Source organism: Dipodomys merriami, unplaced genomic scaffold (genome assembly GCF_024711535.1).
Source record: "Dipodomys merriami isolate MVZ:Mamm:240054 unplaced genomic scaffold, mDipMer1.0.p SCAF_406, whole genome shotgun sequence".
Taxonomy (NCBI): domain Eukaryota; kingdom Metazoa; phylum Chordata; class Mammalia; order Rodentia; family Heteromyidae; genus Dipodomys; species Dipodomys merriami.
The window spans coordinates 505,780-577,868 of NW_027205671.1; the positions used below are offsets into that span (position 1 = coordinate 505,780).

Below are 72,089 nucleotides of genomic sequence, written 5' to 3' on the forward strand. Positions count from 1 at the left end.
CCCCACCAAAAACATACATGTGATATTGTCACAAATACACAATGCATATGAACCAGAAAAACAAACAGGAAAGCTTGACAGTGACAAATGATACACCAGAGCCCAGTGTCAGGTGTCACCATGAACCCTGGCCGTCTTGGTGGATGGTCAGAATAAAATAAAGTGCAGCAAAGCCACACCTGATCTCGGCTCAGGAAGGAGGCTCTGCAGAGCTGACAGATGAGCACCATTCTCCTGGAACACACCAGGAACTGTGGGCCCTCCTTGGCTGTGCAGGCCCAGACTAGGCATGGAGTTCATACCATGGGAGACACTGCCAGTGTGGAAACAAATTGACCATTGTTTTACATTCTTGCCTGTGCACAAGGAGGTCACACACGTATTGAACTTTGTGTTTTGTGTGATCAAAAATGCTGACAGAATGATCACCAGGCACAATGGCAGAGTGAGAGGACGTGTGTGTCCCTCTGCACCCCAGACAGCTCTCAATGTCCTCACACTCTGCCACAGGCTCCCAAGGAGCTGCAGGTACAGTGTGAACCACAGCACATGGTCAGTGTGTCATGATGTCTCCAAGGTGACCATTGTCACCAAACTCCTCCAGCACAGTCACCTCTGCTCTGGGAGCCCAATCTCTAGACTTCCCCCCAGAGCTGCTTTATAGCAGAGGACATGCAAATAGGACGTCCCTCTGCCCATGAAAACCAGCCCATCCCTGACCTGAGCTCTGTGAGCTGATTCCACCAGTGACTGAGCACAGACCAGCACCATGGAGCCGGGGCTGCGCTGGGTTCTCCTCGTTGCTCTGTTGAAAGGTGATTCATGGGGAGCAAGGGATGCTGAGTGTGCAAATGGACATGAATGGGAGGAACAGTGGATGTGTGTGACCATTACTGACCAGGATTCTCTGTGTTTGCAGGTGTGCAGTGTGAGGTGCAGCTGGGGGAGTCTGGGGGAGGCTTGGTGCAGCCTGGGGGGTCCCTGAGACTCTCCTGTGCAGCCTCCGGATTCGACTTCAGTGGTTACTGGATGAGCTGGCTCCGCCAGGCTCCAGGAAAGAGGCCTGAGTGGCTTGGAAATATTAATCCAAGTGGTAGTAGCACAAACTACCCAGACTCTGTGAAGGGCCGGTTCACCATCTCCAGAGACAACAGCAAGAGCACACTTTACCTGCAGATGAACAGCCTGAGAGTGGAGGACACGGCCGTCTATTACTGTGCTAGACACACAGTGCAGGAAATCCAGTGTGGGCCACACACAAACCTCCCTGCAGGGCACTCAGCACCAGCAGGGGGCGCTGGGCACAGCTTGGAGACGGGTCAGCTCAGGAGCAGCTGCACACAGAGCCCAGGGCTGCTCTCCTGCTGTCTGCCCTGCCTCTGTGTCCACAGTGTGACAGCATCTCTCCTGAGTTCATGACCCGCACTCCTCTGGGATGTCTCCAGTCCTTTGCTGTGACTTTAAGAATGAACAGAGTATCACGGTGAAAGCAAAAATGGCTCTGCAGTGGTGACCAGTATTTGATCCTGAAGAAACTCAGGGACCCTGGAGACCCCATGAGACTCAGGACAAAGAACCCAGGATTCACAGAGTTGGAATTTGTTCTGTGAACAAGAGGCACAGTTACTCATTCCTGTAATCCTAGAGACTTGGGAGGAGGAGAGAAAAATGATTTTGAGGACCTCATCTCTATCAATAAGCTGAGTGTGGCAGCTATTTCCTGTGATTCCAGCTACACAGAATTCAAGTGTGGAATCACTGTCTGGAGCCTGCCTCAGGCCAAACCACAGCACACTAACAGATAATTAATAAAATCAGAAAAGCTGCAGGAAGGGCTAACGTGGGAGTTGTGTGGCTAACAAAAGAGGCCCTGAGTCCAAAATAAGGGAGAGAGAGAGAAAGAGAGAGAGAGAGAGATGGAAACAGAGACAGCACAGCTCATTGACTCAGGAATATTAACAAGCCTCAAACACTGGCTTTCTCCCTCACCTGTAGCACTGGGCATGGGGCTTCAGATTCTTCCATTGATTTATTTTCTTCGTCTGTAATTCTCATATTCTCAGCCTCATTTTCTCTTTGTCCAACCACCAAATGTACTTGGGGACCCAAGTCATAAAACACAGGGTTCAGCCATACCACTGCCCATGGCACCCTGGGAAATGTTGGTGGACTCCTCAGTGTCCCCTGACCAGGGCCTCTTGCTGTCATCCATGGGGATGTGGAAGTGGACACGAGGGGTCTGGGTTGGACTGGACAGACAACAGGCCATGTGCATGTAGACTGACCTTGCTGGGCCCCATCTCTCCTGGGTTTCCTCCATCACGATGGCTCTGGAGTCCTGTGGATGTCCCGTCTGGGATGGAGGCCGGGTCCCTGTGGCTCCGTCATGAGCACTGTCACTGTGCACGCGCATCGTGGGCACGAGGGGCTGGGCCAGGTGATCTCACAGCAATCTGACTGAGCTCCCTGCATCCCGGACGCCACCACCTGCTCAAACAGGTCCTTGTTTATTTCTCCATTACATCCTGATCAGAGAAGAGAAAGCTTCACTTCCTGAACAAGAACCTGTGTGTGCACTCTACAGGCTTTAGGAAGAAGACTTCCGAGTTCTGAGGTTTTCTCTGGACAGTTTTTGTGGATAATGAGACAAATCATTCAACTCCATTACTCTGTCCATGTGGAAACTGTGGTGTCTTGGGTCCTCATTTGGATGTGAAAACTCATCAGGAGGAGCTGGTATCGCGTCGCACGGCACTAATCATTGTAAAAAGATGAAGAAAGGAAAGATTTCACCAAAACAAAATCATCAATACTTTAGAGCATGTGTCTTCTTAGACTATTAGTCATTTAACAATGTATAACTGTATTGAATAATAACCAGTACCTGTTAACGTATGTCCTTTATAATAATAACTAAAATAATTAATTAGTAAACAAATGCATTGGCCCTGCCTCTGCTCTTCCTGCCCCAGCTCTCCTCTGTGTCTGCCCTACTTCTGCTTATCCCCTGACAGTCTCCCAGGGACTTCTCCATGTCTGTGTCTGTAGTCATCCTTGACTGTCTGGATCAGATGTTCTGCTTTCCACTGTGAGGTTTACTTAAACATAGGGAGACTTCACTTCAACAGAGCACGGAGAATAACACATTGGGGAAACTGACTTTGCCATGATCTCCAAGATCAGATCTGAGGAAGGCTAGAGATGAAAAACACAAATCCACCGAAGCCTAATGGAAAATGCTGCCAACAAATCTCCCAGAAACATTGAGACATAATGAAACATATATACAGATATACAGAATTCAAGAATATTAGAAAACACATTTACTATCATATCACATGTAACCTATACATCAATGTATTACTAGATTTTAGGCAACTAGCAGCAGCTTAGGCTAGCTACCATCATCTACGTGAACATGCCAAGGTGTGTGATGCTATGATATTACAACTATGTCACTAAATAATAAGAATGTTTTATCTGCACCATAATCCTGTGGGACACCTTTTATATATCCTGATCATCACTGCCCAAACATTGTTGTGAGCTGACCTGCTCACAGCTACGTGTTCTGAACGGGAAGTTGGCAAGATGCAAGGCAAAGGCCATTCTGATGTTTCTCAGATAGAACTTAGGGACAGGGCAGTGGAGCATGGAGCACAGGACATCCTGGGGAGAACGTAGCAGAGGAAGGCTGAGATTAAAGTAAAGGTCCAAAAAGAGAAGAACAGATAAAGGAAATGGGAAAGCTGTGGACAATGGAATAGAACTAACCCACAGACTGGGAGAGAGACTGTCATTTCTGATAGCTGTAAAGAGAGTTAGATTAAAGGAAAGAAACCAACCATAGAAACACCAGTATCACATTATGTCTTATTTCCAATAACTAGTATATGTCTGAGACAAACAGAAACTATCAGAGAAGTTGATGTTAGGTGAAATGAACCCCAAGATAAGGATTCAAATGTTTTTTCTTTCTTTTGCTTGTTTCTAACATATTTATTAGATGATTTTCTGTTGCTTTGTATGTCCCTCCCCCACAGTATAACCCCTGCTTTCACTGTATTTGATGTTGGTATAATTTGTGGAAGGGAAGGAAAAAATCATTTAATTAGGGATCCAGGTGGACACATTGCAACAATGAGCTGTGCAAGAACAATGGCAGAGTGAGAGGACGTGTGTGTCCCTCTGCACCCCAGACAGCTCTCAATGTCCTCACACTCTGCCTCAGGCTCCCAAGGAGCTGCAGGTACAGTGTGACCCACAGCTCATGGTCAGTGCGTCATGATGTCTCCAAGGTGACCATTGTCACCAAACTCCTCCAGCACAGTCACCTCTGCTCTGGGAGCCCAATTTCTAGACTTCCCCCCAGAGCTGCTTTATAGCAGAGGACATGCAAATAGGACGTCCCTCTGCCCATGAAAACCAGCCCATCCCTGACCTGAGCTCTGTGAGCTGATTCCACCAGAGACTGAGCACAGACAAGCACCATGGAGCTGGGGCTGCGCTGGGTTCTCCTCGTTGCTCTGTTGAAAGGTGATTTATGGGGAACAAGCGAAACTGAGTGTGCAAATGCACATGAGTGGGAGGAACAGTGGATGTGTGTGACCATTGCTGACCAGGATTCTCTGTTTGCAGGTGTGCAGTGTGAGGTGCAGCTGGTGGAGTCTGGGGGAGGCTTGGTGCAGCCTGGGGGGGTCCCTGACACTCTCCTGTGCAGCCTCTGGATTCACCTTCAGTAGCTATGGCATGAGCTGGGTCCGCCAGGCTCCAGGGAAGGGGCTGGAGTGGCTCTCATACATCTATGATAGTAGTAGCACATACTACGCAGACTCTGTGAAGGGACGCTTCACCACCTCCAGAGACAACAGCAAGAGCACACTTTACCTGCAGATGAACAGCCTGAGAGTGGAGGACACGGCCGTCTATTACTGTGCTAGAGACACAGTGCAGGAAATCCAGTGTGGGCCAGACACAAACCTCCCTGCAGGGCGCTCAGCACCAGCAGGGGGCGCTGGGCACACACTAAGGTCATGCTCAGTCAGCACCAGCAGGGGGCGCTGGGCACACACTGAGGTCATGGCAGTCACAGGAGCAGCTGTGGAGCTCAGGCCCTGACTCCTCTGTGTGTCTGGCCTCTCCACAGGACACAGCGTCCCCCACAGAGCTGTCTAGGGTGTTAAGGGCTCCATACTGGGTGAGGACATTGCTCTCCAATTCCACTGGTTTCTCTCCATCTGCAGAGATCCTGAGCAGAGTCCATCTGGCCTTCCCCATGCTGTCCTTCGTCTTCCTAGAGGAAGAGCAGACACTCGCTGCTCACTTTTTTTTTTTTTTTTGGTAGGATCTTGGGCTGGAACTCTGGGCCTGGACGCTGTCCTTCAGCTCTTCAGCTCAAGGCAAGCACTCTACTGCTTAAGTCACATCACCACTTCTGGTTTTCTTGTGGTTTATTCTCCAATAAAGTCCCTGAGAGTTTCAGGGACTTTCTTGCCTGGGCTGGCTTTGAACCACCATCCTCAGATCTCAGCCTCCTGAGTACCTGGGTTTGCAGGCATTAGCAAGGGACACTGTGCTCATACTTACTTGTTTACACTCAGCCTCTGCTAGACCGTGGAAATACTTCCTGTGAGTCACAGACATCTTCCTGATGCCTGGAATGCCAAGGAGGCCTTTGTTTCCTTGGTGGCCATTCCTGGGTGTAGGACATCGTGATGCGGTCAGGATGTTGTGAGGATGCTGCATCTGAACTCAGAACACACCGTGTCTCCCCATCTCCGGCACTGAGATGTCCTGTCCCAGCAGCTGTAGGAGTCACAGCCTTGCCTGCCCAAGCCCACACGCGGTCTCTGTCCCCTGCCTGCACCATGTAGGTAGCAGGGCTATCATGACTGATGGAGCCCGGTCCCACAGCCCCAGGGAAGCTGCTGGGAAGGACAGGAGACATCTTCAACTACAGCTGTCTCTCAGGAGTTGAGTCACAGTGTCTGAGCACAAAGCCAAGAAACAGATGTCCATGAGCTGAGCACAGTGACCACCAGGACCCAGCCATGGATTACTGTGCAAGAGACACAGTGTGAGTCCTGACACAGACTGTCCACCAGACCCTGAGCCTGAGCTGCGGAGGTGCTCAGGGCCAGCAGCCCTGGATCTCACCCCAAAAGCTGGGTGGGAGCTGGGTGTCAGGTTCTGTGACACTCCCTCCTCCCATTCCCAGGGTCCCTCTCGACACCTCCCCAGCACACACAGTCCCTCAGGACATGCCTGCCTTCCTTTGTTTCCTCTTCCTCACGTGCTCACTGGGGCACTGTGGGAGGGAAGGACTTCCTCTGTGTGTGGATGAGATGGGATCAGCCATCAGCTTCCTGTGGAGCACTGCCACTTCCTGTGTCCTTCTTCCCTGATGCCCACACCTGTCTCAGGTGAGCGGCCTCCCTTCCTCTTCCCCTCAGCCCCCGTGCTGTCCACTCTGTGGACACTCCTGCTTCACAGCGCACGGCAGCTGCTGATGGTCATTTCCACTCTGTCCACACCCTCAGGATGGAGGGGGATGGAGGACCACCTGAGCTCTCAGTCCCCAGCAGGGGCAGAGCAAGGGCAGAGAGGAAAGCCCTCCCACCCAGGGGTTTCCAGGGGTCTAACGGAGGCCCAAGTGTCTCTCAGGGGGTGTTCCAACATGGTTGACAATGCAGACTCAGTTGCACTAAAAATCCCTCGAACAAGAGTATCCTCAGCTAGGGACTGAAATGTGTTTACCTACGAGACCAGTAAATGTACGTGAAACAAAGAGACAATGTGATGCCCCAAGACTCCAGGCTTAAATGAGGAAGTGAGCCGAGTGCAGCCGTCTCCTGTCATGGGGACCATCCACAGAGGCCGAGGAGCCTTCATCCCGCCCTCTGCAGCCACCACAGCTGCCTGGCTCAAGGCACTGCCGACCTCGGCCTCTCTTTACACTGGGAGGTGGGCTTCAAACTGTAGACCTTTTTCTTCTTGGTTCTGTTTCTCCGTGGTTTGAATGGTGCTGTTTACCCTTTCATGATTCCTGGGCTCTTTCTGTCTTCCTATCTTCTGAGCACCATCTGTCATTTGGGACCCTGAGCCTTCTCACTGATGCAGGGAATTAGAAGAATGGAGGATGGTGCTAACCTCCTAGTTTGCTGTTTGTGGTACACTGATTTGAACTCCATGCTTTGCACTTGCTAATCCAATGATCTGCTGCAGATTCACACCTGCAGCACTGTTCAACATTGTTTATTTTTGAGATAGTAAATTTTTTCTGCAGAGGCAGACATCTGGATGGTGATTCAGAAGAGAGTAGAAAGCAGGGCGGGTGCTTTCCATGAATCTCCTGGATTCTCCCCATGGAAGCTGAGCATTCTGTCTTAGGACAGTCTCACAGAACTGCTTTTAAATCCCAGGCTCATGCCTGTAATCCTAGCTACTCAGAAGGCTGAGATCTGAGGATGATGGTTCCAAACAGCCTGGGCAGAAAAGTCCTCAGGAAACTCTTATCTCCAATTACCCACTCAGAAATGGCATGGCACTGTCTCTCAAAGTGGTAGAGCATTAGCCTTGAGCAAATGAACTCACAGACAGTGCCCACATTGTGAGTTCAACCCCCACCAACAACAAAGACATAAAAGGAAAGAAATCAGTTTGATCAACATGTGTCCATCAGTGTCACCCATTTAAACTTTCTCCCCATTCCCGCACAATTATATTTCTTCCTAAAATTTGAACCTAAACATCCACTAAGATATATTTGTATACTTTTAAATTGACACAACACATTTAGGAGAGATATCTTAATAATTTGATATGCTAAAGTAATGTGTAATGATAAAATTCAGATAAATATCATAAGCTTCCCTTCAGTGTTAAATTAATGCAAGACAATTTAACAGTGACCAGTACAAGAAAAATGAAATTATACTCAGCAATGGCGCATGTTTGGTTTTCTTATGTGCACATTTACGCAGGCTTCTGTGCAAATAGCAATAGTCTGAGGTCAAGCAAAGCAGCCTCGCTTCATCAGAAGACCTCCTGGGAAGGGCTGCAGAGCTCTGGCTGAGGGCCAGTGGCTGAAGCCTCTCTGTGGGTGCAGCAGGGAATTCCTGTGTGCTATGCACCCGGTGTGGAGTGGCTGCCTTATCTAATGGACTGAGAGGCTTTCTTTCTGCAACCACGGCGTGGCTGTGGCACAGGCCTGTGGTTGGGTTTCTGTGATCTTCCCCTGCAGGACGCTCAGCTGGGATCAAGGTGCACATTCTTTGCCCTGGCAGGCCTGAGAGGCACAGTCTCCAGGACAGCAGCCCACCAGGCCTCCAGCCTTCTGCCTTCTGCCTGGCGTCCCATCACTCCCACTGTACATGATTCCTGTCAACAATTCGACCTTACTTCCCAAGCTTCTTGCAACATATGTAAACACGAGGTCTATGGCAATGTGAGCTGTACACCACCACATCTCTAGTGCTCCACAGAAGTCCTCTCTACAGGAAAATTCCTAGGCCTGAGGGACACAGATCAACACACTGGCTGGAATCCAGGCCTTGAGGTTAGCTTCTCACAGCAGATCTGTCTCCACCTCCAAGTCCCTGGGGTCACAGCGAGGTCTTCAGCCATGTGTCCCACGGCGGAGCTGCCAGTCCCTCTGTGAGCACACCTGATGTCACCTGCTGACAGCTCAGCTCTCTTCCCCAGCAGGAGAGCTGCACACAGGTCAGAGCTCAGTGCCACAGTTTCTCCACCCTGACTGATTCTCTGCCATGTCCTGGGTCCCCAGACACTCCCTGTCGCTTCTCCTTTCCTCTCTTCCTCAGAATCTGCTCAGCTTTGTGTCAGTGGATCCTTGTTCATGGACAAAAGTGTTGTTCACCTTCAGCTCACCATCTTGTCCAGCACTAGGAATCACTGAAACCAATGACTTGAAAGACAGAAGCAAGGAAACTGTCAAAGGGTTGATAAAACAATTTGAAGAAGACAAGGCATTTGTCCATAATTACCAAATACACATTTACCTATGAGCACATTGTTATGGATTGTGAATTGAGATTATTATTATTGACATTAACAACACAGAAGATATTGTTACAAATAAATGCACATAAACAGGATAAACAAACCAGAAAGCTAGACTATGACAACACCAGAGCGCACTGTCAAGCGTATGCCTAAATCCTGGCTATCTTGGTTTGTGGTCAGAATGAAGTAAAGTGTGGCAAAGCCACACCTGATCTCATCTCAGGAAGGAGGCTCTGTGAGCTCACAGATGAGCACCATTCTCCTGTAACACAGCAGGGAACTGTGGGCCCTCCTTGGCTGTGCAGGCCCAGACCAGGCATGGAGCTCATACCATGGAAGATGCTGCCAGCGTGGAAACGCATTCACCATTGTGTTACACTCTTGCGTGTGCACTAGGAGGTCACAGGCATGTTGCACTTTGTGTTTTGTGTGATCAGAAATGCTGACAGAACGATCACCAGGCACAATGGCAGAGTGAGAGGACATGTGTGTCCCTCTGCACCCCAGACAGCTCTCAATGTTCTCACACTCTGCCTCAGGCTCCCAAGGAGCTGCAGGTACAGTGTGAACCACAGCACGTGGGCAGTGCGTCATGATGTCTCCAAGGTGACCATTGTCACCAAACTCCTCCAGCACAGTCACCTCTGCTCTGGGAGACCAATCTCTAGACTTCCCCCCAGAGCTGGCTTTATAGCAGAGGACATGCAAATAGGATGTCCCTCTGCCCATGAAAACCAGCCCAGCCCTGACCTGAGCTCTGTGAGCTGATTCCACCAGTGACTGAGCACAGACCACCACCATGGAGCTGGGGCTGCGCTGGGTTCTCCTTGTTGCTCTGTTGAAAGGTGATTTATGGGGAGCAAGGGATACTGAGTGTGCAAATGACATGAATGGGAGGAACAGTGGATGTGTGTGACCATTGCTGACCAGGATTCTCTGTGTTTGCAGGTGTGCAGTGTGAGGTGCAGCTGGTGGAGTCTGGGGGAGGCTTGGTGCAGCCTGGGGGGTCCCTGAGACTCTCCTGTACAGCCTCCGGATTCTCCTTCAGTACTTACTTGATGAGCTGGATCAGCCAAGATCCGGGGAAGAGGGGCTGGAGTGGCTTGGAGAAATTAATACAGGTGGTGGTAGCACACGGTACGCAGACTCTGTGAAGGGCGGTTCACCCTCTGCAGAGACAACAGTCAAAGCACGCTGTACCTGCAAATGAGCAGCCTGAGAACCGAGGACACGGCCCTGTATCACTGTGCAGGGCTCAGTGAGAGGAGCCAGTGGGGCCCAGACACACAGTGCGGCGGCCTAGGCCAGCAGGCGCTGAGCCGCGTCAGCTGCAGGGGTGGCGAGGAGGTGGCCCTGGGGTCTGGCCGCACCCTCCCAGGGCTGCAGGACCCAGCTGGGGTCTCCCTGCGCTGCTGCACGGACACAGAGGCTGGCTCCTTCCATCTGAACGCCAGGCAGGGCCCGACAGAGCAGCGAGGCCCCGGCTCCGGCTCCGGCAGCGCTGGCTGCGCACAGGCCAGGGCGGGTCTGGAGCGCTCAGGGCTCCGGGTGCTGCTCTCCCGCAGGTCAGCACAGAGACTCCGGCTTCCTGCTGAGCACAGACTGGCCCGGCTGTGGGAGCGGCGACCGCGGACTCCGGAGCCCGCGCGGACAGGACCGGCCTCCGTCCTCCCGCCCAGGCCGCGCTCACAGACCCGGGTGGGCCCGGTGCGCGCGCAGCAGGGCCCGGCTGACGTCAGCACCCGCGCTCCCCTCCCTTCTCGAGTGCGCAGCCGCACTGGGCTGCGCGTGCGCCCTGGGCTCCCCTCGCTCTGGCGCGTCTTCCCGCGGTGCCCGTGGCTCGTCGTCTGGAGGCGGTGGCGGCCCCGGGCGGCGAGCACGGCCGGCGCGTCCTCCTGCTCGGTCACAGGACGCGGCCGTGCTCGGGGAGGACGGGAGGACGGCGGACGGGCGATGGCGGCGAGCGCGCTGTCCGTCCGTCCGTCCGTGCGGAGCCGCACCTCGGGTCGCGGGGTGTGGACAGTGGCCATCTGGGCGCCGCTCCGAACCACGCTCACCTGTGTCCTTGTGTCCTGCTCAGCTCAGCGGGACCGGTCTGCGCATGCTCTGTGGATGCAGAGGCGCTCAGCCCTGTCCACGTCAGCGTATGTATCTATACACCTTATTCACAAATGCATGTCCCTAGTGTGTGCGCACACGCGCGCACATATGTAGACATGCATTAATCTCATTGTGTATTCATAAACAATTGCATCTAGATAGAAACATGAACTCTGCATTCTAGGGGATCTAGATAATTCTAACTCAAACGACACATTTACCATGGAAGGATACCCATATATATATTCACAGTGTACACACACACATATATATTCACAGTGTACACACACACACATATATATTCACAGTGTACACACACACACACACACACACACACACTTCCATCACCGGCTGGAAGAGGCGGTCTCCATACCCCTCTGGGGTCCTTCACAGGTGAATTCATTCTCCCTCCTGACGGGCACTGGGCTGTACAGCAAAGACTCTACTCTGAGTGGAGGCTGTTGGCCTTGCTGCTGTGCCCAGCTCTCTTCAGACATTGGACGCCCCACTGGACAGGACACTCTCAGCCTTGCTCATGGGGCCCTGGACAGGGTGCTGACCCGTGTCCTGGACACAAGGTGATTTCCTCAATTGTTCTGTGGTGGAGTCTGGAACTGAACATGAGGCAGTCCTGCAATGGAGCCCCTACACAGGTGAGGCCCAGCCTCCTTCCCCAAGTGGAGCCCTCCATGAGCAGCCTGGACGGAGCCCCAACAAACACAGGACCAGGGACCCCCAATCCTAAATGGTACCCACAGGGTTTCTCAGAGAGTGGTCAGCTTAGTGAGCAGGTCAACCAGGAACAACAGGAACTCGAGCACCTGTGACCAACACTGACCATCTGTGAGCACTGCAGAGTTCTGTTTGTGAAAACAGGAATGAGATGTGGCCATATTGACAGCACAGGTTCCTGAGGGAGGCTGTGCAGACCTGAGTCCATCCACCATGGTTCCCCTGGGCTCCGAGTTCAGTGAGGTCACACACAGCCCCACACATCAGAGGGCCGCCTCCCTCCCCTTCTCTCTCACCCTGGGTCACTTCTTGAGCTAACAAGCACCTGCTTCATGAATATGCAAACAAGCAGCATCTGCGGTGGACAACATAGACAACTGCTTCCCAAAGCAGCCTGCCATCACCTCTCCTGTGACAACCAGAGCTCAGAGCCCAGGATGCACCTGAACTGGAGCTTCCTCTTCTTGGTGGCTGCAGCTACAGGTGAGCGCTGCCCAGGACCAGCCCCAAGGGTCCAGACCCTCATTAGAGAGTTCATACCTCCCTCTCCTCTGCAGGTGTCCACTCCCAGGTCCAGCTGGAGCAGCCTGGGGCTGAAGTGAGGAGACCTGGAGAGTCGGTCAGGCTGGCCTGCAGGGCCTCTGGATACACCTTCACTAGCTATTATATGCACTGGGTGAGGCAGAACGCAGGACAGGGGCTTGAGTGAATTGGAAGGATCGATCATAGATATGGTGAGACCAAATACACTCAGAAGTTCCAGGGCAAGGTCTCCCTGACTGCAGACACCTCCTCCAGCACAGCATCCCTGGAGCTGAGCAGGCTGACAGCGGAAGACTCGGCCATGTACCACTGTGCGAGGCACAGTGTGCACACCCACATCCTGATTGTGTCAGAAACCTGAGGCAAGGCAGCTGCCTCGGGCTGTAAGGAGAAGGCTGATTCCCTGAGCGCTGCTTAGAACACAGAGATGATTCTGAGCCAAGTGCTGCAGACCCAAGCCCATTCTGAGTGAGGGAAATGTTCCACCCATCCCATTCTCAGAAAACACAGACAGCAAGGGGTTCCCAGTGAATAAAGCCAGGCAAACACTATCAGCTAATAGTCATGTGAACACATTTTCCAGTCAACTGATCCCCTAGTATAGAGCATTTAGCATAAAAGGATGCTCTAATTTGTTACGGGTTTTTCTGCATCAAGATGATCATTTTTTTTGTTCTAGATATACACAAGCATACAAAGCTGTATAGACATGCACACATGTAGATATGTGTAGTATAAATGTATTCCACATATGTTTCATATGTGTGTATATGTTGCTCTAATGTGTACTCTATAACTTCACACATTTATATACATATACAAATCTAATTTGCTTTCATGTAGTTTCTGTCTATATGTACATGTTCATATGCAAATCTGCAATGTACAGTTACGTACACAAACACAGAGATTTATCGACCCTCTTATCACTGGAATATGAGGGGAGTTTTCATATTCCCTGCACTGTCCATCACCTGGGAAAACATCTAGAACCTGAAAGTCTGTTTCCTCTCATTTGGGTACTGTGAACCTAACTAGCCAGACAAGGGAGTACGGGCTCATCAAACCCTACTCTGCAGGGAATATTCACCTGGGACCTCTTCCCCTCCTCTTACATGTTCACTTCTCATGGGACGTCTTCTCATCCACTTAAACATTCACTTCACAATGGACCTCTTTTCTTCCCTTATACATTCACTTCACACAGGACCACTTTTCTCCCTTATACACTCACATAAAGAGAATAACCCCCATGCAAATATCAAACCAGAATAATTCACAAACCATATTTGATTAAATTCAGGTTCATCCTCATTGTAATATTTCTGCTTGTAGAGAACCTATTCTGCTACAATATGGAACATTGATCACACATTAAGTCTAAGTATAATTCTTGTGAAATACCCACAAAATAGGTGCCATTTTTATGTAGCACATTTTATTTAGCACCAGGTAGTGTCCATAACAAAATCCAGAGGCTAGATCAGAGAATTACACAGGTTCCTAGGCCTACCCATCCCCAGACTTCCCCAGAACCCAGAGGTGGGGTCATACATGGAGTAGAGTACATGGACCTACATGGATGTACCATGTCCTCCTACAGTCCCAGTGAACTTATCTGGGGTCATAACTGAATTGCAGTAAATGGAGTTACATGGGTGTACCAAGACCACACACAATCCTGTGACTTACCCAGATCATGAATGGACCAACAGCCATGCACCATCATCTCACAGTCCTGTCATGGTGCTGTGCTCTGCTACGTAAGGAAAATTGGTGAAAATGGTGGTCATGGAAACTAGCTGCACTTGAGAACCTCCATGATTTCCTGTCACGTGAACTCCCAAGTCTCCAAAGTGACTGGGTTGTGTGGGATCAGGTGGAATTCCTTCTTAGGAAAAATAAGAATGATGTCCAATGGTTAGAATGCCATCATTCTTAGAATGTATTCTGGTGAGCTTTGCATCCCCTGTGTCAGTTCTACACTGGACAAGTAGTGCAATTTCTGCTTGTATTAAATACACGTTTTCATATGCCTCGAGTCAAAGAAGCCTAACGTCTTCCTTCCATTTCCTAAAGATGAGAAATGATAAGAATTCAGAGTCATGAATTGAAGACAGCTCTCCAATACAAGGTAAGGGCCTCTCAACATGTGTGAGAGAACTGAGTTACATTTCCCAGAGGAGCAGCTCCAAATGGCCTGGCAGTGCCGGGCAGCCCATAGCAACTGCAGAGACCTGCAGAGAGGTTCCAAGTATTTGACTTCCCTCAGTGGTGAAGCAGAGAAGACCTTCAAGGGGAATGCCTTTCCTCTCCCTCCTGCCCAGCGAACCAAACAAACCTTGATCTGTGAAGTGACCCACCCAAGGGTGTAAACCACTATATTTCCTGAAAATAAAAGCCTTGGTCTAACTGAAGTCAAAGGATAAACGGTTTGTTCTATTTTATGTTACAAAAAAAGAACCATCTCCTGCATTGAAATAGTTTTCTTAAGAATGTATTTGGAAAGATGATGTCTTGAGGCTGGGGCATTGTGATCTAAGGAATGCCCCATGGGAGTCTTGTGGGTGGAACACTGTCCCAGCCCAGAATTGTGCCCTGTGTGCTTTGAGGAGACGCGGGTCCCAGCAGTCCTTGTGGAAGAGGGACTGGCTGTGCTGTCCTCTGACTCAAGGTCACACTGGCCTGTGACTGTGTTTTCCAACTCTAGGATAAACTTCCGTCTGCCACATGGAGCTCACAGTATTGTTACACGGGGCCGAGGACTTGTGGACAGACAAGCAGTGGTCAGGAGGTCACACGCTGGGTGCTCTGTGCCGGTGGATCTGCGCAGGTCCACGTGTGTGATTCGGAGGGATTGTGGCTGCAGGTGCCGACAGACGTGTTTCTCCTTGCCCATGTGTGCTGTCCAGGTGGGGTCAGAGTCAGGATCGGCCTGTGAACCCTTGAGGTCCCGTTGCTCACTGCTGGCCTCCAGCTCCATCAGGACCAGCGGTGCCTCTGGCATTGGCTTCACTGACTCATGAGGAGGGGCTGCACTGGACAGGAGACACGGTGACATCGAAGTCACCTCCACAGACACATGTGCACCTGAGACAGACAGCAGAGCCCCATCCTCCACACCACAGAGCTCTGCTGTCCACCTGGGGAGGATGTGGGCTTCAGACACCTGCAGGGCTAATGGCCACCAGCAGGGGGCGCCTGGCACACGCTGAGCTGGGCAGGGCCTGCTGTTCAGGCTCAGATGACATGTGTGTGCCTGTGCCAGTGAAATGTGTGTCCTGTTAACACTGGCTCAGATAGGAGCCAGGGCTAGAGGATCTCACCTGTGACCCCAGCTGTGGGGAGCCTGCAATCTGAGCAGTACAGTTTCAAGCCAGCTTGGTAAGAAATCAACGAGAATCCCGGCTCAGACGACACACCCAAAGCCAGAGAGGAAGCTGCTGCTCAAGGCATAGAGCTCCAGACGTGAGCACCAAACCTCATGGACAGCACCCAGGCCCCGGGGACATCACAGCACTGTCCACAGAGAAAGATATGGACAACAAATACATTGTATGCATGAATTAGAGTAGAATCATTGAACCATTAATGGGGGAAAAGAGAGGACAGTAGATCACAAAGGTGACTGTGATGAAGGCAAACTGCAGGAATATGTGAAGATATTGTGACAAACCTTGTTATGTGATCACTACTCACTAGTAAACATTAATAACCAGAGTCCCCAGCATGGCTCAAGGCAGACATACTGCCTGGTGAAAAGTAGCTCCTCTGTTCAATTAGTCCAGGAAAACAGGATGTATTCCCACAGTTTACTTTTCTTCTTTTTTGGGTCAACTTCATTCTGAGGATACAGGACCTTGACCAGGAGCTAAGGTGAAGCTCAGGTTTGGAGTTCTGGTCTCTGAAAAGGAGACACAGCTTTCTCCCTCACTGTCTCCCAGCACCTGTGACCGGCCTCTGCTCCCTGCATGTGCCATCAGTTTTAACATGGAGGCCCTGGGGTCACACACAAGTGACACAGAGGAAGGAGGAAGAAGAGGTACCACACACCCTGGATTAAATGCTGCTGGATAAACTGAAGGAAGCTCAGTGTGCTTCTCAGGACGCTGTCCTCACATAGACGGCACAGATTCATGTGAACCTACAGTGGACACCCCTGCCATCGGGAAATGGTGGATCTTCTCAAGAAGGAGATGACATCATCGGGTCTCCCTCCTGCCCTCACCTCCTCCACTCATGACTTATGGAAGGCCATCCGTGGGCCAGGGGGACTGTGGGTCCTGGGTGGTGGTGGTTCTGGGCTGACTGGGTCCCACCATCCCAGTTCATAGATCTGATATCAGGCAGGAGGCAGGGAACTCATGAGAACACTGGGACCTTGCACCCACCACAGAGGCCATTTGCACTTCTGCTGGGGTGGGATCTGTGCCTGGGTCTAAGGAGTCAGGAAAACCATGGGTAGATTAGCCCAGTAGGTGATAAGGGCAGGGCCATATGCAAATCTCCCAGGCCCAAAGAGTAGAAAGGCCAGGCTCCTCTGACTCATACACACAGGCCTGGCACTCCAGTCTCTATAGACCCTCGGTCCATATCCCCAGAGCATGGAGTGGACGTGGAGGCTCCTTCTCCTGCTGGTGGCCCCAGGTGAGGACCCCAGACCAGGGCTGCCAAGGACACAGAGGAGCTCCCGGCCCTAACTCCACTGTCTCCTCTATAGGAACCTACGCCCAGGTGCAGCTGGTGCAGTCTGGGCCTGAGCTGAAGAAGCCTGGAGTGGCCATGGAGATCTCCTGCAAGGCTTCTGGATACACCTTCACTAGCTATGCTATTCACTGGATGCGACAGGAGCCAAGAGGTGGCTTGCAGTGGATGGGGTGGATCAACACTATCACTGGAAATCTAGCCTACACTGAGGACTTCAAAGGACAATTCATCTTCTCCCAGAAACTTCTGTTAGCACAGCACATCTGCAGATCAGCAGCCTGAAGGCCGAGGACATGGCTGTGTACTACTGTGCAAGACTCGATGAGGAAACCACATCCAGAGGGTGTCAGAAACTGAGAGAGAAGCTGCTCCTGCTCACCAGACAGCAGCACTAGCTGCACACAGCCTGTGGTGGAGGTTGTGATTTAGAGCTGGGAAAGGTAGGAAAGAGAGCTTTGCTCATGTGCAGAATAATTTCACCAAGATGTTGACAGGTCCTGGAATGGGAGAGAAATTGATTGCAGCAGGCACTAATTTGTGGAGTGAACATTGCTACCCTAACAGCTCTCACCATAAAGACACTGAAGAGTCTATAGTGAAATCCTCTCTTAGGAGCTGAGACCTCGGACTCCATCGCTTGTAGTGCAAGAAGAGGACAGATCAGACAGCTCACTATGGAGACAGTACAGTGCTTCCTCATGTACAGTAGAGATCACACAGATCAGACAGCTCACTATGGAGACAGTACAGTGCTTCCTCAATACATTAAAAATAGATCTACTACATGAATCCTACATATGACTTCAGAGTATAAAGACAAAGAACAATTCCATGACTGCCTCAATTCCTTTTTACTCATTCTTTTCAAGGTGCTATTCACAGCAAAAGTATTCTCTCATCTTCCTATGTGCCAAGCAAGGGATTACAAAGTAATGATGCTGTTAAAATACCTTCCTTGCTGAATATATTGCACTATCAGATGACCAAAAGATTCCACCAAAGCCTTTGGATATGAGAAGTAATTTTCAGCAACACGGATAATCAGCATTAAAAATCAGCTCCTTCTCTTTTACCGGTACCCTAGTGACAAACAAATCAGGAAAACAGCCATTTACAAGACCATCAGAAAATAAATAAAATGCCCAGTATAAATATACCTAGGGACAGAAAGCCCTTTACAATGACAACTCTAAAACACTGACAAAAAGAATAGAAGGGGACAGTCTTATCAATCAAGGGAGTGGAATGACTTTAAATTACAAGGATAAGAGAACAGACATTGTTAAAATGGCCATATTACCAAAAGAGTTCTAAAGACTTGATCAACCTCCATCAAAAGCCCTATGGCCTTCTTCCCAGAAATGGAAAATGAAAGTGATGCTAAGAATCACGTGGAAGTACCAAAGACCTTGAGCAAAAGCTGCTGGAAATGGAACAAAAAATTAACGCCAGGAGCCAGTGGCTCACGCCTGTAATCCTAGCTACTCAGGAGGCTGAGATCTGAGGATGGCGGTTCAAAGCCAGCCCAGGCAGGAAAGTCCATGAAAATCTTATCTCCTTTAAACCACTAGAAAACCAGAAGTGGCGCTGTGGCTAAAGCGGTAGAGCACTCACCTAGAGCTGAAGAGCTGAGAGATAGCACCCAGGCCCGGAGTTCAAGCCCTATGACCGACAAAAAAAATAAAAATAAAATTAGAAACTTAATTCACATTTTGCCACTGAGGATAGAATAGCACTCAATTCCTACAGTAAACACATAATATGAAGAAGGGGAAGAAATCTTGGCCATACATGCATCTGACAGCGATGCATTAACAGGATACATGAATCCCTCAAATAATTAAACACCAGTACACACAATTTAATTAATAAATGCTTATAAGAATTGGTCAGACCTAAAATAAGAATCTACTATGCCCAATAACATATAACAGATATTCAATATCCTCAGCCATAAATGAAACACACATCATGACTGCACTGCATTCCAAAGGTACCCTGTCAATCATAAAGAGAACAAACAAGAACTGGCAAACCTGCAGGAAAAGAAACCTTCCGTGGTGCCCTCAGAATGTGAGCGAGTGCACTATGGGACTCAGAATTGAAAACCCTCCACAGACTAAAAGCCAAGCCACCAATGATCCTTCTCCTCACTCCTGCACACACCCAAGGGGTCTCTGGCAGTCTATGATATAGTGACCACACAGTTGTGTTTGTCTTGAACTGTCCACATAGGAAAGGTTTGGGGATCAGACTGGGTCCCTTCAATGGATTCCTCAAAGGATGAACCTAGAAAGTATGTTATGTATACAGAATGAAATTACTCAGCTATAAAGAGAAATAATGTATACAGAATGGAACTACTCAGCTATAAAGAGGAATGATGTATACAGAATGGAACTACTCAGCTATAAAGAGGAATGAACTTAAATCTCTGGAAGGAAAATTAAAAAAATAGAGAAGACTTTGTTGATGAGAATAAGCCAGACACCAAAGGAGTAATACTGCGTTTTTGTCTCTTAGGTAAACTAAAGATCTGGAGAAGATCAAAAGCATGAATATGAAATTGGAATGGCAATAGCATGCGGAAGCCAGCAACATTGGTAACAGGCAGGAGAGCGTGCAATCAAAGTGCATTACACACTCGTGTGAAAATGTCATAAGGAAACCCATTACTTGATACAATGAAGCTAATTTAAAAGAAAAAGTGGCCCAACACTGGTGGTTCACACCAGTCATCCTAACATTCAGAAGGCTAAGATTTGAGGATCACAGTTCAAAATTGCCCTATTTGAGAAATTTCATAAGACATTTATCTCCCATTAATCACAGACAAAGCCAGGAGTGGCGCTAGCCCTGAACAAACGGAGCTCAGGGAAAGAGTCCAGGCCCTGGTTCAAGGCCCAGGATTAGCTGGAGAAAAGAAGTAAACAGAAAACCTGACAGAGCAAAGAGATGAGCTTCGGCATGAACGCTGGAGTGGTCCAGGAGCTCTGATAAGAGACTGTGATGGAAAGAGGAAGCCAAGTGCAGCTCCCTGAGCTGAGATCTGAAAGGAGCCTTGGAGCAGCCACTCTGTCACAGACGCAGGGGTCAGGATGAGGGCAGAGTGGGGCATGAAAGGTGCGGGCACTGCGCAGACCAGGACGCCCTGGACAGACCCCTCCACACTGCCCTGCCTGCCCATGTGGCCACCTCAGTCTTCCCAGGGGTGACTCCTGTGTCCTGGCAGCGTGGGGCTCAGTGCTGACCCTGTACGGAGCTCGGGCCTCGGGTGTCACACGGTCTCTCTGCAGGACACAGAAACCAAGATGGATGTGTGGAGACCGTCTGATTCATGGATGGCTGGGGACAGGCAGAGACGACTAGAGAAATGGGGACAGCACAGGAAGACCACTGGACAGCATCCTCAGAACTATGGGCTCAGCACCCCAGAGAGGCAATGCCTAACTGACCTGTGGGGTGACCTGTGCTCAGTACTGCAGGTGACAAAGCTCAGTGAAAATCCAGCCTGGGAGAGCTGCAGACACACAGACCCCATGCACGGGGCTCCTTGCCCAGGTGTTCCCAGTACTGTATGTGTGTGTGTGTGTGTGTGTGTGTGTGTGTGTGTGTGTGTGTGTGTGCGCGCGCACGCACACGCACAAGAGAGAGAAACAGAGACAGAGACAGAGAGAGAGAGACCTCATGTATCCAAGTTCACACTTTGTGTGCACACCTGTACCCAGTACAGTATATAAATGAGTGAGCCCTTGTGTGTGCATGTCCACATTGTGTGCGTATACCTGTACACAGTACAATATATATGTGTGAGACCTCATGTATGTTCATCCACACTGTGTATGCACACCTGTACACAGTACAGTATATATGTGTGAGTCCTCCTATGTGCACGTCCACACTGTGTGCACCCAGCTGGAACTCAAGTCATGAAAAATCGCTCAGTCTCTCAGGCTACATGTCTCTCAGTTGATGTTGGATTTTGTTGGTAACTATGGTTACCCTTTCTTTCCCATCATCCCTCTGGGAGTGTCTGCCCTATTCCAGGCTCATGTTGTATTTACAACACACGTAACTTGTGACTCAACACTGTGTGATTCAGACAATAGCAAAACCTTGGAATCTGAATGTAAAATTAGCCCTGGGGGCACTAGTGCTTTTCTGCGGGTGCTATGGATAAATCATTTGGAAGGTACAATGGGAAAGGAGTCCAGGCCGAGGTGGGAAGCTATGGGGTGCGTGCCTTGGCTCCCCAACATTCATGACCTGGAATTTAACCCTTGCAGGGAAGCAGCCTGACTCAGGGATGGTGAGTGTCCTCCTGTCCCCTTGAGGAAGGGAGCTGATCTTTCCTTCCCATCCTGCAAGGGAAGGACGCAGGTGTCTCTCCTCTCCTGCTGTTGTTACAGGTCTCACTGGGAGACACATACAATAGACCCTATGGAGAGATCAAAGAGTACAGCTCTTCACAAAGACTAAGCCAAAGACCAACAAAGTAAGCACCAGAAAGAGGGTACTGGGAGTGGAGAGATGAGGGGCAAATGGTAGAAGAATGAAGGAGACAACGTGGAAAATGCAGGCAAGAATACAGTGCCTATGCCACAGAATTGACAACACTGAGCTAAGAGTGGGTCAAAGGGGAAAAGTGAGGAAGGAATGACACAGATCCACATGCCTTGAATCCACAAACTGCTTTGTTCAATGATGTCAGCATACATGTCCTGAACATTAAGCAGAGAGAGGGAAGAGGAGTTTTGAGGGGTGGGCAAGAATGTTGAAAGGGACGACATTGATCAAGCCTCAGTGTATTCATAAACTGCCTCACTGCACGGCAACACCTTTATAGAGCGACTTAAAGATCAATGTGTTTCATTTTTTATTTAATTTTTAAAAACTGTGGCTCAGTGGTAGAGTGCTTACCTCACATTCTTGAGGCCCTGGGTTCAATTACTCAGCACCACAAAATCAGAAAAAGCCAGAAGTGGTGCTGTGGCTCAAGTGGTTTTGCACTGGCCTTGAGCTGAAGAGCTGAGGGACAGCGCCCAGGCCCAGAGTTCAGCCCAGTTCATTTTGCACATACTGTCTGGTGAGTATCGCTGTTGTATTTGTTCATCCTTGTTCTAATTTTCATATGTACCCATAACACTCGCAAATACAAACACAGTAAGAAAGAATTCAAAAGGAAAAGGGAAATACAATTTTTAAAAATCAAATGGCTCAGCAATCTTGACTAACTGAAGGAGAGTTAAACTTCTTTAAAGAAGTTCATATTCACTTAGTGTTTAATGTAGAAGCCAATTGATTAGAGACATTTCAGTTTATCCACTGATCTAAAAAACTCTGCCTTCCACCTGCCCTCCACCTCTGTGCACTGCCCTCCTGAGACTTCTGCCCCAGAGCTGCTTTATAGCAGAGGACATGCAAATAGGACGTCCCTCTGCCCATGAAAACCAGCCCATCCCTGACCTGAGCTCTGTGAGCTGATTCCACCAGTGACTGAGCACAAACTACCACCATGGAGCTGGGGCTGCGCTGGGTTCTCCTTGTTGCTCTGTTGAAAGGTGATTCATGGGAGCAAGGGATACTGAGTGTGCAAATGGACATGGGTGGGAGGAACAGTGGATGTGTGTGACCATTGCTGACCAGGATTCTCTGTGTTTGCAGGTGTGCAGTGTGAGGTGCAGCTGGTGGAGTCTGGGGGAGGCTTGGTGCAGCCTTGGGTGTCCCTGAAACTCTCCTGTGCAGCCTCCGGTTTCACCTTCAGTGATTACTACATGCACTGGATCCGCCAGGCTCCAGGGAAGAGGCCTGAGTGGCTCTCATACATCAATAGTGATAGTAGTTACATAAAGTATGCAGAATCCGTGAAGGGCCGCTTCACCACCTCCAGAGACAACAGCAAGAGCACACTTTACCTGCAGATGAACAGCCTGAGAGTGGAGGACACGGCCGTCTATTACTGTGCTACAGACACAGTGCAGGAAATCCAGTGTGGGCCAGACACAAACCTCCCTGCAGGGCGCTCAGCACCAGCAGGGGGCGCTCGGCACAGCTTGGAGTTGGGTCAGCTCAGTAGCATCTGCACACAGAGCCCAGGGCTGCTCTCCTGCTGTCTGCCCTGCCTCTGTGTCCACAGTGTGACAGCATCTCTCCTGATTTCGTGACCCGCACTCCTCTGGGATGTCTCCAGTCCTCTGCTGGGACTTTAAGAATGAACAGAGTATCATGGTGGAAGCAAAAATGGCTCTGCAGTGTGGACCAGCATTTGATCCTGAAGAAACTCAGAGACTCTGGAGACCCCATGAGATTCAGGACTAAGATCCCAGGATTCACAGAGTTGGAATTTGTTCTGTGAACAAGAGGGAAAATCCTGGCATGGTGACTGGTGTCTGTAATCCTAGAGACCTGGGAGGAGGAGAGAAAAATGAGTATTTGTGGAGGCCAAATGCCCAAAACCTTAATGAGAACCCATCTCATCAGTAAGCTGCATGTGGCAGCTGTTTCCTGTGATTCCAGCTACACAGGAGGCAAGTGTGGAATCACTGTCTGGAACCTGCCCCAGGCAAAAACACAGCACAGTACCAGAAAATGTCTAAAATTAGAAAAGTAGGAACATCATTAAAGTAGCATAGCAGGTGTGTGACTAACAAAAGACATCCTGAGTTCAAAACAATACGAGGTGGGGGAAGAGACAGAGAGGGAGACCGAAAGAGAGACAGAGACAGACAGACAGAGAGAGAGAGAGCGCACAGCCCATTGACCAATGACTCTTAACAGGCCTCAAATGCTGCCCTCCTTCCTCCACCTGTGGCACTGCTCAGGGGTTCAGAACTGACCTGACAGAATTGCTACAATCACTCACTTTCTGACTCAGTGATTCACAGCCTCCTTTTCTCTTTGTCCAACCTCCAAATGTACTTGGGGACTCAAATCATAAAACACAGGGATCCGCCATATCTCTGGAGCTCAGTCCATGGCCCCCTGGGAAATGTTGGTGGACTCCTCAGTGTCCCTTCACCAGGCCCTCTTGTTGTCCACCAGGGAACGTGGAAGTGGACATGAGGAGTCTGGTTTGGACTGGACAGACAACAGGCCATGTGCATGTAGACTGACCTTGCTGGGCCCCGTCTCTCCTGGGTTTCCTCCATCACGATGGCTCTGGAGTCCTGTGGATGTCCCGTCTGGGATGGAGGCCGGGTCCCTGTGGCTCCGTCATGAGCACTGTCACTGTGCACGCGCATCGTGGGCACGAGGGGCTGGGCCAGGTGATCCACAGCAATCTGACTGAGCTCCCTGCATCCCGGACACCCCCACCTGCTCAAACAGGTCCTTGTTTATTTCTCCATTACATCCTGATCAGAGAAGAGCAAGCTTCACTTCCTGAACAAGAACGTGTCTGTGCACTCTATAGGATTTAGGAAGAAAACTTCTAAGTTCTGAGGTTCTCCCCTGGACAGTTTTTGTGGATGAGGAGACAAATCATTCATCTCACCAGGAGTCATTCAGTACTCTGTCCATGTGGAGACTGTAGTGTCTTGGGTCCTCATTTGGATGTGAAAACTCATCAGGAGGAGCTGGTATCTCTTAGCACAACACTAATCATTGTAAAAAGATGAAGAAAGGAAAGATTTCACCAAAACAAAATCATCAATACTTTAGAGCATGTGTCTACTTAGACTATTAGTCATTTAACAATGTATAACTGTATTGAATAATAACCAGTACCTGTTAACGTATATCCTTTATAATAATAACTAACATAATTAATTGGTAAACAAATGCATTGGCCCTGCCTCTGCTCTTCCTGCCCTAGCTCTCCTCTGTGTCTGCCCTACTTCTGCTCATCCCCTGACAGTCTCCCAGGGACTTCTCCATGTCTGTGTCTGTAGTCATCCTTGACTGTCTGGATCAGATGTTCTGCTTTCCACTGTGAGGTTTACTTAAACATAGGGAGACTTCACTTCAAAAAGTACAGAGAATAACACATTGGGGAAACTGACTTTGCCATTATCTCCAAGATCAGATCTGAGGAAGGATAGAGATGAAAAACACAAATCCACCCAAGCATAACAGAAAATACTGCCAACAAATCTCCCAGAAACACTGAGACATAATTTACATAACGTGTTTCACGATGTACAGAATTCAAGAATATGAGGAAACACATTTACTATCATATCATATGTAAACTGTACATCAATGTATTACTAGATTTGATGCAACTAGTAGCAGCCTAGGCTAGGTACCATCATCTACATGAACATGCCAAGGTGTGTGATGCTATGATATTACAACAATCACAAGGTCACTAATAATAGGAATGTTTTATCTACACCATAATTCTGTGGGACAACTTTATATATCCTGATCATCACTGCCCAAACATTGTTATGAGATGAACTGCTTATAGCTACGTGTTCTTAACAGGAAGTTGACAAGATGCAAGGCAAAGGTCATTCTGATGTTTCTCAGATAGAACTTAGGACAGGGCAGTGGAGCATGGAGCACAGGATATCCTAGGGAGAATGTGGCAGAGGAGGGCTGAGATTAAAGTAAATGTCCAACAAGAGAAGAACAGATAAAGGAAATGGTCAAGGTGTGGACAACGGAATAGAACTAACCCACAGACTGGGAGAGAGACTGTTATTTGTGATAGATATAAAGAGAGTTAGATTAAAGGAAATAAACCAACCATAGAACCACCAGTATCACCTTATGCCTTATTTCCAAAAACTAGTATATGTCTACGAAAAATAGAAACTATCAGACAAGTTGATGTTAGGTGAAGTGAACCCCAAGATAAAGATTCAAATGATTTATGTTTCTTGCGATTGTTTCTAACACATTTATAAGATGATTTTTTGTTGCTTTGTATGTCCCTCCCCCAGGGTCTAACCCCTGCTTTCACTGTAATTGATATTGGTATAATTTGTGGAGTGGAAGGAAAAAAAATCATTTAAATAGGGATCCAAGTGGACACGTTGCAACAATTAGACATACAAAAACAATTTCAGAATGAGAGGACATGTGTGTCCCTCTGCACCCCAGACTGCTCTCAATGTACTCACATTCTACCTCAGGCTCACAAGGAGCTGCAGGTTCAGTGTGAACCACAGCACGTGGTCAATGTGTCATGATGTCTCCATGGTGACCATTGTTACCAAACTCTTCCAGCACAGTCACCTCTGCTCTGGCAGCCCAATCTCTAGACTTCCCCCCAGAGCTGCTTTATAGCAGAGGACATGCAAATAGGACGTCCCTCTGCCCATGAAAACCAGCCCATCCCTGACCTGAGCTCTGTGAGCTGATTCCACCAGTGACTGAGCACAGACCACCACCATGGAGCTGGGGCTGCGCTGTGTTCTCCTTTTTGTTCTGTTGAAAGGTGATTTATGGGGAGCAAGGGATACTGAGTGTACAAATGCACATGGGTGGGAGGAACAGTGGATGTGTGTGACCATTGCTGACCAGGATTCTCTGTTTGCAGGTGTGCAGTGTGAGGTGCAGCTGGTGGAGTCTGGGGGAGGCTTGGTGCAGCCTGGGGGGTCCCTGAGACTCTCCTGTGCAGCCTCCGGATTCACCTTCAGTAGCTATGGCATGAACTGGGTCCGCCAGGCTCCTGGGAAGGGGCTGGAGTGGCTCTCGTACATCTATGGTAGTAGTAGCACATACTACACAGACTCCGTTAAGGGCCGCTTCACCACCTCCATAGACAACAGCAAGAACACACTTTACCTGCAGATGAACAACCTGAGAGTGGAGGACACGGCCGTCTATTACTGTGCTAGACACACAGTGCAGGAAATCCAGTGTGGGCCAGACACAAACCTCCCTGCAGGGCGTTCAGCATCAGCAGGGGGCGCTGGGCACACACTGAGGTCATGCTCAGTCAGCACCAGCAGGGGGTGCTGGGCACACACTGAGGTCATGCTCAGTCAGCACCAGCAGGGGGCGCTGGGCACACACTGAGGTCATGCTCAGTCAGCACCAGCAGGGGGCGCTGGGCACACACTGAGGTCATGGCAGTCACAGGAGCAGCTGTGGAGCTCAGGCCCTGACTCCTCTGTGTGTCTGGCCTCTCCACAGGACGCAGCGTCCCCCACAGAGCTGTCTAGGGTGTTAAGGGCTCCTTGCTGGGTGAGGACATTGCTCTCCAATTCCACTGGTTTCTCTCCATTGCAGAGAGCCTGAGCAGAGTCCATCTGCCCTTCCCCATGCTGTCCTTCATCTTCCTAGAGGAAGAGCAGACACTTGCTGCTTTTTTTTTTTTTTTTTTTTGGTAGGATCTTGGGCTGGAACTCTGGGCCTGGGGCTGTCCCTCAACTCTTCAGCTCAAGGAAAGCACTCTACCGCTTAAGTCACATCACCACATCTGGTTTTCTTGTGGTTTATTCTCTAATAAAGTCCCTGAGAGTTTCAGGGACTTTCCTTCCCTGGCTGGCTTTGAACCACCATCCTCAGATCTCAGGCTCCTGAGTACCTGGGTTTGCAGGCATGAGCCAGTGACACTGGGCTCATACTCACTTGTTTACACTCAGCCTCTGCCAGACCGTGGAAATACTTCCTGTGAGTCAGACATCTTCCTGACGCCTGGAATGCCGAGTGTGCCTTTGTTTCCTTGCTGGCCGTTCCTGGGTGTAGGACATCAGGATGCGGTCAGGATGTTGTGAGGATGCTGCATCCGAATTCGGAACACACCGTGTCTCCCCATGCCCCGCAGTGAGGTGCTCTGTCCTCAGATGTCCTGTCCCAGCAGCTGCAGGAGTCACAGCCTGGCCTGGCCAAGCCCCCGTGGTCTCTGTCCCCTGCCTGCACCATGTAGGTGGCACTGGCTGTCATTACTGATGGAGCCTGGTCCCACAGCCCCAGGGAAGCTGCTGGGAAGGACTGGAGACATCTTCAACTGCAGCCGTCTCTCAGGAGTCGAGTCACAGTGTCTGAGGACACAGCCAAGAAACAGATGTCCATGAGCTGAGCACGGTGACCACCAGGACCCAAACATGGATTACTGTGCAAGAGACTCTGGGCGAGACGTCAGTGTGAGCCCTGAGACAGACTGTCCTCCAGACTGTGAGCCTGAGCTGCAGAGGTGCTCAGGGCCAGCAGCCCTGGATCTTACCCCAGAAGCTGGGTGGGAGCTGGGTGTCAGGTTCTGTGACGCTCCCTCCTCCCATTCCCAGGGTCCCTCTGGATACTTCCCCAGCACCCCACAGTCCCTCTGGACATGCCTGCCTTCCTTTTGTTTCCTCTTCCTCACGTGCTCACTGGGGCTCTGTGTGAGGGAAGGACTTTCTCTGTGTGTGGATGAGATGGGATCAGCCATCAGCTTCCTGTGGAGCACTGCCACTTCCTGTGTCCTTCTTCCCTGATGCCCACACCTGTCTCAGGTGAGCGGCCTCCCTTCCTCTTCCCCTCAGCCCCCGTGCTGTCCACTCTGTGGACACTCCTGCTTCACAGCGCACGGCAGCTGCTGATGGTCATTTCCACTCTGTCTACACCCTCAGGATGGAGGGGGATGGAGATCCACCTGAGCTCTCAGTCCCCAGCAGGGGCAGAGCAAGGGCAGAGAGGAAAGCCCCCCCACCCAGGGGATTCTAGGGGTCTAACGGAGGCCCGACTGTCTCTCAGGGGTGTTCCAACATGGTTGACAATACAGACTCAGTTGCACTAAAAATCCCTCGAACAAGAGTATCCTCAGCTAGGGACTGAAATGTGTTTACCTACGAGACCAGTAAATGTAAGTGAAACAAAGAGACAATGTGCTGTCCCAAGACTCCAGGCTTAAATGAGGAAGTGAGCCGAGTGCAGCCGTCTCCTGTCATGGGGACCATCCACAGAGGCCGAGGAGCCTTCATCCCGCCCTCTGCAGCCACCACAGCTGCCTGGCTCAAGGCACTGCCGACCTCGGCCTCTCTTTACACTGGGAGGTGGGCTTCAAACTGTAGACCTTTTTCTTCTTGGTTCTGTTTCTCCGTGGTTTGTATGGTGCTGTTTACCCTTTCATGATTCCTGGGCTCTTTCTGTCTTCCTATCTTCTGAGCACCATCTGTCATTTGGGACCCTGAGCCTTCTCACTGATGCAGGGAATTAGAAGAATGGAGGATGGTGCTAACCTCCTAGTTTGCTGTTTGTGGTACAGTGATTTGAACTCCATGCTTTGCACTTGCTAATCCAATGATCTGCTGCAGATTCACACCTGCAGCACTGTTCAACATTGTGTATTTTTGAGATAGTAAGTTTCTTTCTGCAGAGGCAGACATCTGGATGGTGATTCAGAAGAGAGTAGAAAGCAAGGCGGGTGCTTTCCATGATTCTCCTGGATTCTCCCACATGGAAGCTGAGCATTCGGTCTTAGGGCAGTCTCAAAGAACTGCTTTTAAATCCCAGGCTCATGCCTGTAATCCTAGCTACTCAGAAGCCTGAGATCTGAGGATCATGGTTCCAAACAGCCTGGGCAGAAAAGTCCTCACAAGACTCTTATCTCCAATTACCCACTCAGAAATGGCATGGCACTGTCTCTCAAAGTGGTAGAGCATTAGCCTTGAGCAAAGGAACTCACAGACAGTGCCCACATTGTGAGTTCAACCCCCACCAACAACAGAGATATACAAAGAAAGAAATCAGTTTGATCAACATGTGTCCATCAGCGTCACCCATTTAAACTTTCTCCACACTCCCGTAAAATTATATTTCCTCCTAAAATTTGAACCTAAACATCATTTATGTTGAGTGTTCTTCCACTAAGATATATTTGTATACTTTTAAATTGACACAACACATTTAGGAGAGATATCTTAATAATTTGATATGCTAAAGTAATGTGTAATGATAAAATTCCATTAAATATCATAAGTTTCCCTTCAGTGTTAAATTCATGCAAGACAATTTAACAGTGACCAGTACAAGAAAAATGAAATTATAATCAGCAATGACTCATGTTTGGTTTTCTTATCTGCACATTTACGCAGGCTTCTGTGCAAATAGCAATAGTCTGAGGTCAAGCACAGCAGCCTCACTTCATCAGAAGACCTCCTGGGAAGGGCTGCAGAGCTCTGGCTGAGGGCCAGTGGCTGAAGCCTCTCTGTGGGTGCAGCAAGGAATTCCTGTGTGCCATGTACCCGGTGTGGAGCAGCTGCCTTATCTAATGCAGGATTGAGAGGCTTTCTTTCCGCAACCACGGTGTGGCTGTGGCACAGGCCTGTGGTTGGGTTTTTGGGATCTTCCCCTGCAGGACGCTCAGCTGGGATCAAGGTGTACATTCTTTGCCCTGGCAGGCCTGAGAGGCACAGTCTCCAGGACAGCTGCCCACCAGGCCTCCAGCCTTCTGCCTTCTGCCTAGCTTCCCATCACTTCAACTGTACATGATTCCTGTCAACAATTCGACCTTATTTCCCAAGCTTCTTGCAACATATGTAAACACGAGGTCTATGGCAATGTGCTCTGTACACCACCACATCTCTAGTGCTCCACAGAGGTCCTCTCCACAGGAAAATTCCTAGGCCTGAGGGACACAGATCAACACACTGGCTGGAATCCAGGCCTTGAGGTCAGCTTCTCACAGCAGATCTGTCTCCACCTCCAAGTCCCTGGGGTCACAGCGATGTCCTCAGCTGTGTGTCCCACAGCAGAGCTGCCAGTCCCTCTGTGAGCACACCTGCTGTTACCTGCTGACAGCTCAGCTCTCTTCCCAAGCAGGAGAGCTGCACACAGGTCAGAGCTCAGTGCCACAGTTTCTCCACCCTGACTGCTTCTCTGCCATGTCCTAAGTCCCCAGAAACTCCCTGTCGCTTCTCCTTTCCTCTCTTCCACAGAATCTGCTCAGCTTTGTGTCAGTGGATCCTTGTTCATGGACAAAAGTGTTGTTCACCTTCAGCTCACCATCTTGTCCAGCACTAGGAATCACTGTAACCAATGACTTGAAAGACAGATGCAAGGAAACTGTCAAAGGGTTGATAAAACAATTTGAAGAAGACAAGGCATTTGTCCATAATTACCAAATACCCATTTACCTATGAGCACATTGTTATGGATTGTGAATTGAGATTATTATTATTGACATTAAAAACACACAAGATATTGTTACAAATAAATGCACATAAACAGGATAAACAAACCAGAAAGCTAGACTATGACAACACCAGAGCACACTGTCAAGCATATGCCTAAATCCTGGCTATCTTGGTTTGTGGTCAGAATGAAGTAAAGTGTGGCAAAGCCACACCTGATCTCATCTCAGTGAGGAGACTCTGTGAGCTCACAGATGAGCACCATTCTCCTGTAACACAGCAGGGAACTGTGGGCCCTCCTTGACTGTGCAGGCCCAGACCAGGCATGGAGCTCATACCATGGGAGATGCTGTCAGCGTGGAAACACATTCACCATTGTGTTACACTCTTGTGTGTGCACTAGGAGGTCACAGGCGTGTTTCACTTTGTGTTTTGTGTGTGATCAGAAATGCTGACAGCACGATCACCAGGCACAATGGCAGAGTGAGAGGACATGTGTGTCCCTCTGCACCCCAGACAGCTCGCAATGTTCTCATACTCTGCCTCAGGCTCCCAAGGAGCTGCAGGTACAGTGTGAACCACAGCATGGGGTCAGTGCGTCATGCTGTCTCCAAGATGGCCATTGTCACCAAACTCCTCCAGCACAGTCACCGCTGCTCTGGGAGACCAATCTCTAGACTTCCCTCCAGAGCTGGCTTTATAGCAGAGGACATGCAAATAGGACGTCCCTCTGCCCATGAAAACCAGCCCATCCCTGACCTGAGCTCTGTGAGCTGATTCCACCAGTGACTGAGCACAGACCACCACCATGGAGCTGGGGCTGGGCTGGGTTCTCCTCGTTGCTCTGTTGAAAGGTGATTTATGGGGAGAAAGGGATACTGAGTGTGCAAATGGATATTAGTGAGAAGAACCGTGGATGTGTGACCATTGCTGACCAGGATTCTCTGTGTTTGCAGATGTGCAGTGTGAGGTGTGGCTGATGGAGTCTGGGGGAGGCTTGGTGCAGCCTGGGAGTTCCCTGAGACTCTCCTCTGCGGCCTCCGGATTCACCTTCAGTACTTACTGGATGAGCTGGATCCGCCAAGATCCGGGGAAGAGGGGCTGGAGTGGCTTGGAGAAATTAATACAGGTGGTGGTAGCACATGGTATCCACAGTCTGTGAAGGGCCGGTTCACCCTCTGCAGAGACAACAGTCAAAGCACGCTGTACCTGCAAATGAGCAGCCTGAGAACCGAGGACACGGCCCTGTATCACTGTGCAGGGCTCAGTGAGAGGAGCCAGTGGGGCCTAGACACACAGTGCGGCGGCCTAGGCCAGCAGGCGCTGAGCCGCGTCAGCTGCAGGGGTGGCGAGGAGGTGGCCCTGGGGTCTGGCCGCACCCTCCCAGGGCTGCAGGACCCAGCTGGGGTCTCCCTGCGCTGCTGCACGGACACAGAGGCTGGCTCCTTCCATCTGAACGCCAGGCAGGGCCTGACAGAGCAGCGAGGCCCCGGCTCCGGCTCAGGCAGCGCTGGCTGCGCACAGGCCAGGGCGGGTCTGGAGCGCTCAGGGCTCCGGGTGCTGCTCTCCCGCAGGTCAGCACAGAGACTCCGGCTTCCTGCTGAGCACAGACTGGCCCGGCTGTGGGAGCGGCGACCGCGGACTCCGGAGCCCGCGCGGACAGGACCGGCCTCCGTCCTCCCGCCCAGGCCGCGCTCACAGACCCGGGTGGGCCCGGTGCGCGCGCAGCAGGGCCCGGCTGACGTCAGCACCCGCGCTCCCCTCCCTTCTCGAGTGCGCAGCCGCACTGGGCTGCGCGTGCGCCCTGGGCTCCCCTCGCTCTGGCGCGTCTTCCCGCGGTGCCCGTGGCTCGTCGTCTGGAGGCGGTGGCGGCCCCGGGCGGCGAGCACGGCCGGCGCTGTCCTTCCGTTTGTCCGTGCAGAGCCGCACCTCGGGTCGCGGGATTTGGACAATGGCCATCTGGGCGCCGCTCCGAGCCCGCGGCGGGCGTCTGTCCGCCTCCCTAGGCCCCGTCTCCACGCGTCGCGGGGCGCTGTGGCTCGGGCCGGGGACAGGCCGCGCTGGACCCCGTCACGTGCTGTGGGGTGGGTGGGCGCCTGCGCACTGGTCCCACCCAGGACTCCTGCGCATGCGCACACTGACCTGCACCAGGTCTTACCACGATGGCGGCTCTGCGCAGACGCAACGGAGGCCGGCGTCCGCTCTGTTCGTCGAGGTCGAGGACACTAGGCCGTCTTCGCGGAGCCCAGCCCGGCCGCCGTGTGGACAGCGTGTGAGCCGCTCTGAAACCTGACCCCACAAGGTCGTGCTGCGTCCTGAGCTCCTCCGAGTTTGCAGCCGCCGAGCTCACCATGGACCCCGAGCCAGAGCCATCGCCATGGCTGCCGTGTGCACCCAGTGAAGCCGAGCACGCGCAGGCGCACTGGACCCCGCGACCCAGAGCCCGTCCCCTGGCTGCGGTTAGCCCTGCCAAGCGGGATCTGCACGCGCATGCGCACTGGCGTCTGATGAACCAGGCCAGCGGAGCAGTTCGCGCTGAGGAGTTCCTGGCGGTCGGGAGGCGACGAGGTGCGGGACGCGGATCCCACGGCAGCCGGCAGGAGAGCCGCTGCCTTCCGTCTCCGCGGTGGCCGGCACAGAGAAGGCGGGAGCTGCGCGGGGCTCAGGGAGTGAGGGCTACTCCGCGTGACGGGGCCGTGGATGTGCGGGCTGCGTGTGCACAGGAGTCGGCGCAGGCGCACTGCGCGGTGAGTCCGGGGCCGCGTTCTCGGGCGTGGGCCGTCACGGAGGGACCGCGGCGTCCGCACAGCAGGCCGCGCCGCGGGGAGACGCCCGGCCAGGCTCGGCCTCCGCGCTGCGGGTCCGTGTCGGCCTCTGCGGACCACATCAGCGGTCCGGGGCCGGGCGCGGCCACACGGCCCCGCGGCCCAGGGCCAGGGCGGAGCGGAGGCGGCGGACGGCCCAGGGCAGCAGCCTGCCCTGCAGCCAGAAGGCCCGTCCGAGCCCAGCGGAGCGGGACGGGGAGGCCCGGGCCGCCACGGGCGCGCCAGGGCCTGAGGGACCGGACGGTGAGAACAGGCTTCCGTCCGTGCGGTGACACGGGAGGTGTCACAGCGGTGTGCGCACTCACACAGACGAGAGCGCGCGTTCCAGAGGGCTGCGCGCCGTGCACCTCGACGCGCGTGTGTCCGTCCACTGTATTTGTACACAGTGCCTAGACATGCACACGGGCGCTGTGTCCTGTGGGATCCAGATAATTCCGATTCAGGTTACACGTGTACCACCGGGATAGAAGGGGAAGGAAGCATAGATACATATATTCACAGTGCGCACACACATATATATTCACAGTGTACACACATATATATTCACAGTGTGCACACACATATATATATTCACAGTGTGCACACACATATATATATTCACAGTGTACACACGCACATTTATATATATTCACATGTACACACATATATATTCACAGTGTACATACACATATATATATTCACAGTGTGCACACATATATATATTCACAGTGTGCACACACATATATATATTCACAGTGTGCACAGATATATTCACAGTGTGCATACACCTATATATATTCACAGTGTACACACACATATATTCACAGTGTACACATATATTCACAGTATACACATACATATATATACTCACAGTGTACACACATTCACAGTGTACACATGTATACATTCACAGTGTGCACACATATTCACACTGTACACACATATATATTCACAGTGTACACACATATATTTACAGTGTACACACATATATTCACAGTGTACACACACATATATATTCACAGTGTGCACACACACACTTCCATCACCGGCTGGAAGGGGCAGTCTCCATACCCCTCTGTGGTCCTTCACAGGTGAATTCATTCTCCCTCCTGAGGGGCTCTGCGCTGTACAGCAAAGACTGGACTCTGAGTGGAGGCTATTGGCCTTGCTGCCATGCCCAGCTCTCTTCAGACACTGGACACCCCGATGGACAGGACACTCTCAGCATTGCTCATGGGGTCCTGGACAGGGTGCTGACCTGTGTCCTGGCCAAGAGCTGATATCCTGAACTTGTTCTGTGGTGGAGTCTGGAACTGAACATGAGGCAGTCCTGCAATGGAGCCCCTGCACAGGTGAGGCTCAGCCTCCTTCCCCAAGTAGAGCCCTCCATGAGCAGCCTGGACTGAGCCCCAACAAACACAGGGACCAGGGACACCCAATCCTGCACGGTACACATGGGACTACTCAGAGAGGGGTCAGCTTACTGAGCTGGTGAACCAGGAACAACAGGAACTCAAGGACCTGTGATCAACACTGACTGTCTGTGAGCACTGCACAGAATGCTGTTTGTGCAAATGGGAATGAGATGTGACCATATTGACAGCACAGATACCTGAGGGAGGCTGTGCAGACCTGAGTCCATCCACCATGGTTCCCAGGGTTCCGAGTTCAGTGAAGTCACACACAGCCCCACATATCAGAGGGCTGCCTCCCTCCCTCTCCGTCTAAACCCAGGTCACGTCTTGAGCTAACAAGCACCTGCTTCATGAATATGCAAACAAGCAGTATCTGCGGTGGACAATATAGACAGGCTCCTTCCCAGAGCAGCCTGCTGTCGCCTCTCCTGTGACACCCAGAGCTCAGAGCCCACTATGCACCTGAACTGGAGCTTCCTCTTCTGGGTGGCCACAGCTACAGGTGAGCGCTGCCCAGGACCAGCCCCAAGGGTCCAGACCCTCACCAGAGAATTCACACCTCCCTCTCCTCTGCAGGTGTCCACTCCCAGGTCCAGCTGGAGCAGCCTGGGGCTGAAGTGAGGAGACCTGGAGACTCGGTCAGGCTGGCCTGCAGGGCCTCTGGATACACCTTCACCAGCTATTATATGCACTGGGTGAGGCAGAAGGCAGGACAGGGGCTTGAGTGGATTGGAAGGATTGACCCTGAAGATGGTGAGACCAAATATGCTCAGAAGTTCCAGGGCAAGGTCTCCCTGACTGCAGACACCTCCTCCAGCACAGCCTCCATGGAGCTGAGCAGGCTGACAGCTGAGGACTCAGCCATGTACTACTGTGCGAGGCACAGTGTGCACACCCACATCCTGAGTGTGTCAGAAACCAGAGGCAAGGCAGCTGCCTTGGGCTGTGGAGAAGGCTGATTCCCTGAGCGCTGCTTAGAACACAGAGATGATTCTGAGCCAAGTGCTGCAGACCTGAGCCCATGCTGAGTGTGGGAAATGTTCCACCCATCCCATTCTCAGAAAACACAGCAAGGGATTCCAGTGAATAAAGCCAGGGCAAACACTATCAGCTAATAGTCATGTGAACACGTTTTCCAGTCAACTGATCCCCTACTATAGAGCTTTTAGCATAAAAGGATGCTCTAATTTGTTACGGGTTTTTCTGCATCAAGATAATCATTTTTTTTGTTCTAGATATACACAAGTATACAAAGCTGTATAGACATGCACACATGTAGATATGTGTAGTATAAATGTATTCCACGTATGTTTCATATGTGTGTATATGTTGCTCTAATGTGTACTCTATAACTTCACACATTTTTATACATATATACAAATCTAATTTGCTTTCTTGTAGTTTCTGTGTATATGTAAGGTTCATATGCAAATCTGCAATGCACAGTTATGTACACAAACACAGAGATTTATCGACCCTCTTATTACTGGGATATGAGGGGAGTTTTCATATTCCCTGCACTGTCCATCACCTGGGAATACATCTAGAACCTGAAAGTCTGTTTCCTCTCATTCAGGTACTGTGAACCTAACTAGCCAGACAAGGGAGTACGGGCTCATCAAACAACTACTGCACAGGGAATATTCACCTGGGATCTCTTCCCCTCCTCTTACACATTCACTTCACATGGGACGTCTTCTCATCCGCTTTCACATTCACTTCACAATGGACCTCTTTTCTTCCCTTATACATTCACTTCACACAGGACCACTTTTCTTCTTTATACATTCATGTAAAGAGAATAACCCCCATGCAAATGCAAATATCAAACCAGAATACTTCACAAACCATATTTGATTAAATACAGGTTCATCCTCATTGTAATATTTCTGCTTGTAGAGGACCTATTCTGCTACCAGATGGAACATTGATCACACATTAAGTCTAATTCTTGTGAAATACCCACAAAATCGGTGCCATTTTTATTTAGCACAATGTACAGACCAGGTAGTATTCATAACAAAATCCATAGGCTAGATCAGAGAATTACACAGGTTCCTAGGCCTACCCATGCACAGACTTCCGCAGAACCTAGAGCCTACTCTGGGATCATACATGAAGTAGAGTACATGGACCTACATGGATGTACCATGTCCTCCTACAGTCCCTGTGACCTTATCTGGGGTCATAACTGACTTGCAGTAAATGGAGTTACATGGGTGTACCAAGACCACATACAATCCTGTGACTTACCCAGGTCATGAATGGACCAACAACCATGCACCATCATCTCACAGTCGTGTCATGGTGCTGTGCTCTGTTACATTAGGAAAATCGGTGAAAATGGTGGTCATGGAAACTTGCTGCACTTGGGAACCTCCATGATTTCCTGTCACGTGAACTCCCAAGTCTCCAAAGTGACTGGGTTGTGTGGGATCCGGTGGAATTCCTTCTTAGGAAAAATAAAAATGATGTCTAATAGTTAGAATGCCATCATTCTTAGAATGTATTCTGGTGAACTTTGCATCCCCTGTGTCAGTTATATACTGAACAAGTAGTGCAATTTCTGCTTGTATTAAAAACACATTTTCATATGCCTTGAGTCAAAGTAGCCTAACGTCTTCCTTCTATTTCCTAAAGATGAGAAATGATAACAATTCAGAGTCATGAATTAAAGAGAGCTCTCCAATACAAGGTAAGGGTCTATCAACATGCCTGAGAGAACTGAGTTACATTTCCCAGAGGAGCAGCTCCAAATGGCCTGGCAGTGCTGGGCAGCCCACAGCACCTGCAGAGACCTGCAGAGAGGTTCCAAGTATTTGACTTCCCTCAGCTGTGAAGCTGAGAAGACCTTCAAGGTGAACGCCTTTCCTCTCCCTCCTGCCCAGCGAACCAAACAAACCTTAATCTGTGAAGTGACCCACCCAAGGGTGTAAACCACTATATTTCCTGAAAATAAAAAGCCTTGGTGTAACTGGAGTCAAAGGATAAACGGTTTGTTCTATTTTATGTTACAAAAGAGAACAATCTCCTGCATTGAAATAGTTTTCTTAAGAAAGTATTTGTAACAATGATGTCTTGAGGCTGGGGCATTGTGATCTAAGGAATGCCCCATGGGAGTCTTGTGGGTGGAACACTGCCCAAGCCCAAATTGTGCCCTGTGTGCTTTGAGGAGACACGGGTCCCAGCAGTCCTTGTGGAAGAGGGACTGGCTGTGCTGTCCTCTGACTCATGGTCACACTGGCCTGTGACTGTGTCTTCCAACCCTAGGATAAACTTCTGTCTGCCACATGGAGCTCACAGTCTTGTTACACGGGGCCGAGGACATTGGGACAGACAAGCAGTGGTCAGGAGGTCACACGCTGGGTTCTCTGTGCCGGTGGAGCTGCTCAGGTCCACGTGCGTGACTCAGAGGGATTGTGGCTGCAGGTGTCGACAGATGGGGTTCTCCTTGTCCCTGTATGCTGTCCAGGTGTGGTCAGAGTCAGGATCAGCCTGTGAAACCTTGAGGTCCCGTTGCTCACTGCTGGCCTCCAGCTCCATCAGGACCAGCGGTGCCTCTGGCATCGGCTTCACTGACTCATGAGGAGGGGCTGCACTGGACAGGAGACACAGTGACATCGAAGTCACCTCCACAGACACATGTGCACCTGAGACAGACAGCAGAGACCCGTCCTCCACACCACAGAGCTCTGCTGTCCACCTGGGGAGGATGTGGGCTTCAGACACCTGCAGGGCTAATGGCCACCAGAAGGGGGCACTCGGGACACACTGGGATGGGCAGGGCCTGCTGAGCATGCTAAGGTGACCTGGGTGTGTCCTGTGCCAGTGAAATGTGTGTCCTGTTAACACTGGTGCAGATAGGAGCCAGGGCTAGAGGATCTCACCTGTGACCCCAGCTGTGGGGAGCCTGCAATCTGAGCAGTGCAGTTCCAAGCCAGCTTGGTAAGGAATCAACGAGAATCCCAGCTCAGACGACACACCCAAAGCCAGAGAGGAAGCTGCTGCTGAAGGGATAGAGCTCCAGACGTGAGCACCAAACCTCAAGGACAGCACCCAGGCCCCGGGGACAACCCAGCACTGTCCACAGAGAAAGAAATGGACAACAAGTGCATTGTATGGATGAATTAGAGTAGAATAATTGAACCATTAATGGAGGAAAAGAGAGGACAGTAGATCACAAAGGTGACTGTGATGAAGGCAAACTGCAGGAATATATGAAGATATTGCTATAAACCTTGTTATGTGATCACTACTCACTAGTAAACATTTATAACCAGAGTCACAAACATGGCTCAAGGCAGACATACTGCCTGGTGAAAAGTAGCTCCTCTGTTCAATTAGTCCAGGAAAACAGGATGTATTCCCACAGCTTACTTTGCTTCCTTTTTGGGTCAACTTCATTCTGAGGATACAGGACCTTGACCAGGAGCTCAGGTGAAGCTCAGGTTTGGAGTTCTGGTCTCTGCAAAGGAGACACAGCTTTCTCCCTCACTGTCTCCGAGCACCTGTGACGGGCCTCTGCTCCCTGCATGTGCCATCAGTTTCAACATGGAGGCCCTGAGGTCACACACAAGTGACACAGAGGAAGGAGGAAGAAGAGGTACCAAACACCCTGGATTAAATGCTGCTGGATAAACTGAAGGAAGCTCAGTGTGCTTCTCAGGACACTGTCCTCACATAGACGGCACAGATTCATGTGAACCTACAGTGGACACCCCTGCCATCGGGAAATGGTGGATCTTCTCAAGAAGGAGATGACGTCATTGGGTCTCCCTCCTGCTCTCACCTCCTCCACTCATGACTTGTGGAAAGCCATCCGTGGGCCAGGGGGGCTGTGGGTCCTGGGTGGTGGTGGTTCTGGGCTGACTGGGTCCCACCATCCCAGTTCATAGATCTGATATCAGGCAGGAGGCAGGGAACTCATGAGAACACTGGGACCTTGCACCCACCACAGAGGCCATTTGCACTTCCACTGGGGTGGGATCTGTGCCTTGGTCTGAGGAGTCAGGATGTCCATGGGTAGATTAGCCCAGCAGGTGATAAGAGCAGGGCCATATGCAAATCTCCCAGGCCCACAGAGTAGAAAGGCCAAGCTCCTCTGACTCATATACAAAGGCCTGGCCCTCCAGTCTCACATCTGGTCCACATCCCCAGAGTATGGAGTGGACATGGAGGCTCCTTCTCCTGCTGGTGGCCCCAGGTGAGGACCCCAGACCAGGGCTGCCAAGGACACAGAGGAGCTCCCGGCCCTAACTCCAGTGTCTCCTCTATAGGAACCTACGCCCAGGTGCAGCTGGTGCAGTCTGGGCCTGAGCTGAAGAAGCCTGGAGAGGCCATGAAGATCTCCTGCAAGGCTTCTGGACACACCTTCACTAGCTATGCTATTAAGTGGATGCGACAGGAGCCAAGAGGTGGCTTGCAGTGGATGGGGTGGATCAATACTAACACTGGAAATCCAGCGTACGCTGAGGACTTCAAAGGACAATTCATCTTCTCCCAGAGACTTCTGTCAGCACAGCACATCTGCAGATCAGCAGCCTGAAGGCCGAGGACATGGCTGTGTACTACTGTGCAAGACTCGGTGAGGAAACCACATCCAGAAGGCATCAGAAACTGAGAGAGAAGCTGCTCCTGCTCACCAGACAGCAGCACTAGCTGCACACAGCCAGTGGTGGAGGTTGTGATTTAGAGCTGGGAAAGGTAGGAAAGAGAGCTTTGCTCATCTGCAGAATAATTTCACCAAGATGTTGACAGGTCCTGGAATGGGAGAGAAATTGATTGCAGCAGGCACTAATTTGTGGAGTAAACATTGCTACCCTAACAGCTCTCACCATAAAGACACTGAAGAGTCTATAGTGAAATCCTCTCTTAGGAGCTGAGACCTCTGACTCCATCGCTTGTAGTGCAAGAAGAGGACAGATCAGACAGCTCACTATGGAGACAGTACAGTGCTTCCTCATGTACAGTAGAGATCACACAGATCAGACAGCTCACTATGGAGACAGTACAGTGCTTCCTCAATACATTAAAAATAGATCTACTACATGAAACCTACATATGACTTCAGAGTATAAAGACAAAGAACAATTCCATGACTGCCTCAATTCCTTTTTACTCATTCTTTTCAAGGTGCTATTCACAGCAACAGTATTCTCTCATCTTCCTATGTGCCAAGCAAGGGATTACAAAGTAATGATGCTGTTAAAATACCTTCCTTGCTGAATATATTGCACTATCAGATGACCAAAAGATTCCACCAAAGCCTTTGGATATGAGAAGTAATTTTCAGCAACACGGATAATCAGCATTAAAAATCAGCTCCTTCTCTTTTACCGGTACCCTAGTGACAAACAAATCAGGAAAACAGCCATTTACAAGACCATCAGAAAATAAATAAAATGCCCAGTATAAATATACCTAGGGACAGAAAGCCCTTTACAATGACAACTCTAAAACACTGACAAAAAGAATAGAAGGGGACAGTCTTATCAATCAAGGGAGTGGAATGACTTTAAATTACAAGGATAAGAGAACAGACATTGTTAAAATGGCCATATTACCAAAAGAGTTCTAAAGACTTGATCAACCTCCATCAAAAGCCCTATGGCCTTCTTCCCAGAAATGGAAAATGAAAGTGATGCTAAGAATCACGTGGAAGTACCAAAGACCTTGAGCAAAAGCTGCTGGAAATGGAACAAAAAATTAACGCCAGGAGCCAGTGGCTCACGCCTGTAATCCTAGCTACTCAGGAGGCTGAGATCTGAGGATGGCGGTTCAAAGCCAGCCCAGGCAGGAAAGTCCATGAAAATCTTATCTCCTTTAAACCACTAGAAAACCAGAAGTGGCGCTGTGGCTAAAGCGGTAGAGCACTCACCTAGAGCTGAAGAGCTGAGAGATAGCACCCAGGCCCGGAGTTCAAGCCCTATGACCGACAAAAAAAATAAAAATAAAATTAGAAACTTAATTCACATTTTGCCACTGAGGATAGAATAGCACTCAATTCCTACAGTAAACACATAATATGAAGAAGGGGAAGAAATCTTGGCCATACATGCATCTGACAGCGATGCATTAACAGGATACATGAATCCCTCAAATAATTAAACACCAGTACACACAATTTAATTAATAAATGCTTATAAGAATTGGTCAGACCTAAAATAAGAATCTACTATGCCCAATAACATATAACAGATATTCAATATCCTCAGCCATAAATGAAACACACATCATGACTGCACTGCATTCCAAAGGTACCCTGTCAATCATAAAGAGAACAAACAAGAACTGGCAAACCTGCAGGAAAAGAAACCTTCCGTGGTGCCCTCAGAATGTGAGCGAGTGCACTATGGGACTCAGAATTGAAAACCCTCCACAGACTAAAAGCCAAGCCACCAATGATCCTTCTCCTCACTCCTGCACACACCCAAGGGGTCTCTGGCAGTCTATGATATAGTGACCACACAGTTGTGTTTGTCTTGAACTGTCCACATAGGAAAGGTTTGGGGATCAGACTGGGTCCCTTCAATGGATTCCTCAAAGGATGAACCTAGAAAGTATGTTATGTATACAGAATGAAATTACTCAGCTATAAAGAGAAATAATGTATACAGAATGGAACTACTCAGCTATAAAGAGGAATGATGTATACAGAATGGAACTACTCAGCTATAAAGAGGAATGAACTTAAATCTCTGGAAGGAAAATTAAAAAAATAGAGAAGACTTTGTTGATGAGAATAAGCCAGACACCAAAGGAGTAATACTGCGTTTTTGTCTCTTAGGTAAACTAAAGATCTGGAGAAGATCAAAAGCATGAATATGAAATTGGAATGGCAATAGCATGCGGAAGCCAGCAACATTGGTAACAGGCAGGAGAGCGTGCAATCAAAGTGCATTACACACTCGTGTGAAAATGTCATAAGGAAACCCATTACTTGATACAATGAAGCTAATTTAAAAGAAAAAGTGGCCCAACACTGGTGGTTCACACCAGTCATCCTAACATTCAGAAGGCTAAGATTTGAGGATCACAGTTCAAAATTGCCCTATTTGAGAAATTTCATAAGACATTTATCTCCCATTAATCACAGACAAAGCCAGGAGTGGCGCTAGCCCTGAACAAACGGAGCTCAGGGAAAGAGTCCAGGCCCTGGTTCAAGGCCCAGGATTAGCTGGAGAAAAGAAGTAAACAGAAAACCTGACAGAGCAAAGAGATGAGCTTCGGCATGAACGCTGGAGTGGTCCAGGAGCTCTGATAAGAGACTGTGATGTAAAGAGGAAGCCAAGTGCAGCTCCCTGAGCTGAGACCTGAACAAAGCCTTGGAGCAGCCACTCCATCACAGACGCAGGGCTCAGGATGAGGGCAGAGTGGGGCATGAATGGTGCGGGCACCGCGCAGCCCAGGACGCCCTGGACAGACCCTTCCACACTGCCCTGCATGCCCATGTGGCCACCTCAGTCTTCCCAGGGGTGACTCCTATGTCCTGGCAGCGTGGGGCTCAGTGCTGACCCTGTATGGAGCCCGGGCCTCGGAGTGTCACACGGTCTCTCTGCAGAGCACAGAATCCAAGATGGATGTGTGGAGACCATCTGATTCATGGATGGCTGGGGACAGACAGAAACAACTAGAGAAATGGGGACAGCGCAGGAAGACCACTGGACAGCGTCCTCAGAACTATGGGCTCAGCACCCCAGAGAGGCAATGCCTAACTGACCTGTGGGGTGACCTGTGCTCAGTACTGCAGGTGACAAAGCTCAGTGAAAATCCAGCCTGGGAGAGCTGCAGACCCACAGACCCCATGCATGGGGCTCCTTGCCCAGGTGTTCCCAGTACCATGTGTGTGTGTGTGTGTGTGTGTGTGTGTGTGTGTGTGTGTGTGTGTGTGTGTGTGTGTGTTTGAGAGAGAGAGAGAGAGAGAGAGAGACCTCATGTATCCAAGTCCACACTGTGTATGCACAACTGTACCCAGTAAATATATAAATGAGTGAGACCTCATGTGTACACGTCCACACTGTGTGCACCCAGCTGGAACTCAAGTCATGGAAAATTGTTCAGTCTCTCAGGCTTCATGTCTCCTAGTTGATGTTTGGATTTCGTTGGTAACTATGGTTACCCTTTCTTTCCCATCATCCCTCTGGGAATGTCTGCCCTATTCCAGGCTCATGTTGTATTTACAACACAAGTAATTTGTGACTCAACACCGTGTGATTCAGGCAATAGCAAAACCTTGGAATCTGAATGTAAAATTAGCCCTGGGGGCACTAGCGCTTTGCTGCGGGTGCTATGGATAAATCATTTGGAAGGTACAATGTGAAAGGAGTCCAGGCCAAGGTGGGAAGCTATGGGGTGCGTGCCTTGGCTCCCCAACATTCATGACCTGGAATTTAACCCTTGCAGGGAAGCAGCCTGACTCAGGGATGGTGAGTGTCCCCTTGAGGAAGGGAGCTGATCTTTCCTTCCCATCCTGCAAGGGAAGGACGCAGGTGACTCTTCTGCCACATGAGGACACAGCATGTAGACCACCTAGGAACCAGAAAAACAGCTCAAAGCAGACAGAAAAGTGCTTGATCTTGAGCACCTGGACCCCAGACTATGATAAACAAATCCTCACCCTGTATAGGTTTCCCCATTGGGGATATGTTTATACCACCAAGAATGGACAAAGACACCACTGAGCTGAACTTGGTGGCTATGCAGGGGAAAACATCCAGCAAACTATGGATTGAGGCCAGCCTGCACAAGAAGTTGATAAGACTGTATCTCACAATAATCCAGGCATGGGGCCTACAGCTGTAAACTCAAATATAATGGGCATCCTAGGAAGATGACAGCATAAGGCCAGCCCTGGACAAAGTCATTTCACCCTAAGTGAGAAACAGCGTAGAGTCAAAGGAGCTGAAGACATGGCAGAGAGTGTGCTGAGCAAACACAGGCTGAGATTTCAAACCGAAGTGCTAAAAATAAAAGTAGATGAAAAGTGAACATAAAACAACCACCCTAAAATGATCCCCTTAGCATATTTGCAGTAGGAAGCACACAGCCTTCCTTAACCCACAACCACTGCTGGTGGGAGGAGGGGTAGAGCGGAAGCCAAGGACTTGCTTCCGGAAGAATGCCCCATTTCCTGACTCTGCTGCTGGTGAAGCAGATTTCCCTGTGCTGCAGTGCTTATGAAATGTTATAAACAAGTCCTCTGTGTGGTAAAGATGAACAAATTTCCAGCAAATAAAATAAGTGCATTTCCATAGTTTAAAAGTGACAAAATGGTCAGATGGGTTGGTTGCCCCTGCTCGGTAGGGGAGACTGGCAGGAATGACTGGAGCCAGTCCCAGAGACAAACACGGTCATGCACAGCAATCCGTTCAGCTGCACAGAAAGCACAGATAGGAGAATACCGCCCATACCACCAGGAAAAATGCATGGCCATATCCCGAAATCTCTAAATCCAAACACAGCAAAAATGGCTGGACACACAGCTCAAGGGGCAGTGCACCTCTCTAGCAATCAAGAGACTCTTCAATTACAAATTCATACCACCAACAATGTGACACATGCACACATCATGACACCTAATGTGAGCGATGACTGACTGTGCTGTGTAAAATGCAGTGAGATGAGATCTCCTAAAGCATTCACTCTGCTGTGGGATGAGGGCTATGTTCTCTTCCATGTAATCATTGTCACTGTTGACTGCCTGATTCTCCTGTCTTCTCTGCACTGCCTTTGCTCAGATTCCACCCCAGAGCTGGCTATATACCAAGAGGACATGCAAATGGGGCCTCCCTCTGCTCATGAAAAGCTGCAGCTCTACAGGTCAGGCCTGACTTCCAGGGGGTCCATCCTGATATCAGCACTGGGCACACACTTCCACCATGGAGGGGGCTCTGACCTGGGTTTTCCTTATGGCCATTTTACAAGGTATTTTGCAGAGAAGGGACACTGAGTGTGTGAGTGAAGCTGAATGGGAGGTACCGTGGATGTGTGTGACCATTGCTGACCTGGATTCTCTGTGTTTGCAGGTGTGCAGTGTGAGGTGCAGCTGGTGGAGTCTGGGGGAGGCTTGGTGCAGCCTGGGGGGTCCCTGAGACTCTCCTGTGCAGTGTCCGGATTCACCTTCAGTGGTTATTGGATGAACTGGCTCCGACAGGCTCCAAGGAAGGGGCTGGAGTGGATTTCATCCATCGATGGTAGTAGTAGCACATACTACGCAGACTCCGTGAAGGGCCGCTTCACCATCTCCAAAGACAACAGCAAGAACACACTTTACCTGCAGATGAACAGCCTGAGAGTGGAGGACATGGCCGTCTATTACTGTGCTACAGACACACAGTGCAGGAAATCCAGACACAAACCTCCCTGCAGGGCGCTCAGCACCAGCAGGTGGCGATGGGCAAACACTGAAGTCATGCTCAGTCAGCACCAGCAGGGGGCGCTGGGCACACACTGAGGTCATACTCAGTCAGCACCAGCAGGGGGCGCTGGGCACACACTGAGGTCATGCTCAGTCAGCACCAGCAGGGGGCGCTCGGCACACACTGAGGTCATGGCAGTCACAGGAGCAGCTGTGGAGCTCAGGCCCTGACTCCTCTGTGTGCCTGGCCTCTCCACAGGACGCAGCGTCCCCCACATAGCTGTCCACTGTGCTCTTGCTGTTCTCCAATCACTCAGCACACAGCTTTTTCCATCCTCCAATGTCGTGGTTCTGTTGTGGTTGATGAGGCATCCTTGAGAGGACCAGACACAGCACCATGCACGGTCGGTGGACACTGCTGAGATCACTGGGGTCAAATCTGAGGAAGGTCAAGATCCCTGCTCAGTCCTTTCCTGTCAGACTCGGGAGAGACGCAGTGGACTCCCTGGCTAGGTCAGTCTTTATCCTCAGGTCAGAGGGCACAGGATGTTGTGCAGAGCCAGGGCCTCCATGTCACTGATGGATTTCAAGGCCCACCGTTCTGCTCACACAGCCCAGGCGTCCAGCCCGGCTTTGATCCTGTTGTCCTCTTTCCTCTTGCTGGTGACATGTGACGGGCCATCGGTCAGGACCAGGGGCTGCTCTGTGACCCACTGAGCCCAGTCGTGGGCACCGCTGAGCTGTGGTTACCTGCAGAGCCCCAGTGACCCCCACCAGCTCCTCTGCCTCCGTCCCTTTCTACACACACTGTAGATGACGAGGTTGGATGGGATTCTCAGCCACAGTTCTGGATCTTGCCACTGCTTGATCCTAGAAGGACTCCTGTGTTCTTAATTGTCTCTGTGTTGTCCACACCTGTCCTTCACACTAAATCCCCTGCAGATGTGGCCTATATGCAGTCTCTAGACCCCAGGCCCAGTACCGGGACGTGGAGGTCAATGAGGCTGTGGCCCTGGCTCCTGCATGCCTGGGAAGAACTCACTGGTGTCCCCAGGCTGCGTGCCCTGGACTGTCCTATCCTCCTCTCTATGGACTCTGGCAGGAATTTCAGGAGATATCTGTAGCTAAGGGCACAGGGATGAGTGTAAAAACAATCATCACTTGGGATTTCACCTGCATCACCTCACTGTCCTGAGTCTGTGCACATGGGACTGAGGACCGGCTGGGGCCAGGTCCTCCTGGAGCACATGGGCTGTGGAGGTGCAGGGTGGGTGGGAGCTCCTGGGATTGCCCGTCAGGAAGAGATCTAGAACCTCCCGCAGAGCCTGCTGCAGACGCTGCCTCTGTGGTGGAATGTCATCCTCTCTGGGCTGTTCCCACTCAGATCCACCCAGGTTGCCAGAGAGGAATTAGTGAGGAATGTCATTCCATCCACACAACACCTCCACTGCAACCTTCAACAGGCTTGGTTTTAATGTGCAGCATTGATCTGCCGGGGGTATTTCCAGTCCTGGGTCACTCAAAAGCCAGGCTGCGCGCCTCAGTATCAAGGCTGTGTTTGTGTGAAGGCCTGGAGAAAAGGCTCTTCAGAGACAAGTGAGGAGTGGGGACAATGTGGGCGGTGGGGACCTGGGTCTAGCGTGGCCACCTTCCTGGCTGACAGGTTTCTCACAATGTGCGTGGATGAGAGCAGTGCTCCATGTGCAGTAAGAGCAGAGAGCTCAGGTCATCCCTGCTTCCCAGAACAACGATGCTAATGCTCCTCTCCTGCTGTTGTTACAGGTCTCACTGGGAGACACATACAATAGACCCTATGGAGAGATCAGAGTACAGCTCTTCACAAAGACGAAGCCAAAGACCAACAAAGTAAGCACCAGAAAGAGGGTACTGGGAGTGGAGAGATGAGGGGCAAATGCTAGAAGGATGAAGGAGACAACATGGAGAATGCAGGCAAGAATACAGTGCCTATGCCACAGAATTGAGAACACTGAGCTAAGGGTGGGTCAAAGGGGAAAAGTGAGCAAGGAATGACTCAGATCCACATGCCTTGAATCCACAAACTGCTTTGTTCAATGATGTCAGCATACATGTCCTGAACATTAAGCAGAGAGAGGGAAGAGGAGGTTTGAGGGGTGGGCAAGAATGTTGAAAGGGGCAATGTTGATCAAGACTCAGTGTGTTCATAAACTGCCTCACTGCACGGCAACACCTTTATAGAGCCACTTAATGATCAATGTGTTTTATTTTTTATTTAATTTTTAAAAACTGTTTTTTGTGTAGCTGATGTACAGAGTGGTTGCAGTTACGTGAATCAGGTACCATCAGTGCAGTTCTTTATGAACCGTTCTTCCCTTCTGTCCCTCTCTCCCAATCCTTCCCTCCTGTCCCCATTCATAAGATTTCCATTTCAGGGTGGGAAGGTGGCTCAGTGGTAGAGTGCTTACCTCGCATGCCTGAGGCCCTGGGTTCAATTACTCAGCACCACAAAATGAGAAAAAGCCAGAAGTGGTGCTGTGGCTCACGTGGTTTTGCACTGGCCTTGAGCTGAAGAGCTGAGGGACAGTGCCCAGGCCCAGAGTTCAGGCCCAGTTCATTTTGCACACACTTTCTGGTGAGTATCACTGTTGTATTTATTCATCCTTGTTCTAATTTTCATATGTACCCATAACCCTCTCAAATACAAACACAGTAAGAAAGAATTCAAAAGGAAAAGGGAAATACAATTTTTAAAAATCAAATGGCTCAGCAATCTTGACTAACTAAAGAAGAGTTAAACTTCTTTAAAGAAGTTCATATTCACTTAGTGTTTAATGTAGAAGCCAATTGATTAGAGATATTTCAGTTTATCCACTGATCTAACAAACTCTGCCTTCCACCTGCCTTCCACCTCTGTGCACTGCCCTCCTGAGACTTCTACACCCAGAGCTGCTTTATAGCAGAGGACATGCAAATAGGATGTCCCTCTGCCCATGAAAACCAGCCCATCCCTGACCTGAGCTCTGTGAGCTGATTCCACCAGTGACTGTGCACAGACCACCACCATGGAGCTGGGGCTGCGCTGGGTTCTGCTTGTTGCTCTGTTGAAAGGTGATTTATGAGGAGCAAGGGATACTGAGTGTGCAAATGGACATTAGTGGGAGGAACAGTGGATGTTTGTGACCATTTCTGACCGGGTTTCTCTGTGTTTGCAGGTGTGCAGTGTGAGGTGCAGCTGGTGGAGTCTGGGGGAGGCTTGGTGCAGACTGGGGGGTCCCTGAGACTCTCCTGTGCAGCCTCTGGATTCACCTTCAGTGATTACTACATGGACTGGATCCGCCAGGCTCCAGGAAAGGGGCTGGAGTGGGTTGGTTTTTATTAGAAACAAAGCTAATGGTCATACAACAGAATATGATGCATCTGTGAAAGGCCGGTTCACTATCTCCAGAGATGATTCCAAAAGCATGACTTACCTGCAAATGAACAGCCTGAAAGTGGAGGACACGGATGTGTATTACTGTACCAGAGACACCATGAGGGAACTTCAGTGGTAGCCCAGACACAAACCTCCTGCACGGGTGCTCAGGAGCAGAGAGCGCAGCACACAGGAAGCACAGGACCATCAGGAGCAGAGAGCTCAGCACACAGGAAGCACAGGACATCAGGAACAGAGAGCTCAGCACACAGGAAGCACAGGACCTCAGGAGCAGCAGGCAGGGTCAAAGGCCGGCTGCCTGAGTGTTGGAGCTGCGTCTCTGTCCAACGGTGGTTAAGGATTGCTGTCTAGATTTAGGATCCACCTCTCCTGTGATGTCCACAACACAGCCAGGCCCTGCCTCCATTTTCCTCCCTGGTTAATCATGATCTAAAGGAGTTTCAGCATAGGAGCTCATAGGGCATGTATTACAATGTAGGAGGATTTATCCCGTCTGTTATTCTTTCCACATTCTCCTTATCCCTCTATTTTTCTACAGCATTTCTGAGCTGCCTTATGCCATCTTCATGCACAGACACAACATATTTTCATATTATTTAATCTTGAACATACATGACCCTCTCCTTCCTCCCAGACATGTCCAAATCATTCCAGTTTTGGGTGTGTCCACTCAGAAGAACAGAGCAAGTGAAGCAGGAAGTGGATATTAAGGTGGGTCCAAATACTTGATACAAATAGAAAATGGAACCTGATGAGGTTGTTGAAGGAGGGAGGGGAGGAGGCGGAGGCCGGAGGAGCTGCGTTTGTCAGGGGACACCATGTGCGGGTATGGAGAGTTATAATGTCGTTCCTTGTACAACCAACACAGGTCAATACACATGAATACAGAGAGTTCTGGATTCTGCTGTGAATTTAAAATGATAACAAACCTCATCCCATGAATGAAACATACACCATCCTTGTGTTGACAGAGGTGACTGACTTGGTCAGCAGAATCTCATCCTGAGGAAAGTAGGGTCTCTGCTGAAGCCCCGGTGAAGCCTGGCAGATGTGCCTGGGTTTTCCTGGTCAGCACAGAGCTTGGAATGCACGTGGTGAACAGATTAGAGCGGTGTCAATGACCATGAGCCTCACTGGTCTCTCGGCCTTCCAGGCCTGTAGAGCTGGACACATGGAGGACAGAATTTGACCCAACTGACTTTTTAACTAGTTTAGTTTCTCATGCAGTGACACTCATTCTCACACCTCTCCTTCTCTGTCCACTGGACAATGCACATTGTGAGCGAGGTGCTGTAAAGCGCAGGCTCAGCCTCCTGTGTGGAGTCAGGTGTCAACGTAGTTCTGGGCTCTGGGAACAGACAGTGGGAATTCTCAGTCTATTCCCAGGATCTCCAGAGAATGACAGGTGGCAGCGGGGCTGTCACAGACGAGGTGTGACTTGGGTGCAGACACAGACCTCAGCTGTGGGGCTCCACTCCCATGGAGTGGCCTGGTCTCCTGTGGCTCCCAGCTGACCGGCCTGGGCCCGGCTCTGGTCCCAGGAGCAGCTGACCGGGCTCACGGCAGCCTGGGCTGTAGGGCGGGGACGGTGACTGCAGCTGTGCATGGCCACCGCTTCCAGCCTACCTCTGACCTTTACAGAGATGTGCACTCACACGTTCTACAGAACAGGGGAAAAGTTATCTTAGTGCTTCATGGAGGCAAAATTACTACAGATGCACCACATGTGCTCTTGTATAAAATAACTACGTATATTACATGTAACATTAATATAGGCGCCGTTGTCCATGCTCTCCTCAATGCTGGGCAAAGCTCTCAGCAGGTTTTACTGCTGCAGGAGAGACCTGAGACCTGAGAACTAGGAGTCCGCGGCTCAGGAAGGCGGCAGCACCTTCTCTCTGCTAACTGCCATCCTGCGGGCGGGGTCCACCAACTGAGGCACAGAGGAACCAGGGGTGTTGTTCCCACACCGCTGCCGCAGCAAGTGCTGCTTCCACGAGCAGCCACACAGAAGCGCCCGTGCCTCTCAGCAGCGTGACTCCAGGCCTGGTCTCAGCACCTGTGCACAGGTCAGCGGGCCAAGGCCCTGCCCCGTGGAGAGGACATTGAAGAGGAACTGCTAGTATGCTTATAACAGCCGCAAGGCCAGAACATCCTGTGCAAATGTGCACATCTGTCTCCAGAGACAGTGAATTACCAGGTCTCTGAAATCTCTCCTCTAAACCTGAGAAGAGTGTGGTGTCGGTCAGCCACAGAACACTGCACCAGACCCAGGAAAGACCAGTGCTGCACAACTCAGCAGAGGGAATGAGCTTAGTACCGCAGCCATAACAGTCAGAAACCGATCTCAGGACAGAGTTCCATGGTACCACAGCCACAGAACCTCTCCTGCAGCACAGATGGTCTGTAAAGCCACACAAGGCAGAGACAGGACCAACACTGGATGTGGATGTCGTGTCTGATAATCTGCACACACACTCACGCAGGGAAGCAGGAAAGACTGTCATTTCCATCACTGATGAGTCTGTGGGAGCAGAGGACCCTTCGAAGCTCAGGACAGATTCCGTGGTGGCAACATTCTTGCCAAGGCCCCAATCCATATGGTGCAAGGCAAAGACCGAGATCTGACCAATGTTCAGTGTGGATGTCGTGTCTGATAATCCCACACAGGTACATACAGAGGGCAGGGAAGAGTTGGTGCCATTTCAGAAAGACCAGAGAAGCCTCTCAGGAAACTGTGAAGTGACCTGGGAGAGCCTAGAAAGGACAGGTTCTTGGGTTTTCACCTCAGCCTGGGGCAGAGGAAGGTGAGTTCCCCCTCTGCACACACAGCAGGTCAGAACCGCTCACTGAATGCATGAGAGGGGAGAACCAGCACTCCCTTAATCCATGTCCACCAGTGACACACAGGGAAGGGAGAGAAGTGAACGTGGTGCTGCCAGATCTGACGTTAAAATGTAGACAACACGCTCATTCCTGTGACTGCACTCCTACTCCATATGACAGCAACAGCCTAAAATAAAGACAAAAAGGCACAAAGAGATTGCTGGGAACCCCTCTTCAGCAACATGAAATAATGTCAAAAGAGTAAAGCTTCATCATAAGGATAGTAGAGATAATGTCTCTAAAAGTATTTACTCTCCATGGTGTATCATCCAACAAATGTCTCAAGGAAACAACAAAAGACAAATCTAAAACCCAGTGAAATAATGATCAGAAGACCTGCATTGAGAGTTCTTTAAAAAGATAAATAATCTGGGTGCTGGTGGCTCTCATCTTTAATCCTAGCTACTCAGGAGGCTGAGATCTGAGGATCGTAGTTCAAAGCAAGCTCAGGCAGGAAAGTCTGTGAGACTTTGATCTCCAAGAAAGCATTAGAAAATCGGAAGTGCAACTGTGGCTCAAGCAGTAGAACTCTTGCCTTGAGATGAAGGGCTCAGAGACAGCACCCAAGCCCAGAGTTCAAGCCCCAGGACTGGCAACAAAGAGAAATATTAAGGTACAAGATAATATGCTAATATCAATGAAATGCAAATGAATCCCAAAGTAAAATATCACCTCACCTAAGTCAGCATGACTGTTACCACAAACATGGAAGATATAAATACTGGTCTTCTGGTAGAGTGTGGGGAAGTGTTCTTCTGCTGAGAATGCAAACTCCAAAGTTTTATGTGGTTTTGTGGGTATTTTTTACACATTAATTTGAGGAAGGGCCTGAGATTAAATAAAGGTCCAACAAGAGAAGAACAGATACAGGAAATGGGATAGGTGTGGACAATGGAACAGTACTCACACAGAAAGTAAGAAAGACTGTCATTTGTGATAGACCTAAAGGAAGTTAGCTTTAAGAAAATAAACCAACCATAGAAACACCAGTATCACAATATGTCTAGAAGAAATAGACTGCACAGAACAGAAAAGGAAGTGTTGGTTACTAGAGAATGAGGAAGGATGGAGGGAGGACAGGATATATGGAGGTCGGAAGTTGGGTACAAAATTGCATGAAATAAGAAATCAAATGATTGATAAAACAATGTGAAGAAGACCTAAAAAATTTATCAACAGTTATCAAATCAATTTTTACCTATGAGCAGTGTATGTTACATGTAGTGACTCACTGAAGTTATGACAATATACAATACATGTGAAATTGTCACAAATGTACAATACATATGACTGACAAAAACAAACAACAAAGATTGACAGTGACGAATGATACACCAGAGCCCACTATCAAGCATCTGCCTGAATCCTGGCCGTCTTGGTTCACGGTCAGAATGAAGTAAACTGTGGCAAAGCCACACCTGATCTCGGCTCAGGAAGGAGGCTCTGCAGAGCTCACAGATGAGCACCATTCTCCTGGAACACACCAGGAACTGTGGGCCCTCCTTGGCTGTGCAGGCCCAGACCAGGCATGGAGCTCATACCACAGGAGACGCTGCCAGTGTGGAAACAAATTCACCATTGTTTTACATTCTTGCCTGTGCGCAAGGAGGTCACAGGCATGTTGCACTTTGTGTTTTGTGTGTGATCAGAAATGCTGACAGAACGATCACCAGGCACAATGGCAGAGTGAGAGGACATGTGTGTCCCTCTGCACCCCAGACAGCTCTCAATGTCCTCACACTCTGCCTCAGGCTCCCAAGGAGCTGCAGGTACAGTGTGAACCACAGCACGTTGTCAGTGCATCATGATGTCTCCAAGGTGACCATTGTCACCAAACTCCTCCAGCACAGTCACCTCTGCTCTGGGAGCCCAATCTCTAGACTTCCCCCCAGAGCTGCTTTATAGCAGAGGACATGCAAATAGGACGTCCCTCTGCCCATGAAAACCAGCCCATCCCTGACCTGAGCTCTGTGAGCTGATTCCACCAGTGACTGAGCACAGACCAGCACCATGGAGCTGGGGCTGCGCTGGGTTCTCCTTGTTGCTCTGTTGAAAGGTGCTGTATGAGGAGCAAGGGAAACTGAGTGTACAAATGGACATGAGTGGGAGGAACAGTGGACGTGTGTGACCATTGCTGACCAGGATTCTCTGTGTTTGCAGGTGTGCAGTGTGAGGTGCAGCTGGTGGAGTCTGGGGGAGGCTTGGTGCAGCCTGGGGGGTCCCTGAGACTCTCCTGTGCAGCCTCTGGATTTGACTTCAGTAACTCTGGCATGCACTGGGTCCGCCAGGCTCCAGGGAAGGGGCCTGAGTGGGTGGCAGTTATATGGTATGATGGAAGCCAGCAAAAATACGTGGAGTCTGTGAAGGGCCGGTTCACCATCTCCAGAGACAACTCCAAGAACATGCTGTACCTGCAAATGAACAGCCTGAAAGCAGAGGACACGGCCACGTATTACTGTGCTGCACACTGTGCATGGAGTTCTGTGAGAGCCCAGACACAAACCTCCCTGCATTGGGCTCTGGCCTGCAGAGGGCGCTCAACACACAGGGAGCTCAGGCTCAGCCCCAGGGCCAGGAGCAGAGGGAAACTTCCAGCTGTGCTCCTCTGTGTCTGCCCTGTCTGTGCTCATCCTACCCCAGTTCTCCTCTGTATCTGCCCTGCCTCTGCTCATCCTACCCCAGTTCCACTCCATGTCTGCCCTGCCTCTGCTCATCCTATCCCAGTTCCACCCTCTGTCTGCCCTGCCTGTGCTCATCCTACCCCAGTTCCACTCTCTGTCTGCCCTGCCTCTGCTCATCCTACCCCAGTTCCACTCTCTGTCTGCCCTGTCTCTGCTCATCCTACCCCAGTTCCACTCTGTGTCTGCCCTGCCTGTGCTCATCCTACCCCAGTTCCACTCTGTGTCTGCCCTGCCTCTGCTCATCCTATCCCAGTTCCACTCTCTGTCTGCACTGCCTCTGCTCATCCTACCCCCGTTCCACTCTCTGTCTGCCCTGCCTGTGCTCATCCTACCCCAGTTCCACTCTGTATCTGCCCTGCCACTGTGAGGTTTACTTAAACATAGGATGCCACTTCCTGAATAAACACAGAGAATAACACACTGGTGAAATTGACTTTGCCATGCCCACCAAGATTAGATCTGAGGAAAACTAGAGATAAAACAAACAACACAAGATCAACCCAAATATAATAAGAAATGCTGCCAACAAATCTCCTTGAAACATTGAGACATAATGGAACACAAAGTGTTTCATGATATAGAGAATTCAAGAATGTTAGGAAACACATTTACTGTCATATCAAATTCAAACTGCACATCAATATATTGCGCACTTCATGCAACTAGAAGCACATTAGCTACATTATCACCAGGCACATGCTGGGATGCATGATGCTGTGACATTACAACTGCAAGGCCACTAAATAAATGTTTTATCTGCACCTTAATTCTGTGGGACAACCTTTATATATCTTGAACTTCACTGCCCAAAACATTGTTGTGAGCTGAGCTGCTCATATCTACATGTTCAGAAAGTTGGCAGGAAGATGGATGGCAAAGGCCATTCTGATGTTTCTCAGATAGAAATTAGGGACAGGGCAGGGAGCATGGAGCACAGGACATGCTAGGGCGGACGTGGCAGAAGTGGCTGAGGTACATTCACATCTTGGGTGACTGTAGAAGTCCACCTAGGGTAGGCCAGCAAGCTTATGGGAGTGTGAATCTCTCAGCAGAGTCAAGCATTCAGGATTGCTTTCTTTCATTACTTGCAATAAAACGTGAGAAGAGGACAAAGAATAATGTAAAGTCAGAAAGAATCAACGGCTAACAAACAGAGAGTTGTATTAGGAGGTGCGGCAGTACGGCTGTGGCCTAGGAACAAATCCTAAGATTTGCTGTGGGCAGAGAGAGGCCGGGGCTGCTGACCAGGAAAACAGAAAGGAGAACCAGGGACATTTCAGAGGCAGCCACCTCCAACCCAGACCCACAGCGCAGCACCTTCTGTGTTCTGCTGAGATTTTAACATAAGACACACACACACTTTAAACGTCACCCTCAGGAACTGAAATGACTGTGGGACATCAGGGTCTCTGGTCCTGAGGGAGGCTCTGTCCTGTTCAACCCCAGGCCCAGGGCCTGCACCCCCTCCCACCAGACCCCATTCTGAACGTTCACCTCCTCTCTGTGCTGACATGCTGGGGACCAAGACCTGACTTTCCACTTAGACCTCCAAGTTATGGAACCCAGAAGCACAACCCTCCTGACACTTTTAACTCAAGTTTGAGTAAGAAACAACACTTGTGAGTAGTATTATGGAAAGTGTGCCATATGAATGGGTCTGTACACACAAGCTCAGACACATGCACACACATCAATAACAGGTCAGGTCTCCCATTCACATTCATGTCCAAATACATCAACAACTGGTCAGGTCTCCAATGAAGACACAGGAAAATTAAGGCTTTCTATGCAGAATATAGAGCCCATGAAATAGCCAATTGATAATTTAGATTTTATACCAGGATCAATTAAATATGTGACTTAAAACTCATCAAATTCCTGTTCAAGTGAAAAATAAATAAATAACATGCTTTGGAGAGGAAAAAATGTTGGCAAATCACACACTCAACGGCATTTGGGCATCCAGACTGTGAGAGGAACCCTCAACACTCAACTGTTGGAAAACCCATTGATGCACTGGCAAAGACTTGTACAGATATTGTGTAGTTGTCCATATGCCAATGCATGTCAGGTGCACACTTGGTGACTGTGAGGTTCATATCAGCATTTATCCTCAGTGAGGTTGTTGGCAGTGAGCAGTCGATGAGATGAGAGGAAGTGACAGACATGCAGATGATGACAGAAGACATGCAGGCTTGTCAGCAGGGTCCCCATGAGCCTGGCTCTCTGAGTCTTCTTTCAGCAGTTCCTGCAGTGCGTCACGTCTCTCCTGCTCTCACTAGAGGACCGTGACCCACTCAGCTCAAGAATGGAGCAGAGGACACCGACCTCAGCAATGAGGGAGAGGAAGGACAGATGACGTAGCAGACATGAGATCTTCTCCCCAGAGCACACTGCTGTGTGGAACCTGTGTGTACTTTCCCGTCTGTGCAGGGAGGTGACTGTAATATTCAGATCAACGTGGGATGAATACGTGGGTAACCAGCAGGTGGAAGCAATGGGTGCCGTGTGTTCTGGGAGGCCATCTTTGTAGCAATGCCCCTCAGGACTCTCACTTCTGCCTCAGCACTGCCCTCCCTGACACCTCCACCAAGGCTCTCACTATGTAGCAGAAGACATGCAAATAGGGCCTTCCTCTACTCACTAAAACCAGCCAGCCCTGACCTGAAGGCGTGGAGAGACGTCAGCCCTGGATTCCAGGTGAACCGTTCAGGGCTCAGGCTGACCCAGAGCACTCACCATGGAGCTGGGGCTGCGCTGGGTTCTCCTTGTTGTTCTGCTGAAAGGTGATGTATGGAAACAAGACACACTGAGTGTGCAAATGGACATGAGTGGGAAGAACTGTGGATGTGTGTGACCATTGCTGACCAGGATTCTCTGTGTTTGCAGGTGTGCAGTGTGAGGTGCAGCTGGTGGAGTCTGGGGGAGGCTTGGTGCAGCCTGGGGGGTCCCTGAGACTCTCCTGTGCAGCCTCCGGATTCTCCATCAGTAGTTACTACATGAGCTGGGTCCGCCAGGCTCCAGGGAAGGGGCTGGAGTGGCTCTCATACATCTATGGTAGTAGCACATACTACGCAGACTCCGTGAAGGGCCGCTTCACCATCTCGACAGACAACAGCAAGAACACAGTTTACCTGCAAATGAACAGCCTGAGAGTGGAGGACACGGCCGTCTATTACTGTGCTAGAGACACAGTGCAGGAAATCCAATGTGGGCCCGACACAAACCTCCCTGCAAGGCGCTCAGCACCAGCAGGGGGCGCTGGGCACACACTGAGGTCATGCTCAGTCAGCACCAGCAGGGGGCGCTGGGCACACACTGAGGTCATGGCAGTCACAGGAGCAGCTGTGGAGCTGAGGCCCTGACTCCTCCATGTGCCCAGCCCATGGCACCCTGGAAACGTGGTGGACTCCTCAGTCTCCCCTGACCAGGGCCTTTTGCTAACCTCTGTGGGGACATGGAAGTGGACACAAGGAATCTGGGTTGGACTGGACAGACAATAGGCCATGTGCATGTAGACTGACCTTGCTGGGCCCCGTCTCTCCTGGGGTTTCTCCATCACGATGGCTCTGGAGTCCTGTGGATGTCCCGTCTGAGATAGAGGCCGGGTCCCTGTGTCTCCATCATGAGCACTGTCACTGTGCACGCGCATCGTGGGCACGAGGGGCTGGGCCCAGGTGATCTCACAGCAATCTGACTGAGCTTTCTGCATCCCGGACACCCCCACCTGCTCAAACAGGTCCTTGTTTATTTCTCCATTACATCCTGATCAGAGAAGAGCAAGCTTCACTTCCTGAACAAGAACCTGTGTGTGCACTCTACAGGCTTTAGGAAGAAGACTTCCAAGTTCTGAGGTTTTCCCCTGGACAGTTTCTGTAGATTATGAGACAAATCATTCATTTCGCCAGGAGACATCCATTACTCTGTCCATGTGGAGACAGATGTGATCTCATTTGGAAGAGAAAACTCTGGTAAGGAGGCCCTGGTTCCCGTAGCACAGGAAGGGGACTCTAGAAGACACTTCTGTGTTCATCATTGTAAAGAGTGAAGACAGGATGGGAAGATCTGTACCTAACAGAAATCATCAATAGTTTAGACATAAATCTTCTTAACCTACTGAACATTTAGCAATGTATGCTTGTATTGAATACTATATACTCTCCTGTTGTTGGCATGTGGCCATTATAATGAAAACATAACTAAATTAATTAATTTCAAAGTGAATAAATTAGAAAACATACAATTGTAGGGAGCCAGGGTAAACGCTATTACAAGATGGCACCCACTCCCTTGCAGCTTTGAGGTAACCACTCCATTTCAGGCGGTGCTTGGCGGGACAGTGGGTCCTGGGCTTTGCGCATGTGTGAGCCACGTAGAGTCCCCAGCCAATCCCGTGGCACCTGGTGACGGTGAAAGGCAGACAACCAATGATAGAAAGACCCGTGTTCCTATTCCCTATATAAGTGGCCATGTTTCGGGTGCACGCTCTCTCGCGCTCAAGCTCTCCCATCAACTAAAAGGCTCTCCAATAAAGCGTGATCTGAGAAGACTCCTGGTGTGGTGTTCGTTCTTCCTCGCTGGTCGAGAAGGCGCGCGCCGCAAAGTGGTGCCGAAACCCGGGACCCGCGCGAGAGGCCCAACCGGAGCCAGAACTCAACACGCGGAGAGGGGACGTCGGTAAGTATCCCCCGGTATGCTGTTCACTGTAGATTTAGATATTTATTGGTTGCTTGCATTGCTTCTTCCCTTGTGACTTGTCTTTTTGATGGTGCGCACTTGCCTCGAGGAGGGAGGGTTTGATTTAATCCAGGAAGGATGCAAAGTACTAACACGGCATCAGGATCGTCTATCAGAGTCAGCATCCAGTAATGGGGAGGAAAATAGGCCTAAAAGAAAAAGGGAAAAAGGACAAAAGGATCCTAAAGAATTAAAGCAGGAGGGACTGCAGCCCTCACAAAAGGAGAAGGGTCTTAGGGAGGAGGGGGTCTCAAGGAGACCCCCATGCCCTTTTTTAAAAGCAAACCAGTTCTCAGCCCTACATGTGGAAGGGCGGGACCAAGAATGCAGTGATCTTGTGAGTGACTCAGAGGAAGAAATGTTAGAGGAGGAGGGAGAGCAGCTCGATCCAGCTGATGGTGAAGACTTAGAAGAGGCTGCAGCGGAGTATGAGGCAGACAGATATGGGGGGTGGCGCCCCCTAGGGGTGGGAGTACCGCAGCAGCCAGGAAGAGGAAACGGAGCTGGCCCTCACCCGTCGGCCCCCCGGGCGTGCCCGCCGGCGGGGCGGAGTCACTTTATAAAAGGAAGCACCTGGTCGCGGCTGGCGGCCGCCTTTCCAGTTTTTAAAAATCCAATTACTAATGAAAGAGATTTTGAGCCGGTTTCCTACTCCCAGTTAAAAGATTTAGTTGAGGCAGTCAGGACTTATGGGGTGACGGCCAATTATACCACTGCCTTGCTTCGAAGGCTAACTATTAATGCTATGATTCTGTGGGAGCAAAAACTGTTCAATATTTTCCTGAATTAGTGGCTAAACAGGCAATTTTGGCCTGAAAAAGAAAAAAAAGGCAATTTTGGGTATAAAGTATTGTTTGATGCACTTTGCAAAAATTCCAGATAAATTAATTATTCCATACACCCGTGAGCAAGTTGAAATTTTAGCAGCCACAGTGGATATGTGGGCAATTCTTGTTTGCTCATTTCCAAATGTAATTGATAACCATTATCCTAAGCATCCTCTGCTTGCCATAGTTAACAAAAATTTAGTGTATTTTCCTGTTGTCACTTCAAAGGAGCCCTTGGTTGATGCTCTGACCATCTTTACGGATGGATCAAAATCTGGACAAGGTGCCTTTTTTTGTTCAAGGACACAAACAGCCGGTAGTCTTTAATTTTCGGCCGAATGCCCCACAGGCTGTTGAATGTTTAATTGTGCTTGAAGTTTTTAAAAGATTTGATCAACCTTTTAATTTATTTTCTGATTCATTATATGTTGTAAATGCCGTTGCTTCTCTTGACGTTGCTGCTTCAATTAAGCAGGCCAGTACAATTTCTAATGTTTTGTTACAGATTCAGTCCCTTATCTTAAACAGAAAACACTCTTTCTATATTGGACATATTCGCGCCCACTCTATGTTGCCGGGCCCGATGGCAAGGTGTAATGATTTGGTGGACCAGGCAACTCGGGCTGTGGCTCTGGTGTCATTCATGCCACACCTTTGGCAGGAGAAAAGGTGTCTCATGTCAAAATACACTGCTTAGAAGCTTGGGCAGCTTGGGGAAAGCCCCTTAGACTCAAGACGGATAATGGCCCTGCTTATACTTCCCATGGTTTTCGCGCCTTTTGCACACAAATGCAGGTTGCCCACACCACCGGACTGCCCTACAATCCTCAAGGACAAGGTATAGTGGAAAGAGCTAATAGAAGCATAAAAGAAATGCTTCAAAAACAAAAAGGGGGAATTGCTAAGTCAGCGTCCCCCAGGGAAAGACTTTCTCTTGCGCTCTTTACCCTTAATTTTTTAATTCTAAATGACAACGATCAGCCTGCCGCAGATCGGCATATGACAAGAGACCCCATGGATACTAAAGACATGGTTATGTGGAAGGATGTTATTAATAATAAATGGTATGGACCGGATCCGGTAATAACGAGATCCAGGGGAGCTGTTTGTGTTTTTCCACAGAGTCAAGAAGTACCTCACTGGGTGCCAACAAGACTGACCAGGCTGGTGGAGACTGCAGCAGAACCCCCTCTTGAAGATGCCATCCACTCGTCTCCTGATGCAGCTGATCTTCCTGCTGTTAGCAACAGTGCTAATAGCAATCCCTGTGATAGCTAAACCGATGATGCTGTGGGCTGTTACAATTTACTGACTGGGCCTCTGCGGTGTCCTTTTTCTAAAAAAAAAAAATTATTTTATCTATTTTGCCTCATTTTTCCAAAACCGACTCTGGACCCTTGATCTTAAAATGGGGGTAGAAGGGCGAAGGTCCATCTTCTGTAACTTCTTCAAGCTGACTTTAGGGGCGTTGATCTTACCTAGCCAGGAACCTATAACCTTAGCCTATTTTACAAAGAGGCTATCAGGGTTAGATGTCATTAAGAACAATATTTAACTTTTGACAACTGCACAGACCTTTTCTCCAGCTATAGCAGTGTAGCTTGTTTAGCACTCTGGTTTGTAAAAGCATCTTTCTGGATGACTTAGGAATGGATCTCTAGTGACCCTAACACAATGCCTAAGTTAGCTTTGCAGGCCTTTAGACAGATATCAATAGAAACACACTCTCAGGTTTACAAACTTTTTCCTGAGAAGATGAATTTCATGTAACTGGTGTCAGCTCAATAGTTACTGCCAATTAGAGCTTTTGGCACATAAAGGGGTTAAGATTTAAACTATCTCCCACATTTTATAACATTAGCTTTTTACTCTCACAGAGGACTGGCAAGTTCCTGTCCCTTACAAGGTAGTCATGAACATTAGGCATGCTTCCAAACTATCTTCCTATCTACCTCCCGGCTCTGACCAGTTTTGAAGGGCCATGCACAAATAACTCTAGGATCTGACATTTCTGCCATCCAAGCAGTGGCTTACTGCCTCTGGATGCTCCTCCATTGCTTTTGTCCCAGGAGTGTCTTCTCCACATTGGGATAAATGCCTCATTGGCATTTTCCTTTAGCTGGTCGCTGGACTTGAACTCGGGGCCTGAGCACTGTCCCTCAGCTCTACAGCTTAAAGCTAGCACTCTGCCACTTTGAGTCCCAGACTCGGGGCTTGAATGCTGTCCCCTAACTCTTCAGTCCAGGGCTAGTACTCTGCCACTGTGAGTCTCCAGCTTGGGGCTTGAGTACTGTCCCCTGACTCTTCAGTCCAGGGCTAGTACTCTGCTGCTGGCTGAATGGAGGTGACAGTCTCGCAGGAACCTTCTTCTATCCGGGCTGGCTTTGAACAGTTTGCAGATCAATGAGTCTTACAAAAGGCCATTTTACTCCAATTAAAAGCAACAAGGTGGTCAACATAGAAGTAGCTTTTAAGCATGCTCTTACCTGAAACTTATTACATCTGACAACTTGTAAGAATCCTCTGTGCTTTGCTTTGGGCTTGCTGGAAACTTAAAAAACCTATAAGAGCAAACTAGAATAGCAATTCTCTGACAGATGCAGTCTGTTGCTATTAGCAACAGTGCTAATAGCAATCCCTGTATAGCTAAACCGATGATGCTGTGGGCTGTTACAATTTACTGACTGGGCCTCTGCGGTGTCCTTTTTCAAAGAGTGGGTGGGGGTCGGAATGTTTTTAGCCTGCTGCCTGGGAGGATGCGTGGTCTGCCTATGGTTGGTCTGTCACCTTCGAGCCCAAACCAGAAGGGACAAGGTTGTTATCTTGCAAGCATTAGCCGCTTTGGAGAGTGGATCCTCACCCCAGATCTGGCTGTCGGCCCTGAGAGGCAATTAAGCCTTACCATCCTGCATAGCCTTAGCACCCCGAGGGATTAGGGGATCCCATTGCACAGGGACAGGTATGCAATTTGCAATTTGGGACAGGGTGCTAGGCAAGTGCACTGCACTTGAGAAGGACCATCTCCTCAAGAAGAGCATGCTGGGTTGCAAGTGGGTTGATGCCCAAGATCCCACCTCTGCAAAAAGGCATCGGACGGGCCTGGTCATCACTGGGGAAGGCGCCCCTCAGGCGAAGGCCAGTGCAAGGTCCTAATATTTTAGACAGAGGCCCAACCTCTACTCTTACCTGTTGCCAAAAAACAAAAAAGGGGGAACTGTAGGGAGCCAGGGTAAACGCCATTACAAGATGGCGCCCACTCCCTTGCAGCTTTGAGGTAACCACTCCATTTCAGGCGGTGCTTGGCGGGATGGTGGGTCCTGGGCTTTGCGCATGCGTGAGCCACGTATAGTCCCCAGCCAATCCCGTGGCACCTGGTGACGGTGAAAGGCAGACGACCAATGATAGAAAGACCCGTGTTCCTATTCCCTATATAATTGGCCATGTTTCGGGTGCATGCTCTCTCGCACTCAAGCTCTCCCATCAACTAAAAGGCTCTCCAATAAAGCGTGATCTGAGAAGACTCCTGGTGTGGTGTTCGTTCTTCCTCGCTGGTCGAGAAGGCGCGCGCCACATACAATTAACCTTCTGTGAGTTCTACTGATGTCTAGGGGCCTGCAGGTCAGCGGTGTGTAGACCTCAGGGTCCAGGCACTGTGCCACACTGTGTTTCATGGGTAACGGGGACTGGGAAGGAACATCTCAGGGCACGTGTGAATACTTCTGATATTGGTGCTCATTTTGGTTTCCTGAAAACACTTTTCAAAATTTTTATACAATGGAAAATATTGTTCCACTTCTATTGGAACAAATTCATGATTAAATATACATGTATTTAGATTTGCAGCATTTCCAAAATTATTATTGTTATTATAAATGTGCTGTTCACAGGGGATTACAGTTGCATAAGTTAGAGAAAGAATACATTTTTTTGGACAATACCACCCTTCCCTATCTCTCCATTTTTCCCTCCATCAGTTGTATAAGTCATCGTCAACACAGTGTCTAGTGAGTACCACTGCTGCCTCTGCTCAGCATTTTCCTTCCACTTCTGTGCAGCCCCATGATCCCGAGGATGCAGTTAATGTGAAACCATTGTCTAAATAAAGCTAATCCACAGAGCATCACCTTACATGCACTCCTCCATATTCTGCAGAGATGATGTCTTCTAGGTTCTGAGACTTGAAACCTCCTTGTTGTTGAAGAAATGACCTCCTTGCAGCCTTGTGGATTTCTGAGACTTGTCCTGAGGCTGCTGTAGGATCACTCATGGAGGACGGGCCCGGTGCTGACGAGAAGATGTGTTCTGGAGCCATTACATTACGTGTTCTGCAAACACTGTTAGATCCTGAACTTGTCATCACCTAGCTGGGCACTTGTCAATAATGCGTGTAATTCTAGCAACTCAGGAGGATGGCATCTGAGGATTGTGTTCTAAGTTAGGTTGGGCAGGAAAGTCCATAGGACTCTGATTTCCAATTAACCACCAAAGGCGAGGAATGGAGCTGGGGCTCAGTAGTAGAGCCGGAGCCTGGAGCAGAAATGTGCAGAGACTGCACCCAGGCTGTCCTGGAGCTCAAGGCCCAGGACCACCACCAGAAATAAAAAAGTAATCATCTGTCACCTTCACTTTAGCTCCAGTATTTCATGTGCATGTATAAGGAGCAACAGCGGGTTGACTGGTGCTTCTCCAGAGAGACCGTGAAGGTCAAGACGCCGCCACCAGAAATGTGTCCTGTGTCTTCATTACTGGACAGAGCATGTGGTGTCACAGTGGTGACCCCTCTCAGCACTATTGGATGACAGTCGAATTCATATATTTAGAAGAGACAGCAAGGCAAACCACTGAAAAAGAGCCAAGAACTCAAGACGAGGAAAGCGCAGTGGAGGAGGAACGGACACCATAATTGGAAGCCTCCTCAGAGCGCAGCGCGGGCAGCGGCAGCGCTCACAGAGCCCTGTGCTCCTCAGAGCTTCTCCTCCAGGGGCCGGGGTGAGGACAGGCCGCGTCCTGGGCCTGACGCTGCCGTTCTACCCTGTGCCTGAGGCACGAGTGACAGACTCACCGGGTCACCACAGGGCCGGCCTGCTGCCGACCCTCCAGGGACGTGGATTCCATGCATGAACTCACGTGGAGGGCGTTTGCTCCGAGGTCTGACCTGTGTCTTCTGGCTTGTGTCCTCTGCCATCTGCTACTGCCAGAATCATGGGCTGAGCAGTCAAATGTGGAATTCTCTGGAAAGAGTTGCTCAGCTCTGCTCCAGAGACCAAGAATTCCGGGTGACATGGAGGCAGGGTGAGGACTGTGAGGGAGCACCGTGGGCTCCTGCTGTCCCGTCTCATTCAGACGTCTCCACAGACAGATCAGCAGGAAGAGAAACACTGCACTTGTCACAGCAGATGGGGAGTGGGTGTATACACTGGTGCTTTGTGCGTCTTTGTTCCAGGAAGCAAGATCATCTCTCCTTACAAGGCCGGTAAGGACACTCCTGCCCTGCAGAATGCCATCTGTCTCCACACAGTGGGAACTGGCGTCTGCTCCCTAATATCAAGAGCACACGGGTCAGCAATAAGGAGTGAACAAACGGTTAGTAAGTCTCTGTACATCCGTGGCACAGGTAGAAGACTTTCCCTCTCCACCATCACAGTCTGATCCCTGAGAGACCCGGTTCTTGGGATCAGTGATGACACTACTTGTTCACTGTTTGAGACCGATGCTGCACAGCAGTGTGTGCATATCAACACCAACCCAGTGTCCCAGTGACACTGATGAGGAAATGGGTGGTTTAGAATAAGCAAGTGGAGCCAGGCCCCAGTGCTCTCCTTATCATCCTAGCAGTGCAGGAGAGGACCACACACAGATCTGGGGATCACACTGTAGCCAGTGCAGGAAGGAAAGGCTTTGAGACTCTTATCTCCTTAACAGCCAAAAAGCCAGAAGTGGTGGTATGACAGAAATGGGAGTGAGCAAATCTATCAGAATGCAGACATGCTGACTTGAACTGTATACATGTACACCAGGGACTCCAGGTCTCTCTGGAAACTTCTTTTCGCATTCCCGGGAGTAAACTACCCAAGCAACCACTTGTGTGTCCTCATGCAATCCTGCAGGCTCTTCTCCTGGGTGGTCACTTCTTCCAATCTCCCTCCCAGTTCAGTACACCTCTGAAGACCAGGACAAGCCCTGCAGTCCCAGAACACTTGGTCCACAAGGATTCTCCTGCTTCTGCATGCTTGTTCTTTCTCTTTCCCTCCACTGACACACATTGGATCTACTTCCTGATCAAGGTTCTGAGGTTCTGTGTATGTACGTATATGTGTGTTTATGTATATATGTGTGCTTGTGTATTGTGAGCATGTATATACGTGTGAGGAGTGTGTACGGGTATGTGTAGGTGTGTATTTGTTTGTGTGATAAAGAAAGACACTTTTTGCATTCACACATTACATATCTAAATGAAAAATCAGGCCTTTCATCATGAATGCCTCTTGGTAATTGCAAGGACCAGGGAGGTGAGGCTATGGTCACAGGGCTGAGTCTCTAGAGACCAGTGGTCACCTCCTCCCAGGGGACAGGTGACAGGGGAATGAGGACTGTAGTCTAGAGACCCGCGGTCACCTCCTCTCAGGGTACAGGGGACAGGGACAGTGCCGCTCGTATGCAGCCACAAGTAGGATGCCCCCACATGCAAATTCCCACATACACACCCGGAGAAGTCGCACCCTCGCTTAAATTCAGCCTCTTCCACACTCTGGAAATGCTGTCTGCGCGTGACAGATGCGACCTCATGAACGTGGAGCAGGTGTGGTCTTTGGGCTCCTGCTGGCAGCTCACAGCGGTGGTGACTTGGGACTGGGCAGGAGCGTGGGATGCGGCGTCTGGGCCGAGACGCAGCTGCTCCTCTGTCCACAGCTGTGCTGTCCCAGGTGCAGCTGCAGGAGTCAGGCGCTGGCCTGCCGAGGCCCGTGCAGACGCCGTCCCTCTCCTGTGCGGTCTCTGGTGACTCCGTCAGCATGGTGACTGCGGAGCTGGACCCGAAAGGCCTCAGGGAAACGCTGGAGTGGACTGGACACATCTATAAACGTGGGAGCAGCGCGTACAGCCCGAGCCTCCAGAGCAGAGTCACCATGCCAGTGCACACCTCCAAGGACCAGTGCTCCCTGCAGCTGAGCTCTGTGACCACGGAGGACACAGCCTTGCACTACTGTGTAGAACACAGTGAGGAGACCGGGTGTGAGCCCTGACACAAGCCTGCCACAAGGATGCACGGGACCCTCAAGGATGCCCAGCACGCCCGAGCTCAGAGTCCATCCAGAACACAGCGTGCAGCCCAGGGCTGGTGTCGACGTCTGGCTGCCCTCTGTCCAGCTGACTGCCAGGGATCCCTTCTGGATCTGGGAGGCTGCCACTCCGTAGTGTCTCTGAGTTCACAATGTGATCATGTTGTTATGATCTTCAAACGATAAAGCATATTCCCAAATCAATGAGACCAGGGCATCGTCCTGGAAACGGCAAGGACCCAGCCGTGGTCCCCAGGACCTGAGGAAGGCCAGGGGACCTGACGATCACTTTCCCATCAGACCTGGGGAGACACTCTGGGATTCCCTGCTGAGGAGGCTCTGAAATTCCCATTGAAAACGTGAGGGACATGGCTACGCACAGGTCCTCCCTGCAATCCAGGCTGTGTGGGAAGTGGGGATTGGAGGATCGTGGTTCGAATCCAGCCAGGGAAAAAACTAGCCAGCTGAATCTCAGTCAATGAGCTGGGGGTGACGGCCCACGTCCGCAGGGCCCCCAGCTACACCAGAGCTATGGACACAGCGTTTGAGCCCCGAGCCCAGCCTCAGTCAACACCAAGGCTCTGCCCGAATAACAGCTGACAGCAAAATGAGAGGCATGGCCAGTCACGGCACGACGGCCCAACGAGCACAGGCCTGAGTTCTAACCCAGTACTTCCAAATCCTGTGAGGAGAAGCCAGACCACCACCCCTGGAGCTAGCAAACCTTCCCTTTCTCCCATTCCCGCCTGTGCACATCCAGCTCACGACTGGACAATGGGGTAGTGTCAGTGGACTCATTTTCATGCTCAGAGACTCTGTTCCATGTGTCTCTTCTCTGTTCAGCCAGAAATGGCCGTTGTAAGTGTGTGGACTGAACCCCAGGTCAGGTGGGGACCTGGGGTCAGGTGTTGCTCAGGCCGGGGCTTCTGCAGACCTGGGGAACGTGCCGGTGCCACGTCTCAGCCTGCGTGCATCAGCCCTCTCCTGCTGCCTCTCAGCAGGCCTCCTGTGGGAATGGAGGTGGACGTCGGGTCTGGAGGAAGGCTGACCAGGAGTTGTGGGATGTGGATGCAGAGCTCACCCTTGCCCACTCCGTATACTTGGTTTCACCTCCACCATCCGCGGCTCTGGAGAAACGGACACAAGGGCTGCCTGGTTGTGCTGTGAGGCCTGGGACTGAGGGCAGGTGTCCGTGAGTCCTGGCGTTGTGCACTGTCCAGGACCGAGGGCAGGTGTCTGTGAGTCCTGGTTTTGTGCACTGTCCATGCACTGCTGCTCACCCTGAACCCTGTGCTGAGCAGAGCAGCCTCCCGAGGCCTCTGTCCCGAGTCCTGGTCCCTGTGGTGATGCTCCTCACCCTTCTCTCACACTCCCCTCCCTGAGAGAAAGAAAAATCTCACCCTGTTCCCTCACCACATCATTAACTGAAGGAACAAGGCTAATTTCTTGAGGAGGGATTTTTCTCTGAACTCCATGGGCTTAGGAAAGGCGTCTTCCACCTGTGAAGGTTTCATCCTGTGGAATCACAAACCCTTCTCCTCACCAGGAGACAGCACACTCCAGGTACCTGCTGAGTGTGTGTGGAGCAGGAGGGGTGCAGTGCTCTGCTGGCCTGGGGTCCTGGTGCCCGTGTGTGCCGCAGCCATGGTGACCGTGGACACCGCAGTAAAGACACCAAGCTGTGGAACTCAGATTTTGGCCTCCAGGATGGCAAAGCCTTCCTCCAGCTCAATGCTGAGTTGTTACATATCACACCACATTAACATACAACAGTTTACCCAGCATAGGAGCCCCCACACAGACACCAGCAGTGTGAATACCACCACCATGGGTACACATACTTCCTGTTGATTTCCTCTCCATTCTCCTATAAGCTCCTCCAGCTTCTTAAGAAAACTTCCTTATTTGCCCCAGGGTGGATCGGTGTCAACCTGGTTCTCCCTGTTCTCCCTGAGCCCATAGATTTCCTCATCCTCCTGAAGAACCCTGCACAGCCTCCTGGACGTTGGGTGATTGTCTGTTCATTTCTGGGCTTTAATTTCCGGGCTGGTAGGCAGACGTCCACTGAGCCTTTGGACGCACCAGCAAACCCACCGCCCCGTACTTTGACAGTTCCAGGCTTCCAGGCATTATCAGTGTCATCCTTGCACCATATTGGCTGACATGAAGATTGCATTGTGTGGGTCATTCCAATGTGTATCTGCTACTGAAGGATTGCACACAGAAATGGAATTTCAATATTAAGGGCATATAATGCCATTGCTATGTCGTGAGAGCCCCCGAAACTCAAGCTCTGAGACCCAAAAGGATAGGGAGGATGCATTGCCACCTCCCACATGAACCTTCAGAGCACTGAGACTTTCCTGAAAAGGTCACTCAGTCCTGACCTGATGGGAATGCAGATTTCTATGCTGGTGTAGGCTAATTTCACACCAGGCTTTCTGGAAGCTTAGGCTAGAGAAGACTCAATTACTGCTTGCTTTGGCTTCTTAAGATAAAGAGGTCATTATCACTGGAGTGTGATTAGACCACTTGGTTGGTGCTTATGACTTTAAGGACATTGTGACCTCACTCTCTGAGGTACACTCTGCACCCTACTCAATAAATACCTTGTAAAATGGCCCCAGGACACCTGAAGCTGGTGGAAGGCTTCAGGCCCCAGGCGTCCCAAAATGTGATTCCATACCTGTGTCCATTACTGTCCAGTCCCCAGGCTCCACATATTGCAACATATGTGGACATAAATAAATACTCTAGTCTGAACATTCCAGAACCCAGACAAAACACCATTAAGAATTGATAAATGCTTGAGGATATAACTGTTTAACAGGATCTAAACAGTATACAACAGATACATGCAGTAAACCTGACAGGCTGCCCACTCTGTTTAGTGTCAGTTCAAATAACAGATCAGGAAGAGCATCGGGAAAGTTAAGGCTCACCTTGTGGAGGGGCTGCTGGTGTCTAGGCCCTGCTCAGGAGAGGGCTCAGCCCACATGCTCCGGATGACTGAGCCCCCGAGAGCATCGGGTTCTGGGAAGGGGGAGGGACAGCGATGGTGCCCTGGTCCTGCTGAGATGGTGACATTTGGTGTCCTTCTCACCACTTTGCTAAAAGTTCTCAAGGTCAGAAAGTTTTGTAATTATTTCTACTTCCTTGACATAACATTGACAATTAAAACGATGCACATTTACACTTAAGAGTGCAACGTGACAATGCACACAAATGCTGTGGAACCGTTGTCAACGCAGGGCTAAGGATGGTACACCACGCACAGGTTCCATTCTTTGACAGTGAGGAAGCTTGCGGTCTGCTGACTTACACGTTTTCACAAATACAGACCACACAGGTGTCAAAAGCCCTCCTTTGTCTTTCTGAGCTGCATTACCACACTTCACGTGAACTCCCCAGAGTCATCTAGGTTGTCACAAATGCCAGGACTTCCTCCCTTCCATGGATGAACAATCTCCTGTTTTGCAAAGACACCACATTTCCTTTCTCCATTCCTTCTCTCATGGACACCTGGGTTAATCTCCTGGCTGGCTGATGTAAACAATGCGACAGCAACTGAAGATAAGAAGC

General features: G+C 50.1%; 1 pseudogene and 1 gene segment (V, D, J or C); both read left to right on the forward strand.

Moving 5' to 3' along the window:
• The first annotated feature begins 17,003 nt into the window (after positions 1-17,003).
• Positions 17,004-17,501, forward strand: LOC138806724 (immunoglobulin heavy variable 7-4-1-like; annotated as a pseudogene).
• A 22,990-nt stretch (positions 17,502-40,491) lies between these two features.
• LOC138806725 (immunoglobulin heavy variable 7-4-1-like) lies at positions 40,492-40,989 on the forward strand. The segment is given in 3 exon segments: positions 40,492-40,534; positions 40,608-40,745; positions 40,835-40,989. Coding segments are annotated over 3 exon segments (336 nt in total).
• Positions 40,990-72,089: the final 31,100 nt, after the last annotated feature.